Genomic DNA, 60948 nt, shown 5'->3' with positions numbered 1-60948 from the left:
GTGTTGAATGTCATGGACGATTACTCCACACACTTTCATTTCTAAGCGCTGCTAGAACATCCATACTGTAACTGGTAAAGGAACATTTTTTAAAAGGTAGAAACCCCATACACCTGTCCGCACCTTATCTTCCAAGACCTGGGATGTGTCACACCCTGATCTGTTTCACCTGTCTTTGTGATTGTCTTCACCCCCCTCCAGGTGTCGCCCATCTTCCCCATTATCCCAAGTGTATTTATACCTGTGTTCTCTGTTTGTCTGTTGCCAGTTCATTTTGTTTCGTCAAGCCTACCAGCGGTTTTCCCCTTGCTCCTGGCGTTCTCAAGTTCCTGTTTTCTAGTTCTCGGTTTTGACCATTCTGCCTGCCCTGACCCTGAGACTGCATGCCGTTTTGTACCTTTTGGACTCTGATCTGGATTACTGAGCTCTGCATGCGCTTGACCTGTCGTTTGCCTGCCCCCTGTTTTTGTAATAAACTTTTGTTACTTCGACACTGTCTGCATCTGGGTCTTCTCCTGAAACGTGATAGTGATGCATGATCTTACGATGGGCGAAAATATTTCACATATGTTAGAAATAACTTAAAGAAATCAAAATGTGATTATTTTATCAGAAGGTCGTGAAGGACTTCATTTGATTATATCTGATGCCAAAGCCGTGTTTGTTTGAGCAAACTTTCCCCACTATTTAATTTGAAGATATTGTTTGAAGGTTAGTTATTAGAGTTGGAGTTATTCTTTTGGAGAAACAATTAGCTGTTCAATTATTTGGAGTTTTATTTTATTTTGGAAGGGTTGAAGATGTTTTATTTTCCATAAATATGTTTTTGCATGATTCTACATAAGTTATTACTAGGTACTGAAAATGATTTCCTCTTAAGTTATATTATTTATAAGTGGAGGAATCGTTCAGGAGGCACAACACACAGGTCTCCATCTGTGGCAGCAAAGTCTTACTGTCAGAGACTAGTCAATGGGAAGGTTGAATGCTGCCAAATCACTTTTGTTTTGTGCATTCTCATAACCAACAACCTTGTGCAATAAAGCAACCAATGTTTGTATGAAGGCATCATTTTGTTCTTGTTTTTGTTAGTGTAGTTAGGATTTTGTACAAAACCTTTCACTTGACCGGTAGCTTAGCGGGTAGAGTAGGGAAATATGGAACATTCAGGTATGTCAGGGTGCAGTTGAATCCCATTGAAGGCACACTATTTTGCTAATTTGCTTTATTTAGTATAGTATAAGCTTCTGTCTAAAGCATCCTAAATAATGCTATAAATTCTGTTTTTGAAAAATAGTCAACTTGAAGGCAAAAAAGGGAAGCATGATGTAAAATGCGAACCTGGTATTCGAACAGATTTTAGGCTATTAAAGCCAGCGACTTACCGCTGCGCCACAGAGTTTCGATAAAAACTGTTAATAACAAAAACATCTCTGATAATCACACGCTGCAATTTATTGTTGACCAACAGATGTCACTAATGTGCATTGTGAACATATAATGAAGTTCTGAGTAATGAACTGTTTTTCGGTCACCAGAGAAAACACAGCGAAGGTTGGTCACCAGCCTAAGCTGGTCTATGCTGGGGGTTTTTCAGCAGGGCTTCCTATCCTGTTTCCCTTCCTCTGTGCACTCATCCACCCTGATTTGACTTGTGTGAGTCCCAAACCTCCTATGTTGTTTAAATTCCTATGTCCACTCTCCAATCAACCACTGATCTGTATGGGTTGCACAGAGGAACAGCAAAAAGGGTAGGTTTACGACGTTCCACTCTCACCCAACTCTTTGACGTCAGAGATAATAACTGAGAAAGGAGAAAGAGTTATGTAACAAGTTGTAAGATCCATCCTTTAAATATTTGTTTTCTTTGAAAGCTGAGTGTTATAATACATATGTCTAGGACCAGTGTGCAATGGCCCAGGTTTCCCTCGACCCAGCTCGAATTTGGTCCTAATTTGGACCTAATTCAAAGTGCCAATGGAAATGGGGCTTTAGTCACTAGGTAGGAGAAACCACAACATAATATGTGTAATGTGTGACAGGGCAAAACCCCTGAATGTCCTGTATAGGAACATACTATAAGAAGGATTGGTTGGGCATCAATAGACACAAACACAACCTTCTTGTCTGATTTGGACAAATTTGTTTGTCTCTCTGATGTGGTTTCACCTGCCAATCTAGTCTTATTTACCGCTTTTTAGGCCATTTCGTTGCCACTAGTTTGAGGGGATATATAATTACAGCTTGTATATAAGGAGCAATCTTGAGCTCCTTGAACAAGAAGAAAAAACAAATTTGTCTGAGGCATTATCGGACTGGATAAGATGGTGTGTGTGTGTGTGTGCTTGTAAACTAGGGTATCAGTCAATGATTATGTAACAAAGATGTTGATGTTATTGTATATCTACACTTCTGATTGTTTCAAAGCATTCATGTTGCAAAAGATACACCCTGGGCAGTGGGCACTTGTGGATATAAAAGGCTATCGCTTTGGAGGTGTACCATGAACAGAGTGCTGCACCAATGTATAGCGATACACAGAAATGACTCTGTAAAAATGAAAAATATGTGGCCTAGGGTGGTCTAGCGGTCTAGGCCAGAGTTTCCCAAACTTGGTCCTGGGGCCCACCATGGGTGCACGTTTTGGTTTTTGCCCCAGCACTGCACAGCTGATTCAACCCTGGTCTAGGCTGCTGCCGCCAGTGCAGGTTTACATCTGAAGCATGGGTTTGAATCTGGTCCACTGCTATTTCAGCACGCTCTCTTCTATTTTTTATCAGCTCTCTATTCAATAAACATACAGACTTTTTCTTTATTTTAATGGAACAGGTTAAGGGTTTGTGGATGCTGAAGTTAACAAAAAAGATGTTATGTTTGAACGTTTCTTTACTTATAACAGTATGTGAGTTATATTCTATTATGTTCTAATCTAATGATGAACTGGAATGAAATTAATGACCTGCTTCTCCAGTTATCAGACAATACCATGAAATACACATTTTTGATTAATGGCTCTATTCAACCTGCATCGCGGAAGTTCTGTTTTACAGCGTGATTGAAATTTAAAGGCAATTTTCTCGCCTTAGTGGAGACTGCATTCACAGTAAACGCTGCATATGTCAGCTCAATCGGAAATTACCTTTACATTCCTATCACGAATCTGTAGCGCTTCAGCTTTACAGATTGAATAGAACCTTTAGACTAGACCGAGACTGTATGCATCATTGTAGCTTTTCCATTTAGAGAACGTGCCACACATGTCCACTAGATGGGGATCCTTAGCCTTTAACTCCAGTTCATACTACTGTATGGCTCGTTTTCAAACTTGGTCACTGAGTGTCACTTATCACTGAAAGGAAAGGGAAGACCAGGCTAGATGATGTACGCTATTATTGTGCCACACTTCTTCCTCCCATTCTCCCACAACAACAAGCTAGAAGTCATATGAAGTGTATCATAAAGATGGTATTTTAATTCATTTCCAATGCAAATAAATTGAAATCAAGCTAACATTTGAAATAGATTGGCTCAACCGTTATTATGAGTATGTTTGACCATCATTTTCTTCCATAAACAGTATTAAAAAAGTTGCATGAGTCTACCCTCCCATTTCCTGACTAAACCACTTGTGAACACAATAAAGACAGAGCCGGGAAGTGAACAACGCGCACACTGACTGGAAAGCCTGGTGAGAGCTTTTAGTCTTTATATAGTGGCAATCTTCAATGGATTACCCATTCTTTTATTTATTCTTTGTGTATCTATTAGTTTTTTTCCTATAAAATTTTAATATTTTATTTACAATACGTACATAGGTTTACAGCAGGCTTGAGTTCAAATACTGTTCGAAATATTTCGAATGCTTTGAGCGCTTGCTTTAGCTTGTTCGGAGTACCAAATGGATGGGGTTTGCAATTTTGGGACTGTTCTATTGGTCCATTAAGCCAGACAAGCTCAATCAAGCACAGATAAAGTATTTGAAATTATTTCAAATAATATTTGAACCCAGGTCTGGTATACAGTAAAGTAAACAGAATTGTCATGTGTCATTCCAACATACAACACCTGAACGTTAAGAGATGTGCTTAGTGGAGATGCTTAGTCGATGTTGGCATGGGTTATGCAATATGAAGACACTAGGTCGAGGACGATGCATTGTTTATGCATAGTGAATCATAGCTTGCTCGGAGTACTTGGTGCCAGTTTGATCCTGGTCACAGACTATTGTAGAGCTCCTCTCCACCAACCATTTGGGCTAGATTGATGCCAGGAAAGTGCTTCTTGGGAGTTGGTGGACATTGATCTTGTCATATACAGTAGGAGGGACACAAGAAAAACATGCAGATTAATGAAATAACAATCATAAAGCATTCTCATATAGATGAGAACCAGTAAGCAGTGGGATTTATGCTATCTACTGCTACTGCCTGTGGCTTACCACTGACCTAAATGCTAATGAAGGACGCTGTGCATTCATGTTGTAGCCCATTTCACTAAAATAAAGTAACCCTATATGATTTAGCTGGCCGACAGATAACTTCCCATAAAGTAGAGTGCCATGTGTCAAATGGTGTGTCAGAAATGATTCGGTTAGAGAAAGGGATAATAACATGTTTCAGAAGTATTACTTTATTGTTGATGATAACCTGTGTTTGAAGGGAGGACACACGAAAGTGGTGAAATTGGGCGATTGGCCATACATCATACACACCTGTCCGTTGCAGATTCATGTTTAGTTTATTAGTATAGTAATTTATGACTCATTATATTGAAAGAGGAAATTCCCCTGGGCCTGGGTTAAAGGGTAAAGTCAGCTTCTGCTCACCGAGGTGTGCACAGTACACACTTTAACATGCATACGTCCTCATAAGGTCAAATGCACCAGCAGCCTTCTTGGAGTAAGAACGAAAGACTTGGCAGTGAAAGAGAAATAAATAAAATTAAGAGTAAAGAGGTAATGAAGGACAGCATTGGAGAGAGAGAGGTATGGGGGCTTCAACTTGACAGAATGGTTCAAGCGGTACAACTAAGCCACCATTCTCTCTAACAGTGGTATTTGCCTGGGTAGAGGTGAACTGCGTAGTTGACCTACAGATCGAACCAACCATCCAAAAAATATTGAGGACAAGGTCAGAGTGGATATACCTACAGATTGATTCTGATTGGGCAAGAGATTGTACCTCGGAGAGTATGTATGTCGGCCTGACCCATTTCAATTGTGTTCTACGTGTTTTGAGTTCAAGGTTGCACTACGCAGCATTACCTGTGGGATTTAATTTAGGCCTATGTTTGGAGACATCTTTAACAGACATTTTTATTCACTATGCAAAGCACAGAAAAATAGATATTGGTAAATACACTTTAAATGTAAGGTATATACCGGATAGGTGTAAAAATGAGAACAGAGAAAGAGAACAAAAAACTGACAAACGTGTATTGCACAGTCCGTGAGGGTTAGAGCGAGTCAATTGTGTATTCAGTTCTTTTTTTGCGACCCTTGGATAATTTTTGTCAAAGCAGATTTCTTCAGCATCATCTCAATTGTTGTGTAAGAGGCACATTTCAAATACTTTTGCATCTCACAATTTCCTGTCAATAAACATCATATGACAGGAAGAGAGGAGAAGTGTTTGATCTACTTGACAGGGTGCAGGTGCTATCAAACTAACACAATTTCACTTTTACTTCCTGTGGCTAGTGCTAACAGCACAACCACTGCGTTTGGAGACTTCCTCTTATTATGAAGATATGAAGACATCCAACTTACTCATCTTATTTGAGTAGAATAATGGCTGTAATTAACTATTAATACACAGAGAATATAAAAATAAATCATATTAAATAATACAGATAGATCAAATTAAGAAATACATGACATAACAACCTGGTGTTAAATGTGAGTTATTCTGGTGTTTCTTCTTTCTTAGTGTTTGTGTCGTAAAATTAAACAACCATGAGCTGCAGCATATGGAAAGCCCAAAATGTGTAAGGTTTATTTAGATAAACTTTCAAACCTAATCGACAGTTAGATTACCAGTAACTTCCATTACTCAGGAGATGAGATAAAGAGAGAGAGAAGATTATCCGTACTGGATGGCCGCCATTTTGCATGCTCCGACCCAACTTTGCTATTTTGTGATTCTTTTGTTGTTTATTTTCTCTAAATGTATCCACTGTCATTTCTTACAACCGACAACAACTTTTGAACATTAGATTCGGCCGTTACGTACCTCAATTCCAGCTCATCTGCTCTGGGCTCTTTCTGTAATTCCGACAACATTTTCGGGTTACCCAAGAGGAAACGCCGACGTTACAGAGGCAAGAGAGGGGGATCCTGGCTAAATTTAGGTTAAGGGAGAACCGGCCACCTCTTCCCTCCATTCTACTGGTCACTTGATAATAAGATACATGACCTCCGATCACGGATTTACCACCAACGGGACTCTCGAAACTGCAATATTCTCTGCTTTTCTGAAACATGGCTCTGGGACAAGATATTCAACTCTATGGATTCTCCATTCACAGTGCTGACAGGACAGTGGAGTCGGGGAAATAGAGGGGGGAAGGGGTTTGCCTTTTCATCAACAACAACTGGTGTGCTGACTTGAGCGCGGTGGAAGTGTCGACCCATTGTTCACCCGTCTTGGAATACCTGATGGCCAAATGCCAACCCTTCTACCCCCCGAGGGAGTATTCAGCTGTTATTGTGACTGTTGTATACATTATCGTGATATTGTATACATTCCACCTCAGGACAAGAAAAATAACAAGCTGGCACTTAACGAACTGTATGAGGCTATAACCAAGCAGGAAAACTTACATCCAGAGGCTGCTTTTCTGGTTGCCGGCGATTTTAATTCCACGAGTGTGTATGAGAATAGGACTTAGAATCTGACCAAGAACATGTTTTCACAAATGATCTATTTTAAGTTAATTTCAAACAATGTAGGCTACATGCATCAATTCAGATGCTACACAACAAAATCGGAAGTGTTAAACTAACTCGCTGTAGTGTTCATTTTAACACTTTTGCGGTGGGGGAAAAAAGTATTTAGTCAGCCACCAATTGTGCAAGTTCTCCAACTTAAAAAGATGAGAGAGGCCTGTAATTTTCATCATAGGTACACGTCAACTATGACAGACAAATTGAGAAAAATAAATCCAGAAAATCACATTGTAGGATTTTTAATGAATTTATTTGCAAATTATGGTGGAAAATAAGTATTTGGTCACCTACAAACAAGCAAGATTTCTGGCTCTCACAGACCTGTAACTTCTTCTTTAAGAGGCTCCTCTGTCCTCCACTCGTTACCTGTATTAATGGCACCTGTTTGAACTTGTTATCAGTATAAAAGACACCTGTCCACAACCTCAAACAGTCACACTCCAAACTCCACTATGGCCAAGACCAAAGAGCTGTCAAAGGACACCAGAAACAAAATTGTAGACCTGCACCAGGCTGGGAAGACTGAATCTGCAATAGGTAAGCAGCTTGGTTTGAAGAAATCAACTGTGTGTCATATGGTCAGATGAAACCAAAATATAACTTTTTGGTAAAAACTCAACTCGTCGTGTTTGGAGGACAAAGAATGCTGAGTTGCATCCAAAGAACACTGTCAAGCATGGGGGTGGAAACATCATGCTTTGGGGCTGTTTTTCTGCAAAGGGACCAGGACGACTGATCCGTGTAAAGGAAAGAATGAATGGGGCCATGTATCGTGAGATTTTGAGTGAAAACCTCCTTCCATCAGCAAGGGCATTGAAGATGAAACGTGGCTGGGTCTTTCAGCATGACAATGATCCCAAACACACCGCCCGGGCAATGAAGGAGTGGCTTCGTAAGAAGCATTTCAAGGTCCTGGAGTGGCCTAGCCAGTCTCCAGATCTCAACCCCATAGAAAATCTTTGGAGGGAGTTGAAAGTCCGTGTTGCCCAGCGACAGCCCCAAAATATCACTGTTCTAGAGGAGATCTGAATGGAGGAATGGGCCAAAATACCAGCAACAGTGTGTGAAAACCTTGTGAAGACTTACAGAAAACATTTGACCTGTGTCATTGCCAACAAAGGGTATATAACAAAGTATTGAGAAACTTTTGTTATTGACCAAATACTTATTTTCCACCATAATTTGCAAATAAATTCATAAAAAATCCTACAATGTGATTTTCTGGATATTTTTTTCTCATTTTGTCTGTCATAGTTGACGTGTACCTATGATGAAAATTACAGGCCTCTCTCATCTTTTTAAGTGGGAGAACTTGCACAATTGGTGGCTGACTAAATACTTTTTTTCCCCACTGTATATGCATCCACTCTGAGTGAATTTCACACTTTCAAAAGTGTTAACATGTAGACAGTGTTTCTTTAACACTGGCTGTGTGAAATTCACAATACACTGGAGTGAAATATTAAGGATTTCACTATACACTGGAGTTAATTAATTTAGCCATTTCACTCTACACTGGAGTGAACTAATTAGTATTTCACTCTACTGCAATATAAAATGCACAAAAAAAATATGTGTATCTATTAGTAATATAATGTATATATGGTGTAAAGCCTACTTTGCATATTTCCCAGAGTGTCTTTAGAGATATCACCCATGACTGTATTTGTTATTGACACAGACATTGTTGTTGAATTCTTTCCTTTAAAAGGCCTGTGGCTTTCACCAAGTGAGTTCATAGGCGAATGTTATCATTAAAATGACAATATACATTACCTATATTGTAACGCCTTACTTAGGAAACTCCTGGTTTACAGGCCACATCAGGCCTGCAAGTCACATTATGCTGGCTTGCAAAGTGATATGTAATTCCTATTGGAATCCCAACAGATATCATTTTTTATGCACACGCAACCCACATTCAGAATGACTGTCAGGATAATGGAAATTGATAAAGGAGACTACCTAAACCATTTAAACTGGAACAGCCATTTCAGTAACGATTGCAATAAATCTAACTAACTGATTGGAATAGTTTAGAAAAATGTATGTTATTTATCTTTGTGTAGTATAGATTAATCAATGTACATGCAAAAACACAGATACTAAAAACAACCCTAAGAAAATCAACCTGCAGTAGAGCATGGTGGGAAATATGATGATGATGGCCGTGGTTCTGATAGGACTGTTTTACTCTCCACAGTGTAAAACAATAACTCTGGTTTTAAACACCAACATTGGGGGTTATTTTACACCACTGAGTGTTCATTTCACTCTTACAGAGTGAATTTAACTCCTGAATCAACATTGGCCAATTTGCTGTGTACAAGCTTCATGTTGATTGGTTCGACTGGGGTAAACTCCTTTGAATTGTTGAGTACAAAATGCTATCACAACTGGAAAAACCCTCATTAACTTAATATGCATTAATTCAATTTGAATACTCAAGTCCATTCCAAAAATGTAAATTATTGCATTGGAATTTACCTAATCTCTCGTGGACAGATTCTCATGGACAGATGAAACGAGAATCTGTCAAGGCTCACGTAGAATTGTGATTACGAGCAGCAGTAGGTCCTGGTTTGGGGTTTTCGTCGTAGATTATTTGGACTAATCAGGATTAGGAGAAGGCGGTGCTTAAACTGGTGAGGTGATTTTCAAGCCCGTGTGAGGATGATAAATGGTTTCCACAGCCACAAAGTCAAATTGATACTGGGTAGTAGTGACACAGGGAGGGCCTTCACAAGACCGTGAATTCGGTACTTGAGGTCCAGAAGTGATGCTGCTAGGACATTTAGGGCCGATTTCCGGGACTAAGCTTAGTCCTGGCACTTTCAAGTTAATTTTAAAACTCTGCTTGGTATCATATCCTGTAAATTACACACAGATGTCTGCTTGGACTTCTGTTTCTTATGACGCATGACTCCAAGCATATTGTTAGACGAACCAAGAAGGTGTGCCACAGTTTAAATAAAGAGTTTCAAAGTCTACATTAGAGCAAACAATAACTGATAGCATCAAGGAGAAACAATACGTTGTGAGGGAGTCTGAAATAGGAGCCTCACCACTGGGTTATGAGATTCAAACCACACTACTGAACAAGCTGGGACACTGCTCTCATAGGTGATGAAAATATCTTAAAAGAAGTGATCACTGTAAATAATCGTCAAAAGCCATTGAAGGTCAGATGTTGACATGTCATTGCTTCCAGTTAATTTTAAAAGAATCTCAAAACGATTTATCCACCTCTCTTCTAGACAAAGAGAGCTAGGATGGAGGGAGAGAAGCATCAGAGAAGAAGCTGGAGCTTTTCCTCTTTACGTTCCAAGCGTGAGCATCCCTGTCATCCCTCTTGCCTTGACAAAGGCTATTGAGGGGTTATTATTTGAGATTAACAAATGAATGAGGTCATTTTATTTGGAGTTGACACAGAAGAAATACATCTGTCTTGACCTAGTGCCATAGACAACACTGTAAACGTGTTATTCCCCTAGCCAAATTGATACATATGAACAGTCATCATTGCTGTCCATTTTTCTAAACTTTGATTAAACATTCCTTCAGTTCACATACAGTACATTACAGAAGTATGGTGTAATCTTGAAACTTCATCTCAATCCAAGGTAAACAGTCAACAGATGGCGAGGAGACTGGATTTAGGCGGAGGGGCGTGCATTCCTACTCTTCGGTGCGCGAGGCCTCAAGAAAGGGTGAGTGGTTCTCATCTAAACATCTACGATCTCTCTCTCTCCTTCTCTGTCTGAACCCGAATAGTGTTATACCGACCATGCAAGTAAAGGATGAATTGACAAATAGTCCTAATTTATTCTTCTTCTTCTAGAGAGCATTCCAGAGAAGAGGGAGGAGGTTGATGCTCTTGTGATAGCCGCCTCAGGAGGACCCACCCGTCTGGTCCAGCTGAGGCCGGTGGCAGACCGGTTAAAGGGTAAACAAACCAAACTATTAATCTCTCAACCTCATGGATGCTGCGATGTATCACTTCACAGTGCATTCGGAAAGTATTTAGACCCCTTGACTTTCCACATTATGTTACGTTACAGCCTTATTCTAAAATGGATTACATATTTTTTTGTTATGAGACTCGAAATTGAGCTCAGGTGCATCCTGTTTCCATTGATCATCCTTGAGATGTTTCTGCAACTTGATTGGAGTCCACCTGTGGTAAATTAAATTATTGGACATGATTTGGAAAGGCACACACCTGTCTATATAAGGTCCCACAGTTGACAGTGCATGTCAGAGCAAAAATCAAGCCATAAGGTCGAAGGAATTGTCCGTAGTGCTCCGAGACAGGATTGTGTCGAGGCACAGCTCTGGGGAAGGGTACCAAAAACGTTCTGCAGCATTGAAGGTCCCCGAGAACACAGTGGCCTCCATCATTCTTAAATGGAAGAAGTTTGGAACCACCAAGACTCTTCCTAGAGCTGGCCGCCCAGCCAAACTAAGCAATCGGGGGAGAAGGGCCTTAGTCAGGAAGGTGACCAAGAACCCAATGGTTACTCTGACAGAGCTCCAGAGTTCCTCTGTGGAGATGGGAGAACCTTCCAGAAGGACAACCATCTCAGCAGCACTCCACCAATCAGGCCTTTATGGTAGAGTGGTCAGACGAAAGCCACTCCTCAGTAAAAGGCACATGACAGCCCGCTTGGAGTTTGCCAAAAGGCACCTAAAGGACTCAGACCATGAGAAACAAGATCCTCTGGTCTGATGAAACCAAGATTGAACTCTTTGGCCTGAATGCCAAGCGTCACATCTGGAGGAAACCTGGCACCATCCCTACAGTGAAGCATGGTGGTGACAGCATCATGCTGTGGGGATGTTTTTAAGTGGCAGGGACTGGGAGACTAGTCAGGATCGAGGAAAAGATGAACGGAGCAAAGTACAGAGAGATCCTTGATGAAAACCTGCTCCAGAGCGCTCAAGACCTCAGACTGGGGCGAAGGTTCACCTTCCAACAGGACATTGACCCTAAGCACACAGCCAAGACAATGCAGGAGTGGCTTCGGGACAAGTCTCTGAATGTCCTTGAGTGGCCCAGCCAGAGCTTGGACTTGAACACAATCTCTGGAGAGACCTGAAAAATGCTCCCCATCCAACCTGACAGAGCTTGACAGGATCTGCAGAGAAGAATGGGAGAAACTACCCAAATACAGGTGTGCCAAGCTTACAGTGTCATACCCAAGAAGACTCGAGGCTATAATCACTGCCAAAGGTACTTCAAAAAGGACTGAGTAAAGGGTCTGAATACTTAAGTAAATGTGATATTTCAGTGTAATTTTTTAAAAATAAATGTGCAAATATTTCTACAAACCTGTTGTTGTTGTCATTATGGGGTATTGTGTGTAGATTGATTAGATTTTTATCCATCTTAGAATAAGGCTGTAACATAACAACATTTGGAAAAGTCAAGGGGTCTGAATACTTTCTGAATGTACTGTATATGTTGAATAATGTCACATCACTGATCTGTGCCAAATGTGTGTATAGAATAAGTCTATAGGACATAAGAGTATAGGATAGCTTGAACATGTAGGATCTTGCATACAAAATAGGAGATGGAGAGAGGGCATTTTATGGTGAAAACCATCATTATGGAACCATTAGTGGCAACTGATAATGTAGGCTACTCTATTCAAAATGCTAGTTGGTAACATGTACGAATGAGCTTGGTGAACTCATGTACATATACTGAACAAAAATATAAATGCAACATGCAACAATTTCAAAGATTTTACAGTTACGGTTCATATAAGGAAATCAGTCAATTGAAATGAATTCATTAGGCCCTAATCTATGGATTTCACATGACTGGGAATACATATATGCATCTGTTGGTCACAGATACCTTTAAAAAAAGGTAGGGGCGTGGATTAGAAAACCAGTCAGTATTTGGTGTGACCACCATTTGCCTCATGCAGCGCGACATCTCCTTCGCATAGAGTTGATCAGGCTGTTGATTGTGGCCTGTGGCATGGTGGCCCACTCCTCTCCAATGGCTGTGCAAAGTTGCTGGATATTGGCGGGAACTGGAACACGCTGTCGTACCCGTTGATCCAGAGCATCCCAAACATGCTCAATGCGTGACATGTCTGAGTATGCAGGCCATGGAAGAACTGAGATATTTTCAGCTTCCAGGAATTGTGTACAGGTCCTTGCAACATGGGGCCATGCATTATCTTGCTGAAACATGAGGTGATGGCAGCGGATGAATGGCATGACAATGGGCCTCAGGATTTCGTCACAATCTCTGTGAATTCAAATTGCCATCAATAAAATGCAATTGTGTTTGTTGTCCGTAGTTTATGCCTGCCCATACTATAACCCCACCGTCACCATGGGACACTCTGTTCACAACGTTGACATCAGCAAACCGCTTTCCCATACGACGCCATACACGTGGTCTGCGGTTGTGAGGCTGGTTGGACGTACTGCCAAATTCTCTAAAACGATGTTGGGGACGGCTTATGGTAGAGAAAGGAACATTCAATTCTCTGCCAACAGCTCTGGTGGACATTCCTGCAGTCAGCAAGCCAATTGCACGCTCCCTCAAAACTGGAGACATCTGTGGCATTGTGTTGCGACAAAACTGCACATTTTAGTGTCCTTTTATTGTCCCCAGCACAAGGTGCACCTGTGTAATGATAATGCTGTTTAATCAGCTTCTTGACATGCCACAACTGTCAGGTGGATCGATTATCTTGGCAAAGGAGAAATGCTCACTAACAGGGATGTAAACAAATTTGTGCACAAAATTTGAAAAAATAAGCTTTTTGTGCATATGGATTCCAGCTCATGAAACATGAGACCAACACTTTACATGTTGCTTTTATATTTTGTTCAGTGTTGTAAATGATAATTCATAGTTTTCATGTGCTGTCCTACATAACTGCACTGAAAACAAAAAAGGCTATCCTTTTTAAAGGATTGTCTGCTTACAATTATCCTTTAAAAACCTTCAGCGTAATTACTTGAATAATTTGCATCTCAGGTCATGTGCTTGATGATTAGTAGTTGTTTACCTCATTGGGAGGAGCTTTAGTTTCACAGAAATCACCTGTAAAAGCTTAAAAAAGCACTTGCAAGACAAACAGCTAACATAATGAAATCTTGGAGAACATCACAATCTCAGGCTCGCCTATTCTATTGCCATTTTATTTGATTATTGTCATCTTGACTCACCAGATGCAATTAGCTGTACTGCTAGTTATTATCAAAGGAATCGTTATCACATTGGTAGCGTAATTGTATCCGATGAAGCACATACACGTGAGGGAAACTGACAATTGATCGAACCATAGGCGCGCACCTCTCCAACTTCCAGAGAAACCAACCCGTGAACAATGAGCAACAGCATGCGTTACTTGTGCGACAAGGGTGAATGGGGTCGATAAAACAAATAATATTTTGAGAAACGACAAACAGTGCAGGGAAATAAGATAACGTTGAGTGTTTGTGAAGCCTGTAAGAACTATGAGTGGAGAGGTGACGAGAAGGATTCGAAAAAAACATGGATTAAAAAACTTCAAGCCGAGATGGAGTGAGTAGAATACATTAATTTATAGCCTAAGAAGTTTGAAACATGTCCGCATTGAGAACGACGGATTATTTGATTGTATGACATGGTTTGTAAAAATTTAAGTATACCTTTACTGAAAAAGCTGCTTTAATCAAGTCACAACTCGCGGTCCGACGGTGCCAACAGTAGGCACGTTTCCATTGACTGGTTTATTCGACAAAAGCAATGTCTCAAATCGTTGCGTCATTTGAAATTGAAACCGCAGATAGGAGACATTTTCTTAATGTCGACAATTTTATATCGTTAGACGGGTGGATTTTTTTATTTTCTCGAACTTTCTTTATTGCCACATAATTATGTTAACGGTGTTTTTCGAATAAATGATTGCCGAATAATTTTGATGTAAACGCGTAACTATGAAGCGCCATTTCATAAGTAGACCTAATTCGAAAGCCTACTGCCTGCTAAATCTATTTTTCAACTATAAAAATGTTTATTTGCAGGATCCTTGTTCTGACATTCAAGAATGGCTGAATTACATTGCCTTGTTTTTCTGGTTGGTTGGATGCAAGTTTCACCATCCAATTATTTCAGGTCTACAGGAGTGTAAATTTCAAAATGGCACAGACCGTTGCGATACGTTGGCACATGAGAATTATTAGAATATGCCAAATATTTGTCAATTCTTGCATTCTATCCATGAAGGCTTTTGAGGGCTACCTGAGACATATAGGTGGGAGGGCATGCAGGCTGTCGCCAATGTATTAATGCGCAATTTGCCTAAATGGGCAATGGAAACACTTCAACCACTCCAGTTTTATTTGACACTGTAGGTTTTCCGAAAGTTTGTATTTATTTGTGTAGGTTTTTGTGTGAAGTCATTACGTCCAGCAGTTTTTAATCGACACAATTGTTAAATGGAAACGCACCGTAGCAGGCAATTGTCTAATCTATTTTCTATGTGAACATTTTTAAATCATTTACATTTTAGTCATTTAGCAGACGCTCTTATCCAGAGCGACTTACAGTTAGCACATACATTATTTTATCGAACCCACAACCCTGGCGTTGCAAACGCCATGCTCTACCAACTGAGCTACATCCCCTGCCGGCCATTCCCTCCCCTAACCTGGACGACGCTGGGCCAATTGTGCGCCGCCCCATGGGTCTCCCGGTCGCGGCCGGCTACGACAGAGCCTGGATTCGAACCAGGATCTCTAGTGGCACAGCTAGCACTGCGATGCAGTGCCTTAGACCACTGCGCCACTCGGGAGACTTAAATGTAGACAACAACAAACAATCACTGGAAAAGTTAATGGAAACAAGTGATAACCCAACATTAGCGGTTTCATTTACAGCCTATAAAAGTTGTACAAAAAAGTTAATTTGCCTTGGAAATTATTTTCTACAACCACGTTTCCATACACCGTTTTTATACGAATAAAGTCATACCGTAAAAAAAGAAAAGACAGCTGTGATTGAAACGGGACGTTTCGGTACAATTTTATAAATGCAAACAGATAACTTGATTGTTTGACATGGTGGGATCTTTGTCGGTAAAATTAATTATGCGAGAAATGGCAGTGAAAACGCCTTTATATGCAGATATTGATATAATAAATATCATATCGAAGTAAACTTGGAGTCATGCTGTTGGTCCTTTTGATGGTAGGCAGTGGAGATAAAATACACTACATGACCAAAAGTATGTGGACACCTGCTCGTCGAACAACTCATTCAAAAATCATGGGCATTAATATGGAGTTGGTCCCCCCTTTGCTGCTTCAACAGCATCTACTCTTCTGGGAAGGCTTGCCACTAGATGTTGGAACATTGCTGCAGAGACTTGCTTCCATTCAGCCACGAGCATTAGTGAGGTCGGATACTGATGTTGGGCAATTAGGCCTGGCTCGCAGTCGGCGTTCCAGTTCATCCCAAAGTTGTTCGATGGGGTTGAGGTCAGGGCTCTATGCAGGCCAGTCAAGTTCTTCCACACCAGTCTCGACAAACCATTTCTGTATGGACCTCGCTTTGTGCACGGGGGCATTGTCATGCTGAAATAGGAAAGGGCCTTCCCCAAACTGTAGCCACAAAGTTGGAAGCACAGAATTGTCTCAAATGTCATTGTATGCTGTAGCGTTAAGATTTCCCTTCACTGGAACTAAGGGGCCTAGCCCGAACCATGAAAAACAACCCCAGATTCATCACTCCAGCGAACGCGTTTCCACTGCTCCATAGTCCAATGGCGGCAAGCTTTACACCACTCCAGCCGATGCTTGGCATTGCACATGGTGATCTTAGGCTTGTGTGCAGCTGCTCGGCCATGGAAACCCATTTCATGAAGCTCCCGACGAACAGTTCTTGTGCAGTTCTTTTTTCTTAAATGTTACTAATTAATTATAAATGAAAAGCTGAAATGTCTTTAGTCAATAAGTATTCAACCCCTTTGTTATGGCAAGCCTAAATAATTCAGGAGTCAAAATTTGCTTAACAAGTCACATAAGTTGCATGGCCTCACTCTGTGCAAAAGTGTTTAATAGGATTTTTTTATGACTGCCTCATCTCTTTACCCCACATATACAATTATCTGTAAGGTCCCTGAGTCAACCAGTGAATTTCCAACACAGATTCAACCACAAAGACCAGGGAGGTTTTCCAATGTCTCGCAAAGAAGGGCACGTATTGGTAGATGGGTAAAAAACAACAACATTGAATATCCCTTATTAATTACACTTTGGATGGTGTATCACTACAAAGAAACAGGCATCCTTCCTAACTTGCCGGAGAGGAAGGAAACCGCTCAGGGATTTCACCATGAGGCCAATGGTGACTTTAAAACAGTTACATCGTTTTAATGGCTGGGATAGGAGAATACAATGTTGATCCATCCTCAGTTGTTACTCCACAATACTAACCTAATTGACAGTGAAATGAAGGAAGCCTGTACAGAATAAAAATATTCCAAAACATGCATCCTGTTTGCAACAAGGCACTAAAGTAATACTGCAGAAAATGTGGCAAAGCAATTCACTTTTTGTCCTGAATAAAAAGTGTTACGTTTGGGGCAAATACAACACATTACAGAGTACCACGCTCCATATTTTCAAAGGTAGTGGTGGCTGCATCATGTTATTGGTATGCTTGTAATCGTTAAGGGCTGGGGAGTTTTTCAGGATAAAAAAAAGAAACACATTGGAGCTAAGCACAGGCAAAATCTTAGAGGTAAACCTGGTTGTCTACTTTCCACCAGACACTGGGAGATGAATTCACCTTTCAGCAGAACAATAACCTAAAACACGAGGCCAAATCTACACTGGAGTTGCTTACCAAGAAGACTGTGAATGTTCCTGCGTGGCCGAGTTAGTTTTATTACTTAAATCAATGGCAAGACCTGAAAATGGTTGTCTAGTAATGATCAACAACCAATTTGGCTGAGCTTGAAGAATTTTGAAAAGAATAATGGTCAAATGTTGGTGTGGAAAGCTCTTAGAGACTTAAGGCGTCAGCATGCTTCAGTTCAGCTGGCGGCTAGCCGAACCGAACGAGTGTGCTTGCATACTCCCTTTAAAAGACCTTGGGTTGAAAAACGAGACAAAAGCGGCAATAGTACTATTTGGCCATTTTGAGACTCCATAGCCAGTATACACTTCCTCAAAATAGCCTGAATTAATCGAAGATTACTCAAATATGTGGTTCATATTTCGCAATGAAAGAAATGTGCATTTAAAAACGAGTAATCTCTCGTGGAATGACAAGACTTTTATTGAAGAATCCCTACAGTTGACCAATCATGGACAAAGGGGCATAGACTTCGGCTCCCGAACTTCGGCTGGCCTCAAGAAAAATGTGTGCCCGAACAGCCGAAAAAACCCTTACCGAAGTCTAAAACAAACAGAAACGTCACAAAATGTCGTCATAATATACAGTGGCTTGCAAAAGTATTCACCACCCTTGGCATTTTTCCTATTTTATTGTCTTACAACCTGGAATTTAAAATTGATTTTTAGGGGGTTTGTATAATTTGATTTACACAACATGCCTACCACTTTGAAGATGCAAAATATTTTTTCTTTTGAAACAAACAAGAAATAAGACAAAAAAACAGAAACCTTGAGCCTAACTATTCACCCCCTCAAAGTCAATACTTTGTAGAGCCACCTTGCAGCAATTACAGCTGCAAGTCTCTTGTGGTATGTCTCTATAAGCTTGGCACATCTAGCCACTGGGATTTTTCCCCATTCTTCAAGGCAAAACTGCTCCAGCTCCTTCAAGTTGGATGGGTACCGCTGGTGTACAGCAATCTTTAAGTCATACCACAGATTCTCAATTGAATTGAGGTCTGGGCTTTAACTAGGCCATTCCAAGACATTTAAATGTTTCCCCTTAAACCACTCAAGTGTTGCTTTAGCAGTATGATTAGGGTCATTATCCTGCTGGAAGGTGACCCTCCGTCCCAGTCTCAAATCTCTGGAAGACTAAAACAGGTTTCCCTCAAGAATTTCCCTGGATTTAGCGGCATCCATCATTCCTTCAATTCTGACCAGTTTCTCAGTCCCTGCCGACGAAAAACATCCCCACAGCATGATGCTGCCACCACCATGCTTCACTGTGGGGATGGTGTTCTCGGGGTGATGAGAGGTGTTGGGTTTGCGCCAGACATAGCGTTTTCCTTGATGGCCAAAAAGCTCAATTTTAGTCTCATCTGACCAGAGTACCTTCTTCCATATGTTTGGGGAGTCTCCCACGGGCCTTTTGGTGAACACCAAACATGTTTGCTTATTTTTTTCTTTAAGCAAATAGCTTTTTTCTGGCCACTCTTCCGTAAAGCCCAGCTCTGTGGAGTGTACAGCTTAATGTGGTCCTATGGACAGATACTGCAATCTCCACTGTGGAGCTTTGCTGCTCCTTCAGGGTTATCTTTGGTCTCTTTGTTGCCTCTCTGATTAATGCCCTCCTTGCCTGGTCCGTGAGTTTTGGTTGGCGGCCCTCTCTTGGCAGGTTTGTTGTGGTGCCATATTCTTTCAATTTTTTTAAATAATGGATTTAATGGTGCTCGGTGGGATGTTCAAAGTTTCTGATTTTTTTATAACCCAACCCTGATCTGTATTTCTCCACAACAAAGTTATTTTTTTCATTTCACTTCACCAGTTTGGACTATTTTGTGTATGTCCATTACATGAAATCCAAATAAAATCAATTTAAATTACAAGATGTAATGCAACAAAATAGGACAAAAAAAATTGTCCTCTCTGCTACCGCACGGCAAGCGGTACCAAAGCGCCAAGTCTAGGACCAAAAGGCTCCTTAACAGCTTCTACCCCCAAGCCATAAGACTGCTGAACAATTAATAAAATGGCCATCCGGACTATTTACATTGACCCCCCTTTGTTTTTACACTGCTGCTACTCGCTGTTTATTATCTATGCATAGTACTTTACCCCTACCTACATGTACAAATTACCTCCAATAACCAATAATCTAACTTGGTACCGGTACCCCCTGTATATAGCCTCGTTATTGCTATTTTATTGTTACTTTTGTTAATTGTATTTTTTTTAAACTTTAGTTTATTTAGTAAATATTTTCTTAACTCTGTTTCTTGAACTGCATTGTTGGTTAAGGCCTTGTAAGTAAGCATTTCACGGTAAGGGTTACACCTGTTCTATTCGGTGCATGTGACAAATTCGATTTGACTTGTTTGGTGTACATTTCTGAAGCCTCAGGACCTAAACCATGAAGCACTGACTTTAGCGTGCTGTCATGGTCATATTTCAAGTGCAATAATACTTTAGTACATTACATACAGGTAAATGTTTAGGGAGGCAGAGAGTGAGTTTGAGAGAGCCTTGCCAGAATAGGAGAAGCTACCAATCCCTCATTGGATGGAGTTGAAGCTTGCTGGCTGTCAGATGATGTTGTAACATGTTATATAGCCTGAGGGGCAGGCAGCACACCCTGTGATGGGGAATGGCTGTTATTTACACCTACGCATTATGTATGCCTTGCTGTTCTCATGTTCTTCTAACGGCCCTGCTACAGTACGGCCATCCGCTGTCAGCCATTGAAGGAATGTTTCCTTTGAAATTAAAGCTGCGGTCAGTGTTCTTGTGAGAATAAGTTGAGTAGGTATAATAATAATAATAATAATAATAATAATAATAATAATATGCCATTTAGCAGACGCTTTTATCCAAAGCGACTTACAGTCATGCGTGCATACATTTTTTTTTTGTGTATGGGTGGTCCCGGGGATTGAACCCACTACCTTGGCGTTACAAGCGCCGTGCTCTACCAGCTGAGCTACAGAGGACCACCTATACAGGTATGTGGTAATGATTTAGGTGACATTTAATCTCTTTACCTGTGTTCAAACATTTAGTTTTTGTGTGAACTCTTTCACACACAATTAGACAGCACAATATTAACCAGGGATGGGCAACTATGATGGGGATGGGGGCCACAAAAAATCGGAAATCATCATGAGAGTCCGCAGTGGCTCGCGGGTTTGCATACCCATATCCATACCCCCCATTTTAGCGGCCCCCCTCTTGACGTTAGAGAGAAAAAAACATGTTTTAGAGTTAATTTCCTGCAGTTCTATTTTGCATAGGGCATAGAGAAAATGTTGCAGTTTTACAGCTCATTTCCTGCAATTCTACACATTTTCCATAGGGTGGAGATAATTGTTTGCAGTTTGATACCTGAGTGCAAGTGACTAACAAAGTCAATGGGGGGCCCCTGGTCGGTAATTCAACCATGATTACTACATGTTTAGATAGTCTAGCGGCCAGCTAACTTACAATCACATTTTTTTTGCTGACATGGGCTAATTGAATGACTGTCACTGACTGACATAACAAGAGGAAAAACTGCTGATGCACAACCAAATTTCGAAATTGCACCTTGTGTATTCTACTATTTTAATTCTCAACAGTAAATTGAGACCCTGGCTGAGTTCCTTTAAAAGGGGGGAGGAAATTGATGTTGCCAGTTGCCCATCCCTGATATAAATCAACCAAAAAGTAAAGGGCGAGAAAAAATACAAAACTATAAAGTAGTACTTTACACAAGTTAAGTACTTACTGGGAGAAGGGTACAAAGGTTAAAGGAGCAATCTGCAAAGCAGTCATCCGCTAATGTTTCTGTAAACCGCTGAGGGGTGGGGGTGTAGAAATGCAACCACTCTCACAATCAGGCCAAGCTATGGATGTCAAGACTGACCACGCACTAGCCCAAACTATAGTTTTAACCATGTTTTAAGGCCATACAGCAGGGGTCTCCAACCTTTTCTAGCATGAGAGCTATTTATAAAAAATGAAATGTCGCGAGCTACTCTTTATTTTTTTCTAGCTTTCAAATAGGCACATTCTTTCTTCTCCTCTCCCCTGCAACTCTTCCCGAGCTCCTTAGTGTACAAGATAAAGTATTGCACTGAGCCTCCTGAGTGGCGCAATGGTCTAAGACACTGCATCGCATGCAGTGCTAGAGACGTTACTACAGACCCGGGTTCATTTCCCGGGCTGTGCCACAACCGGCCATGGCCCGGAGGTCCCATAGGACGGCGCACAATTGGCCCAGCGTCGTCCAGATTAGGGGAGGGTTTGGCCAGTGGGGCTTTACTTGGGTCATCGCGCTCTAGCGACTCCTTGGGTGGGGCTGACCAGTTGAACTGTTTCATCCGACACATTGGTGCGGCTGGCTTCCGGGTTAAAGCTGGCGGGTGTTAAGGAGCGCGGTTAGGCGGGTCATGTTTTGGAGGATGACTCCACCTTCACCTCTCCCGAGCCTTTTGGGGAGTTGCAGCGATGAGACAAGATCGAAAAAAAATTGGGGAGAAAAGGGGGTAAAATAAAAAATATATACAAAAAGTGGCAGAAAACAGTGCACTGATCTACCTGGTTAATGAACAACTAATAACGGGACCCCTATAAAATCTGTGATTCTTTATTTAAAAAAAAATATATATTCTGTTTTTATATTTTCCCAAATTCTGTTTTCTCAGGTTTATTTTTCCTGGTTTTAGATTTATTTATTTTACTCTCAAAGTTACAATTGTTCACAAAGAAATTACAAAATTGGATGTTCTGAGTCCATGTCAATGCTTAAATCACATCAGAAGACAAGTTTTTTTGGGGGGGTCTGCAAGAAAACAAATGTTTTTTGTTGTTGTTGTGTATTTCCCCTTTAATTGTGCATCTAGCGAGTGATTTAATGTGCCGGTCTAGCGGCTAGTTCTGTACTGCTGCTGCTTGTTTCATGGCAAAGTTGGCAAATAATATATACAAATGATAGACTTACTTATGATATACTTCTGCCAGGTAAACCTACTTTGCAGTTAACATTTAATTGAGAACGTTTTGTGGAAAGAATTTCTGTCAACCCACGACTTATCACATCAAGTAGCCACACACTGAGTGATAGACAAATGCGCGCACCACACAGACAGACGGGCAATATTACTGGAAATTACTTGGCAGATATTGTGTTAGGTTTGGCTTTTTAAGGCAATAGTGGCTAACCAGTTGTGGGATAATGTCAGTGTTGCGTTGATTAGAAAGTAGCTGGGAGCTTGCAGTGTTTAAGATTTCATAATGACAGTTTGTGGTGGAAGGTGTGAAAATTGCATGTACTTTCAGAATTGTTTGGTTAGCTACTCATAGGTGGGCTGCGAGCTACTGGTAGCTGGCGACCGACCTGTTAGACCCCTGCCATACAGTGTTTGATTACAATTACATTGTATGTATTACAAACAATGGAGCAAAACAAGCTTACAATTTGGGTTCAGATGGGGCAAGACAATTGACTCAAGCCCATGAGGCAACGACAAGTTATCAATAGGCGCATTCTTCAAGAATCAATGGGCACACATCACCAATCTCAAAGTCCAAAGAACGCCCCTCCAATCAATAAGTTACAGGGGTGTCAAATACAGAGTTTATTCTCAAGGATGCCATCAGAGGGTGGACTGTTCCTGTTCAAACCTTTCTGATCATACTGAGACAGTTGAAACGATGGATCGATATGGATAAATGTAGGAGCCATTGGTGGTTTAGGAATGAGAGGATGTGTCTCGGAAGGCCACGGTTCTTTATCTGGAAGAAGGACATAGCGTTTGTCTACATCTTTTTGGGGGGCAGCTCGGGAACTAGGAAAAAGAGTTGAGGTATTAATTTGGTTATTGTCTGTTGGAAACGTAGCCTAAGTCGATGACTAGAGCAAATGCATAACTGGAGCTCTTTAGCTAGTTATATCGCCCAGCTTTATGTTCAGCTATATGGCCTAAAACTCATATCTTGATTTTTATCAAAGTTATGGTCGATTCAAAAGTGTATGGACACCCCTTCAAATTAGTGTATTTGGTTATTTCAGCCACAGCTGTTGCTGACAGATGTATAAAATCGAACACACAGCCATGCAATCGCCATAGACAAACATTGGCAGTAGAATGGCCCGTACTGAAGAGCTCAGTGACTTTCAACATGGCACCGTCATAGGATGCCACCTTTCCAACAAGTCAGTTAATCAAATTTCTGCCCTGCTAGAGCTGCCCTGGTCAACTGTAAATGCTGTTATTTTGAAGTGGAAACATTTAGGAGCAACAACGGCTCAGCCGCGAAGTGGTAGGCCACACAAGCTCACAGAACGGGACCGCCGAGTGCTGAAGCGCATAGTGCGTAAAAATCGTTTGTCCTCGGTTGCAACACCCACTACCGAGTTCCAAACTGCCTCTGGAAGCAACATCAGCACAAAAACTGTTTTGTCCGGAGCTTCATGAAATGGGTTTCCATGGCCGAGCAGCCGCACACAAGCCTAAGATCACCATGCGCAATGCCAAGCGTCGGCTGGAGTGGTGTAAAGCTCACCGCCATTGGACTCTGGAGCAGTGGAAACGCATTCTCTAGAGTGATGAATCACGCTTCACTACCTGGCAGTCCGATGGACGAAACTGGGTTTGGCGGATGCCAGGAGAATGCTACCTGCCCGAATGCATAGTGCCAACTGTAAAGTTTGGTGGAGGAGGAATAATGGTCTGGGTCTGATTTTCATGGTTCGGGCTAGGCCCCTTAGTTCCAGTGAAGGGAAATCTTAATGCTATAGCATACAATGACATTCTAGAAGATTCTGTGCTTTCAACTTTGTGGCAACAGTTTGACAAAAGCGAGGTCCATACAGAAATGGTTTGTCAAGATCAGTGTGGAAGAACTTGACTGGCCTGCACAGAGCCCTGACCTCAACCCCATCGAACACCTTTGGGATGAATTGGAAAGCCGACTGCGGGCCAGGCCCGATCTCACTAATGCGCTTGTGGCTGAATGGAAGCAATTCCCCGCAGCCATGTTCCAACATCTAGTGGAAAACCTTCCCAGAAGAGTGGAGGCTGTTATAGCAACAAAGGGGGGACCAACTCCATATTAATGCCCATGATTTTGGAATGAGATGTTCGACGAGCAGGTGTACACATACCTTTGGCCATGTAGTGTATCTACATTTTTTAAAGTTTTCTCTAAATAAGCTTTGTTGTACTATTTAAAGGTCAAATACACTACATTTAAAACAGTCAGCAATAATCTAATTAATTCAGGGCTTTTGAAATTATACCTAGGCAGAATATATGCCTTCCACAACCATAAGACATTTTACATTTTAGTAATTTAGTAGACACTCTTATCCAGAGCGACTTATAGGAGTAATTAGGGTTAAGTGTCTTGCTCAAGGGCACATCAGCATTTTTTTTTTTTTTTTTACCTAGTCGGCTCGGGGATTCGAACCAGTGTCCTTTCGGTTACTGGCCCAACGCTCTTAACCGGTAGGTCAAATAGTTGTACCTGCTTTAATTTTTTTTGCAATAATCACTGATCTGGCTTTCAGGTCTGTCTATTAAAAATGCCCTTTTTGTTACAAATTTAACCATAACCATGCATAATGCACATTCACTAATAATGTAGCAGGGATTATAGAAAATGAACACAGGTCTCATAAAAAATCTCTCAAGCACAAGCCCACGTGCTAGTGAGTAGCCAGCTAATATTTATATTTAAAGTTTAGCCAACTAGGATCTTATTTGCTAGCTAACAGAGCAAAACAGTTGAATTGTTATGAACACACCCTTCTGTCTGTCTCCAACTGTTTGAACAGTATGCTAGCCTATCCACTTTGTTCAGATGTTGAAATCAAGTGCCCTACCTTATTTCTCAGATTGAGAACGAGTTGGCAATTCCTTATATATTTGTTTTTGCTTATTGCACATTTATAAAACAGACTAAACAGCTAGTATAACAATCTTTATTTGACTAAAATGCTGCTAGCAATACGTGGTACAGTAATGCGCGCGCGACAAACTGGGCATTACTTTTCCAGAATGAACGTTCATTGATACATCCGTTTTTGTAGTGTCTGCTCTGCTCGAAATTTGAGCAGTTCAAACATAACCTTTCAAACCATACCCTGGTTAACTTCTCCTCTATTACAGTAAAATAATGTCTCAATGGGTTTCAGTGTCCATATGACCGATTCTGTTGGACCAAACCTCAAATGCAAATAGCGAGTTGAAGACTAAGTGATCTCTCATCTTTGTTGTTGTGAGTGGTAGGGGGAGGGGCTTGGGGTGTGTATGAAAACCATAGAGAAAGAGGTTTCAATCTCGCCAAATTCGGTCTAAAAATAAGCCCAATACGTTTCTAAACGCTTATTTTGAACCTTGCAGCCTGCTTTCCCGTCTTTGGGACAACGACTCCTATTGTTATGGCGGAGACATGAGCATCTTGTCATTATATACAAATCTTTGGTGTAAATGGGAAGGTGCACAGGCTAGCACAGAAAGAGCGAACGAGACCAAAAAGACAACATGAGAACAAGCGGAGACATAAACGCTCATAAAAACGAAAAATACAAAAAACTGTTGAATTGGAATATCGGGCAAAAACATACATTCAAATTAATCTAATTAGTTTGATTTATCACCCAACCCTAGCTGAACTTTGGATGTTTTTGTCCTTGTGCTTCCACAGTGCTGGTCTGTGAACCATAATGGTGAGCAAGCATGGAAATTAAATTGGACACGTTCAGTCAGTTTGGTTGACTGCAGCACTGTAGTGTCCATTTAATGGTTTAACTTTTACACACACACACTAGGTAATGTAGTGGTGGACAATTTATCAACTGGCAAACCATGTGGTAATTTGGCCATAAGCCAACCTATTTATTGCTCTGGACAGTTGCAGTGTTGGTTCAGTATGTTTCAAAAGGTTGAACCTCTTACGTTGTGGGAACGTTATGACAACCCAGCTTCACAGTATTCACAGAACTACTTTCTCCTGCACAGGTGGGCAACCTCAAGGCGCTGCCAATGGGAAAGAGGAAGACGCCCTGTCATGTGACCTCAGTGAGTAGTTACAGTAGGCCTTATTGAGCACAGTACACTTTTTTCACTGTGACTTTCACTCTACCTATAGCTCTAGCAGTGTGTTCCATGGCTTTGTTTGGTCCAGGAGGCTTGTATCAATTTAAAGCATACTGTTAACCAAATAAAGGTATCAAATGTGTGAAGGGAAAATACACACATTAAAGATAATGTAATGATAACACTGGAGGCACCTGTGGTGAGTTTTCTTGTTTGAGCGTAGATAAGTTAGCTGATGACTAACCTATGAGCAAGGTCAGAGCACAGAATTGCAATATTCTACTTAGGTTGTTTCCATTGTTGTACATTTTATGATTTCCCATTGTTTGAAGTGGTCCATATCTCGCTAATGTGTTATAAGCACATCACAGTCACGGGGTCCTTGTTTTACTCTGCTCAGTCTCAAGGCAGATGAATATCAGGTTTAGGTGCAAAAGCTCCTGTAACAGGGTAACACTTTGGTCATGTTCAATAGGGCACTCAAAATATATATACAGTGGGGAGAACAAGTATTTGATACACTGCCGATTTTGCAGGTTTTCCTACTTACAAAGCATGTAGAGGTCTGTAATTTTTATCCAGAAAATCACATCGTATGATTTTTAAGTAATTAATTTGCATTTTATTGCATGACATAAGTATTTGATACATCAGAAAAGAAGAACTTAATATTTGGTACAGAAACCTTTCTTTGAAATTACAGAGATCATACGTTTCCTGTAGGTCTTGACCAGGTTTGCACACACGGCAGCAGGGATTTTGGCCCACTCCTCCATACAGACCTCCAGATCCTTCAGGTTTCGGGGCTGTCGCTGGGCAATACGGACTTTCAGCTCCCTCCAAAGATTTTCTATTGGGTTCAGGTCTGGAGACTGGCTAGGCCACTCCAGGACCTTGAGATGCTTCTTACGGAGCCACTCCTTAGTTGCCCTGGCTGTGTGTTTTGGGTCGTTGTCATGCTGGAAGACCCAGCCACGACCCATCTTCAATGCTCTTACTGAGGGAAGGAGGTTGTTGGCCAAGATCTCGCGATACATGGCCCCATCCATCCTCCCCTCAATACAGTGCAGTCGTCCTGTCCCCTTTGCAGAAAAGCATCCCCAAAGAATGATGTTTCCACCTCCATGCTTCACGGTTGGGATGGTGTTCTTGGGGTTGTACTCATCCTTCTTCTTCCTCCAAACACGGTGAGTGGAGTTTAGACCAAAAAGCTCTATTTTTGTCTCATCAGACCACATGACCTTCTCCCATTCCTCCTCTGGATGATCCAGATGGTCATTGGCAAACTTTAGACGGGCCTGGACATGCGCTGGTTTGAGCAGGGGGATCTTGCGTGCGCTGCAGGATTTTAATCCATGACGGCGTAGTGTGTTACTAATGGTTTTCTTTGAGACTGTGGTCCCAGCTCTCTTCAGGTCATTGACCAGGTCCTGCCGTGTAGTTCTGGGCTGATCCCTCACCTTCCTCATGATCATTGATGCTCCACGAGGTGAGATCTTGCATGGAGCCCCAGACCGAGGGTGATTGACCGTCATCTTGAACTTCTTCCATTTTCTAATAATTGCGCCAACAGTTGTTGCCTTCTCACCAAGCTGCTTGCCTATTGTCCTGTAGCCCATCCCAGTTTTGTGCAGGTCTACAATTTTATCCCTGATGTCCTTACACAGCTCTTTGGTCTTGGCCATTGTGGAGAGGTTGGAGTCTGTTTGATTGAGTGTGTGGACAGGTGTCTTTTATACAGGTAACGAGTTCAAACAGGTGCAGTTAATACAGGTAATGAGTGGAGAACAGGAGGGCTTCTTAAAGAAAAACGAACAGGTCTGTGAGAGCCGGAATTCTTACTGGTTGGTAGGTGATCAAATACTTATGCCATGCAATAAAATGCAAATTAATTGCTTAAAAATCATACAATGTGATTTTCTGGATTTTAGTTTTACATTCCGTCTCTCACAGTTGAAGTGTACCTATGATAAAAATTGCAGACCTCTACATGCTTTGTAAGTAGGAAAACCTGCAAAATCGGCAGTGTATCAAATACTTGTTTTCCCCACTGTATATATATTTGTACACGTTTCGCAACAGAAAACTAAGTGTTTCTTATTAGACAAGTCCAGCTAGTCCCTCCCGGTTTCAGTTCATTTTGTTCCATTTGGTAACTTATGAACACGACCCTTGTGTAGGAGTTACTAATCATATGTTGGTCCTGTGGTCCCTTCTAGGCACTGTCCAGCCCAGCGAGGATGAGGAGGTTGAGAGAGGTGCCCTGAAGAGGCTCAGCACCATGTGGTCTTCATTCCGGGGCAAATTCAACCGAGATCGTGAGTATAAGGCCTTAAAACGCTCCATGGAAACGCCTTGTAACATAAAAAAAACATTGTTTTCTATGAAGTACTTCCTATTTCACACTACTTTTTTGGGGCGGCTAAAACCATGATTTGGTCAAACAGTGCATTATCCTAATGATTCCTGTAATGCAAGTGTCTGCACAGGCCCTAAGCATATTGCGCTGGGGCCTACTGCTGTGATGAGTGAGCCACTCTCTCTCCCTCTCCCCTGAGGTGCGCAAAAAATATTTAAGAAAATACATTGTATAACATTTAAAAATGCAATCGTGGGAAAAACACAGCTTTGGAAGCAACTGCTGTTGAAACTGCTTTCTGTGGATATCATTTTTATTTCTCAACTCTTAATATTAAGCTCAATAGCAACTATTTTACAACATAAATATTTGATATGGCTTTGAGATACGGAGCGCGCGAAATGGGCATCGGCCATTGAGTGCATAGGGTAGTAGGCTACAACTGCAACGTTTTTTTCAGGACATTCAATTTACTGTTAGATTAATACATTACTTTTTCAGTTGATGGAACCAGCACATGATTTGGTTACACCAATTTTTCGGTACTGCATAGCGATAATGACCTGACATGTGTCCCATAACGTACCTGTATTCCAAACAGAACCAGGTAAATAATGACTAGCGATCTTTTAAATGTTCATGCCCTTGCAGGGCTTGACATTCAGATACATTTGGCAGTGGCACACCGGGCCAGTGCCAACGGAAAGCTACTGGCCCGAATGAAAAGAATACTGACCCGGTAAAGCGGGTAAATGTTGTCTTTAATTTGTGGGCTGAGCAAGTAGCCTATGATTTAACCTAGAATATAATATAATATATATAATTTAACCTAGAATATAATATAATATATAGCTTATAGGTAGCCTATAGCCTACCATAGACAAGTAATTACATTTTAATTTGACAATATCATATTTACAGTTGAAGTCGGAAGTTTACATACACTTGGAGTCATTAATACTCGTTTTTCAACCACTCCACAAATTTCTTGTTAACAAACTATAGTTTTGGCAAGTCGGTTAGGACATCTACTTTGCATGACACAAGTAATTTTTTCAACAATTGTTTACAGACAGATTTATTTCACTTATAATTAACTGTATCACAATTCCAGTGGGTCAGAAGTTTACATACACTAAGTTGACTGTGCCTTTTAAACAGCTTTGAAAATTCCAGAAAATGATGTCATGGCTTTAGAAGCTTCTGATCATTTGAGTCAATTGGAGGTGAAACTCCCGAGTGGCGCAGTGGTCTAAGGTGCTGCATTGCAGTGCTAGCTGTGCCACTAGAGATCCTGGTTCGAATCCAGGCTCTGTCGTAGCCGGCCGTGACCGGGAGTCCCATGGGGCGGCACACAATTGGCCCGGCGTCGTCCAGGGTAGGGGAGGGAATGGCCGGCAGGGATGTAGCTCAGTTGGTAGAGCATGGCGTTTGCAACACCAGGGTTGTGGGTTCGATTCCCAGTATGAAAAATTTAAAAATAATGTATGCACTCACTAACTGTAAGTCGCTCTGGATAAGAGCGTCTGCTAAATGACTAAAATGTAAATGTAGCTGTGGATGTATTTCAAGGCCTACCTTCAAACTCAGTGCCTCTTTGCTTGACATCATGGGAAAATCAATAGAAATCAGCCAAGACCTCAGAAAAAAAATTGTAGACCTCCACAAGTCTAGTTCATCCTTGGGGGCAATTTCCAAATGCCTGAAGGTACCACGTTCATCTGTACAAACAATAGTACGCAAGTATAAACACCATGGGACCACGCAGCCGTCATACCGCTCAGGAAGGAGACGCGTTCTGTCTCCTAGATATGAACGTACTTTGGTGCGAAAAGTGCAAATAAATCCCAGAACAACAGCAAAGGACCTTGTGAAGATGCTGGAGGAAACAGTTACAAAAGTATCTATATCCACAGTAAAACAAGTCCTATATCGACATAACCTGAAAGGCCGCTCAGCAAGGAAGAAGCCAATGCTCCAAAACCGCCATTAAAAAAGCCAGACTACGGTTTGCAACTGCACATGGGGACAAAGATTGTACTTTTTGGAGAAATGTCCTCTGGTCTGATGAAACAACAAAATAACTGTTTGGCCATAATGACCATCGTTATGTTTGGAGGAAGAAAGGGGTGCCTTGCAAGCGGAAGAACACCATCCCAACCGTGAAGCATGGGGGTGGCAGCATCATGCTGTAGGGGTGCTTTGCGGCAGGAGGGACTGGTGCACTTCACAAAATAGATGGCATCATGAGGAAGGAAAATTATGTGGATGTATTGAAGCAACATCTCAAGACATCAGTCAGGAATTTAAAGCTTGGTCGCAAATGGGTCTTCCAAATGGACAATGACCCCAAGCATACTTCCAAAGTTGTGGCAAAATGGCTTAAGGACAACAAAGTCAAGGTATTGGAGTGGCCATCACAAAGCCCTGACCTCAATCTTATAGAAAATGTGTGGGCAGAACTGAAAAAGCGTGTGTGAGCAAGGAGGCCTACAAACCTGACTCAGTTACACCAGCTCTGTCAGGAGGAATGGGCCAAAATTCCCCCAACTTATTGTGGGACGCTTGTGGAAGGCTACCCGACGTTTGACCCAAGTTAAACAATTTAAAGGCAATGCTACCAAATACTAATTGAGTGTATGTAAACTTCTGACCCACTGGGAATGTGATGTAAGAAATAAAAGCTGAAATAAATATTTCTCTCTACTATTATTCTGACATTTCACATTCTTAAAAAAAAGTGGTGATCCTAACTGACCTAAAACAGGGAATTTTTACTAGGATTAAATGTCAGGAATTGTGAAAAACTGAGTTTAAATGTATTTGGCTAAGGTGTATGTAAACTTCCGACTTCAACTGTACATTGTGCAAAGGCTCTTTTTGTTCAATCAATCTCCGAAAGGGTGTTATTGTTAGCGATTGTAAACATAGTTTTTTCAGGTTTTCACTCTCAAAAGAACACTTATTCTTTAATAGAAAGACTACAAAAATGCTTAAACCACATCAAAGGAGATCAGTTTGGAGGGTGTAGTTTCATTCAATTGCACGCTTAGCAAGAAATCGTTGTTTGGCTAGCAGTGTTTTTGTGCTGTGCAATGTACATGTGATGGCAGAGTTTGCTAAATAAATGCCCCGCGATTTGACCAAGAAGGAGAGTGATGGAGTGCTGCATCAGATGACCTGGCCTCCACAATCACCTGACCTCGACCCAATTGAGATGAGTTGGACCGCAGAGTGAAGGAAAAGCAGCCAACAAGTACTCAGCATATATGGGAACTCCTTCAAGACTGTTGGAAAAGCATTCCAGGTGAAGTACCAGTCAAAAGTTTGGACACACCTACTCATTCAAGGGTTTTTCTTTATTTTTACCATTTTTTACATTGTAGAATAATAGTGAAGACATAAACGATCAAATAACACATATCGAATCATGTAGTAACCAAATAGCCACCCTTTGCCTTGATGACCGCTTTGCACACTCTTAGCATTCTCTCAACCAGCTTCACCCGGAATGCTTTTCCAACAGTCTTGAAGGAGTTCCCACATATGCTGAGCACTTGTTGGCTGCTTTTTCTTGACTCTGCTGTCCGACTCATCCCAAACCATCTCAATTGGGTTGAGGTCGGGGGATTGTGGAGACCAGGTCATCTGATGCAGCACTCCATCACTCTCCTTCTTGGTAAAATAGCCCTTACACAGCCTGGAGGTGTGTTGGGTTATTGTCCTTTTGAAAAACAAATGATAGTCCCACTAAACCCAAACCAGATGGGATGGCGTATCGCTGCAGAATTCTAAATAAATCAGTGTCACCAGCATAACACCACCTCCTCCATGCTTTACGGTGGGAACTACACATTTACATGACATTTACATTTTAGTCATTTAGTAGACGCTCTTATCCAGAGCGACTTACAAATTGGTGAATTGAACTTATGATAGCCAGTGGGACAACCCCCCCCCCTTTTTTTTCATGCGGAGTTCACCCACAAAGACACGGCGGTTGGAACCAAAAATCTCAAATTTGGACTCCAGACCAAAGGACACATTTCCACCTGTCTAATATCCATTGCTCGTGTTTCTAGGCCCAAGCAGGCCTCTATATCTCTCTACCTACAGTGCATGCATACATACATACCTACATACAGTGCATTCGGAAAGTATTCAGACCTTGACTTTTTCCATATTTTGTTATGTTACAGCCTTATTCTAAAATTGATTTAATAAATAAAAATGATCATCTACACACAATACCCCATAATGACAAAGCAAAAACAGGTTGTTAGACATTTTTGCTATGAGACTCGAAATTGAGCTCAGGTGCATCCTGTTTCCATTGATCATCCTTGAGACGTTTCTACAACTTGATTGTAGTCCACCTGTGGTAAGTTCAATTGATTGTACATGATTTGGAAAGGCACACACCTGTCTATATAAGGTCCCACAGTTGACAGTGCATGTCAGAGCAAAAACCAAGCCATGAGGTGGAAGGAATTGTCCGTAGACCTCCGAGACAGGATTGTGTCGAGGCACAGATCTGGGGAAGGGTACCAAAACATTTCTGCAGCATTGAAGGTCCCCAAGAATACAGTGGCCTCCATCATTCTTAAATGGAAGAAGTTTGGAACCACCAAGATTCTTCTTAGAACTGGCCGCCCGGCCAAACTGCGCAATCGGGGGAGAAGGGCCTTGGTCAGGGAGGTGACCGAGAACCTGATGTTAACTCAGACAGAGCTCCAGAGTTCCTCTGTGGAGATGGGAGAACCTTCCAGAAGGACAACCATCTCTGCAGCACTCCACCAATGAGGCCTTTATGGTAGAGTGGCCAGATGGAAGCCACTCCTCAGTAAAAGGCACATGACAGCCCACTTGGAGTTAGCCAAAAGACACCTAAAGACTCTCAGACCATGAGAAACAAGATTCTCTGGTCTGATGAAACCAAGATTAAACTCTTTGTCCTGAATGCTAAGCGTTACGTCTGGAGGAAACCAGGCACAATCCCTACGGTGAAGCATGGCGGTGGCAGCATCATGCTGTGTTGATGTTTTTCAGCGGCAGGGACTGGGAGACTAGTCAGGATCGAGGGAAAGATGAACAGAGCAAAGTAGAGAGATCCTTGATTAAAAACCTGCTCCAGAGCGCTCAGGACCTCAGACTGGAGCGAAGATTCACCTTCCAACAGGACAATGACTCATAGCACACAGCCAAGACAATGCAAGAGTGGCTTCGGGACAAGTCTCTGAATGTCCTTGAGTGGTCCAGCCAGAGACTGGACTTGAACCTGATCGAAAATCTCTGTAGAGACCTGAAAATAGCTGTTTAGCGACACTCCCATCCAACTTGGCAGAGCTTGAGAGGATCTGCAGAGAAGAATGGGAGAAACTCCCCAAATAAAGGTGTGCCAAGCCTCTAGCGTCATACCCAAGAAGGCTCAAGGCTGTAATGGTCCTCCAACAAAGTACTAAGTAAAGGGTCTGAATACTTATGTAAATGTTATTTCAGTTTTCTACACATTTCTTTGTCATTATGGGGTATTGTGTATAGATTGAGGAATAAGGCTGTATGTAACGTAACAAAATGTGGAAAAAATCAAGGGGCGTGAATACTTTCTGAATGCACTGCATATGCACTATATAGCCAAAAGTATGTGGACACCCCTTCAAATTAGTGAATTAGTGGATTCGGCTATTTCAGCCACACCTGTTGCTGATAGGTGGTATAAAATCGAGCGCACAGACATGCAATCTCCAAAGACAAACATTGGCAGTAGAATGGCCTGAAGAGCTCATTGACTTTCAATGTGGCACCGTCATATAATGCCACCTTTCCAACAAGTCAGTTTGTCAAATATCTGCCCTGCTGGAGCTGCCCCGGTGAACTGTAAGTGCTGTTGTTGTGAAGTGGAAACGTCTAGGAGCAATAACGGCTCAGCCACGAAGTGGTAGGCCACACAAGCTCACAGAACTGGACCGCCGTCGTTGGTTGAAAAACTCACTACTGAATTCCAAACTGCCTCTGGAAGCAATGTCAGCACAAGAACTGATCTTAGGGAGCTTAATTAAATGGGTTTCTATGGCCGAGCAGCTGCTCACAAGCCAAAGATCACCATGCTTCACCATCTGGCAGTCTGACAGATTAATCTGGGTTTTGCAGATGCCAGGAGAATGCTACCTGCCCAAATGCATAGTGCCAACTGTAAAGTTTGGTGGAGGAGGACTAATGGTATGGGGCTGTTTTTCATGGTTCGAGGCTCCTTAGTTCCAGTGAAGTTAAATCTTAAAGCTATAGCATACAATGACATTCTAGATTCTGTGCTTCCAACTTTGTGGCAACAGTTTGGAGAATGCCCTTTCTTGTTTGGAGAATGCCCTTTTTCATAGGTCCTCAACTGGCAGCTTCATTAAATAGTACTCGCAAATCACCAATCTCAACGTCAACAGTGAAGAGGCGACTCCGGGATGCTGACCTAGGCAGAGTTACTATTTAATGAAGCTGCCAGTTGAGGACCTGTGAGGCATCTGTTTCTCAAACTAGACACTAATTTATTTGTCCTCCTGCTCAGTTGTGCACCGGGGCCTCCCACAATTTCTCACATGGAATAGCCTTTATTTCTCAGAACAAGAATAGACTGACGAGTTTCAGAAGAAAGTTCTTTGTTTCTGGCCATTTTGAGCCTGTAATCGAACCCACAATTGCTGAAGCTCCAGATACTCAACTAGTCTCAAGAAGGCCAGTTTTATTGCTTCTTTAATCAGCACAACAGTTTTCATCTGTGCTAACATAATTGCAAAAGGGTTTTCTAATGATCAATTAGCCTTTTAAAATGATAAACTTGGATTAGCAAACACAACGTGCCATTGGAACACAGGACTGATTGGTTGCTGATTATGGGCCTTTGTACGCCTATGTAGATATTCCATAAAAAATCAGCAGTTTCCAGCTACAATAGCCATTTACAACATTAACAATGTCTACATTGTATTTCTGATCAATTTGATGTGATTTTAATGGACAAAATAATTGCTCGCCTTTCGAAAACAAGGACATTTCTAAGTGACTTTTGAACTTGTGTGTATATATACAGTGAGGGGAAAAAAGTATTTGATCCCCTGCTGATTTTGTACGTTTGCCCACTGACAAAGACATGATCAGTCTATAATTTTAATGGTAGGTTTATTTGAACAGTGAGAGACAGAATAACAACAACAAAAAATCCAGAAAAACGCATGTCAAAAATGTTATAAATTGATTTGCATTTTAATGAGGGAAATAAGTATTTGACCCCTCTGCAAAACATGACTTAGCACTTGGTGGCAAAACCCTTGTTGGCAATCACAGAGGTCAGACGTTTCTTGTAGTTGGCCACCAGGTTTGCACACATCTCAGGAGGGATTTTGTCCCACTCCTCTTTGCAGATCTTCTCCAAGTCATTAAGGTTTCGAGGCTGACGTTTGGCAACTCAAACCTTCAGCTCCCTCCACGGATTTTCTATGGGATTAAGGTCTGGAGACTGGCTAGGCCACTCCAGGACCTTAATTATCCTTTGTTGCCTTGACTGTGTGTTTTGGGTCATTGTCATGCTGGAATACCCATCCACGACCCATTTTCAATGCACTGGCTGAGGGAAGGAGGTTCTCACCCAAGATTTGACGGTACATGGCCCCGTCCATCGTCCCTTTGATGCGGTGAAGTTGTCCTGTCCCCTTAGCAAAAAAACACCCCCAAAGCATAATGTTTCCACCTGCATGTTTGACGGTGGGGATGGTGTTCTTGGGGTCATAGGCAGCATTCCTCCTCCTCCTCCAAACACGCCGAGTTGAGTTGATGCCAAAGAGCTCGATTTTGGTCTCATCTGAAAACAACACTTTCACCCAGTTCTCCTCTGAATCATTCAGATGTTCATTGGCAAACTTCAGACGGGCCTGTATATGTGCTTTCTTGAGCAGGGGGACCTTGCGGGCGCTGCAGGATTTCAGTCCTTCACGGCGTTGTGTTACTAATTGTTTTCTTGGTGACTATGGTCCCAGCTGCCTTGAGATCATTAACAAGATCCTCCCGTGTAGTTCTGGGCTGATTCCTCACCGTTCTCATGATCGTTGCAACTCCACGAGGTGAGATTGACAGTTCTTTTGTGTTTCTTCCATTTGCGAATAATCGCACCAACTGTTGTCACCTTCTCACCAAGCTGCTTGGCGATGGTCTTGTAGCCCATTCCAGCCTTGTGTAGGTCTACAATCTTGTCCCTGACATCCTTGGAGAGCTCTTTGGTCTTGGCCATGGTGGAGAGTTTGGAATCTGATTGATTGCTTCTGTGGACAGGTGTCTTTTATACAGGTAACAAGCTGAGATTAGGAGCACTCCCTTTAAGAGTGTGCTCCTAATCACATCTCGTTACCTGTATAAAAGACACCTGGGAGCCAGAAATCTTTCTGACTGAGAGGGGGTCATACTTATTTCCCTCATTAAAATGCAAATCAATTTATAACATTTATGCTCAAACATGCTCAATGGGTGACATGTCTGGTGAGTTTGCAGACCATGGAAGAACTGAGACATTTTCAGCTTCTGGGAATTGTGCACAGTCACAGCCTGGGAGGTCAGTGGTCATATATCAGAGATAGATCCATAACCATCAGCACACCTCGCTGTCCCTGACGTCCTCAGCCTCTCCAAAGATTTTTAAAAATCTGTGGCCTCTCCTTATGGACGCCGTAGGTACTGTAGCTACTCCTTTACACTACCAATGTGTAGCACCCACTTGGGTGATGCCCCAGCAGCCGCTGGCGCCAGAAAGCCTACCACACATCGGTAATCGTCAAAGTAGTTGTCCTGATCTCTACGGGCCTCTACTATCTTCGCAATTCTCTCACTGCACTTCTCCACTGCCTTTCAAGCCGTTGAAGCAGCTAGCTAATTAGCGTGCTAGCCAAGCATACATTTTTCAGCATCGCAGTGTTACAAAACCAGGACAAAATCATCAGATTATTTCTCGATTCTTATTTAACTATCAAAAACTAAAAGTGGATAAAAAAAAAATAAGACACAAAAATACAATATTAATCATGTATACAACATGTACAGGAGCCGTTTAAGTTAAGCTGCCGTTACAGCGCCAGGGTACCATTTTACGATATGTTACTGTATAGTAAGCCTCTGCTTACACATGACAATGTTGTCCCTGCAGGGGTGATGAAGGAGCCATGCTTTCAGGAGTCTATGGAGCCAACTCCTGTGGACACCACAGCCAGGGAGCAGCGCTACATGAGCGGGCAGTACTTCTTTGAGTACCTGGTGGTGGTCAGCCTCAAGAAGTCTAAAGAGGGTGCCTACGAGCCGCAGATCACCTACCAGTTCCCCAAGGTGAGTCCGCTAGTTAGTAGACACACTGCATGTCTCCCAAAAGGGATATGAAGGGAAAATGTGAAGAAGAAATGAAAAGCACAATGGAAGTCCTTGAAGAGTAAAAGGGAGGTAGGAGAGAATAGTTCAGGTAGACCTTCAGCAAGAAAAGTAGGAGGGTTGCTCAACAAAGACAGGCATCCAAAAAATGTAAGCATCCAGTAGTGGACTAAGTTGTGGTAAAATGGCAGAGCACTCACAATAACACAGGCAGAGATGTAGTTGATCTTAGAACGCTCATTAGAGTGTATTCGGAAAGTATTCAGACCCCTTGACTTTTTCCACATTTTTGTTACTTTATAGCCTTATTCTAAAATTGATTAAATCGTTTTTTCCCCTCATCAATCTACACACAATACCCCATAATGACAAAGCAAAAACAGGTTTGTAGATTATTTTGCAAATTTACATAAGTATTCAGACCCTTTACTCAGTACTTTGTTGAAGCACCTTTGGCAGAGATTACAGCAAGTCTTCTTGGGTGTGACGCTACAAGCTTGGCACACCTGTATTTGGGGAGTTTCTCCCATTTTTCTCTGCAGATCCTCTCAAGCGTTGTCAGGTTGGATGGGGAGCATCCAATTTTCAGGTCTATCCAGAGATGTTTAAGTCTGGGCTCTGGCTGGGCCACTCAAGGACATTCAGAGACTTGTCCTGAAGCCACTCCTGCGTTGTCTTGGCAGTGTGCTAAGGGTCGTTGTCCTGTTGGAAGGTGAACCTTCGCCCCAGTCTGAGGTCCTGAGCAGGTTTTCATCAAGGGTCTCTCTGTACTTTGCTCTGTTCATCTTTCCCTCGCCCCTGCCACTGAAAACCATCCACACAGCATGATGCTGCTGCCACCACCATGCCACCACCGTGTAGCTCAGTTGGTAGAGCATGGCGCTTGCAACGCCAGGGTTGTGGGTTCGATTCCCACGGGGGGCCAGTATGAAAATTTATGCACTCACTAACTGTAAGTCGCTCTGGATAAGAGCGTCTGCTAAATGACTAAAATGTAAGGATGGTGCCAGGTTTCCTCCAGACGTGACGATTGGCATTCAGGCCAAAGAGTTCAATCTTGGTTTCATCAGACCAGAGAATCTTGTTTCTCATGGTCTAAGAGTCCTTTAGGTGCCTTTTGGCAAACTCCAAGCGGGCTGTCATGTGCCTTTTACTGGGGAGTGGCTTCTGTCTGGCCACTCTACCATAAAGGCCTGATTTGGTGGAGTGCTGCAGAGATGGTTGTCCTTCTGGAAGGTTCTCCCATCTCCACAGAGGAACTCTGGAGCTCTGTCAGAGTGACCATCAGGTTCTTGGTCATCTCCCTGACCAAGTCCCTTGTCCTCCGGTTGCTCAGTTTGGCCGGGCGGCCAGCTCTAGGGAAGAGTCTTGGTGGTTCCAAACTTCTTCAATTTTTAAGAATGATAGAGGCCACTGTGTTCTCGGGGACCTTCAATGTTGTAGACATTTTTTTGGTACCCTTCCCCAGATCTGTGCCTCGACACAATCCTGTCTCGGAGCTCTAGGGACAATTCCTTCGACCTCATGGCTTGGTTTTTGCTCTGACATGCACAATCAACTATGGGACCTTTTATATAGACGTGTGTGTGTGTGTGTGTGCCTTTCCAAATAATGTCCAATTAATTGAATTTACCACAGTTGGACTCCAAGTTGTAGAAACATCTCAAGGATTATCAATGGAAACAGGATGCACCTGAGTTCAATTTCGAGTCTCATAGCAAAGGGTCTGAGTACATATGTAAATAAGGTATTTCTGTTTTTTATTTTTAATAAATTTGCTGACATTTCTAAACTGTTTTTGATTGTTGTGTGTAGATTGATGAGGAAAAGGCTGTAACATAACAAAATGTGGAAAAAGGGAAGGGTTCTGAATACTTTCCAACTCTGTTACTCTCGCTCTCTCGCGCTTCCTCTGTTACTCGATCTCCCTCTGTTGCTCCCTTTCTCGCTCGCTCTCTCTCAGAGGGATGGGATGGTGAGATTCCAAAGAGAGGAGGAGGAAAAGACCCTGAAGGCCATCACACTCTTCTGTTTCCCTGAGGGGATCAACTGGGCCCCCCTAACAGAGTACCACAGGTAACACTGCACCTGATATGAATGTATGTCATTTTTGCTGGCGGGAAAGATGGGTGTGTTGTTGATAATCAAATATAAATACTCTCTCTTTTTCTCTTTCACACATTTCTCTAGTGAGACATTCTCCTTTGTCTTGACTGAGATCGATGGCAGCAGAAGGAACGGATACTGCAGAAGGCTACTAGTAAGTTTCACTTTGGTTTTTCACCTCAGATGCTGTACTTTAAGAAGTATTGTAGTGTGACGTGTCCTCCTTCGTCTCTCTGTCTGTTTCTCCATTGTTCTCGACTAGCCCCACGGCAATGGAGCGCGCCCACCCGAGGCCTTCTGCATCATTAGCAGGCTGGCTTGTTTCGGACTCTTCTCCAAGGTAACCCGCCTCAAAGGTCATTGGCTTTCGGCTGTCAGCAATGAGTGTTTTGCACAGAGACTGCAGCATGGATGAGTTGAACTGGGCAGATCCCTAGCTGTAACGATGCTTCATACTTCTGAGTAATTCTGTCCCTGTTACTTCAGTTAGGAATCATGCTGACATCTGTGCACGTTGTAAAAAAGGGATTAAGTTAACATTGGATAACACTATACATACTCAGATTTCACCATAGGCCACTTTATTAATGTTTTTTGGACTGATACAATCCGTTTCCAGTACCACTGCTACATGCTCCAAAAATGCTAGCCAGGAGATTCTGGCCATTGCTAAATAACCAGCTAACAAACTTAAAAGTAATTTGGACGAGACGACAACACTGTAGGTAAGTCGCTAAATAAGCTAACACTGTAAAAGAAAAGTTAACAATCCCTTTAAAGCTTCTAGGACCAAGGTAGTTCTCACTTATCACCGTTTTGTGGAAATCCCTTGGAAATGTCAACAGCACATAACCTTCTACTTATGTAGAACTGAATGCGATGGGCACCTCTCGCAATTCTGACAACTGTTCATACCTTTATTCAGTCGTGTGTGAAATTGGACTGAGTTTCTCATAACTACTGTGTTTATGTAATGATGTGTTTTGGTACGAGAAAATGACTGAGGTATGAGCCTCTTAGACTGGTCTGGGGTTTTTGAAATGTTTGCATGGTTCATATGTTCTCCCTCTTAGTGGCAATTTATCATTAGCCCCCGTCTGTGGTTGAAGTAGCTGATAAAGCCCCCCCCAAAAAAACATATTTCACTGTCTTTCAGTTGTGCCCCCCAAGTCTTGTGACGTGAATATTGACACACACCACTATCACTTAGGCTAGTGGGAATAGTAAGCCCCATAGTTTACTTCCTCATATACTTATTACTGGTGCACTATTCATTGTGGTTTCTGTTGGTTTCGTGAATGTCTTGAAAAAGCTCACCCACTGAAATGTGCACTGAGGAAATGTTGTGTGTGTGATGGGTAATTATTTTTATTATTCCAGTGGTGCACAATCCAATGACGACGATATCTGAGTTGGATTATTCCTTTCTGTCTTCTGGTGCAGATCTTTGACGAGGTGGAGAAGCGACACCAGATCTCAATGGCAATGATTTACCCATTCATGCAGAGCCTGAGGGAGGCCGCGTTCCCTGCCCCAGGCAACACTGTCAAGATCAAGAGCTTCATCCCCGACAAGGGCACCGAGGTTAGCATCCTGACTTAGCCACATTACTAAGTTAGCATAGTACAATGACATGGGGTCGTTCCACCTCAAAAAGCACAAGAAGGCTTCAACACCCAGCATCTCAGATTGTGCTGAAATCATTTCTGTAGTTAGAAACGGATGATTAGCATTCCTGAAACAAATATAATTTGATCTCTAACATCCAATTTGGACCATCATTCTTTCTAACAATGAGTAAGACATGAGGAATCCAATGAAATGATCAAAAGCCACCGACGGATCACCTACACCCCATGCCAATCCCACCCCAACAACCAGTATGCCGTATCCGTTCTCTGTCTGAACATTAGTATGGAGCTGCGGCTTGAAGTATTGCTTCTTCTACGACAGAGCCTGGATTCGAACCAGGATCTCTAGTGGCACAGCTAGCACTGCGATGCAGTGCCTTAGACCACTGCGCCACTATGGTGGAAACCTACGCGGGCCGGTCACCAATGTGATCATCCAGGTCAATGGGGTACTCCTCTTCCAAGCTACTGGACGTAACAATAAAGCACACAGCTAGAGATCTAAGAGACCGTCAAGGAATGAGACACAAAGCCAGTTGGACACACACACACACACACACACATACACACACAGCTAGTGAGAAAGGAGACCATGCCAGCAGGTGGATATGCATTGAGTAAAAAGAAAAGGAAATCCATTTAGCCTGGAATAATGCTAGTAAGAAAAGAGATGCACTAGGGCAGAGGTGGTACACATTCCACAGTGTGTAGGTTTAGTCATTTGCCCTCATTTCGGATAACCCCAAGGATACTGCTCTGGCACCATTGCGAAAAGTGTGGTATATGACTGGTTAAACAAAACATCGGAGTGTCTACACACACACAGCACTGAAATAGTATAAGTATTACCATGAGGTGCGATGTTCCATGCAGGGGTGTGTAGTGCTGTGTCTGAACCTGCCCCCTCTTACTCAATGTTCCCCCAGGGCTAAAATCCCACCAACACCAATCGCATCCTGCAACATTCCATCTTTTCAGGTCCTTTTTTCACAATTAACCCCCACTCACACTCTAGTTGTTGCTGTATTGTATCTGTAAGTTTAGGTGTGATTACTTTAGTAAACTGCTATATATTTCAGCAAGTACACTCGTTATGAAAAATGTACGCTGAACTATGCCTCTGAAAAATCAACTGTGCCGCAGATGTGGCTGGGACATGCTTCCAATTGTGCTATCCCACTTCTGACACCATTATAGTTCATTAGGGGTTACCCCGACTAGGACTCAAACCCTGTTCCCTGTGACTGCCATTCCAAAACCTTAGCCATTATACCAATAATTAAGCCATGCTTATCAGGAGGCTAAACTATATTGTGGTAAATGTGTTCCCTGCTTACTCGCATTACAAAAAAATAAAGAAAGCCGTTAAACAGTAAATCACCTTTGTATTACCTTACTGTATGTAACATGTTGGTGACGGTGGGGATATTTACTGTGTATATAACATGTTGGTCAAAGTATTGACGTGTAGAGTTGACTGTCTCCCCTCCAGATCATCAGTCTGACGCGGCCGTTGGACTCGTGGCTGGAGCACGTGGACTTCCGCACGCTCTTCCGTTGCTTGACCGACGAGGAGGTGGTGCTGGTGTTCGCTGCCGCCGTTATGGAGCGACGCATCGTCTTCATAGCCGTGGAGCTCAGGTACTGGGCACACACACACACACACACACGCGCACTCTTATTTTAGTCGTCTCGCATGCGTCAACTTCGTCAATGGAGCACTTAACTACTTCACACAGTGACACACACACTGAATAAGTCTGACCCCTCCCCAGCACCCTGTCCCAGGTGATCCACGCTGTGGCCGCCCTCCTCTATCCATTCACCTGGCAACACACCTTCATCTCCATAGTTCCTGAGATCCTCATCGACGTCGTCATGGCGCCCACCCCCTACCTGCTGGGAGTGCAGAAGCGGCTAATGGAACAGGTCACGGACCAGACCGACGTGAGTCACCCCCTCCTCCAATGCATTTTGATGTGGATGGAAAGTTTGGGAGTCTGGTAGTAATAGTGATGGATTGGTGTTGAAAAACTCATTCTAGGCTCTGTTTTCCCTAACACAGCTGCTTGTGGTGGACTTGTCAGAGGATAAGAAGGACACTTTCCTAGTTCAAGTAAGTGACTGAAACATCTGTCCTGTGTTGCCTAAAGAGTGGAACGAACAATGGCCTACGTTTACAGACATAATTAAGTAGCACATTTACTTGAACGTATGCTCTTTTGAATTGAAAATCCTTTTCTTTTTTTTCTTTTTTTCTTCACTGTTGTTCTTAAAGATGCGCTATGCAGAAATCGCTCCACCATTTCTTGGTTGCAAAAATTGTAATAGTTGGCCTAATTTCAGTTTGTGACAAGACAAGCAAGTATACTGTAGAGCAGGATTGGGCAACTGCCCCCCCCTTGAAGGCCCTCGGATGTATGTACAGTTGAAGTCGGAAGTTTACATACACTTAGGTTTGAGTCATTAAAACTCGTTTTTTTCAACCACTCCACAGATTTCTTCTTAACAAACTATAGTTTGGGCAAGTCGGTTAGGACATCTACTTTGTGCATGACACAAGTAATTTTTCCAACAATTGTTTACAGACAGATTATTCCACTTATAATTCACTGTATCACAATTCCAGTGGGTCAGAAGTTTGCATACAAGTTGACTGTGCCTTTAAACAGCTTGGAAAATTCCATAAAATGATGTCATGGCTTTAGAAGCTTCTGATAGACTAATTTACATCATTTGAGTCAATTGGAGGTGTACCTGTGGATGTATTTCAAGGCCTACCTTCAAACACAGTGCCTCTTTGCTTGACGTCATGGGAAAATAAAATGAAATCAGCCAAGACCTCAGAAAAAAAATTGTAGACCTCTACAAGTCTGGTTCATCCTTGGGAGCAATTTCCAAATGCCTGAAGGTACCACGTTCATCTGTACAAACAATAGTACGCAAGTATAAACACCATGGGACCACGCAGCCGTCATACCGCTCAGGAAGGAGATGCGTTCTGTCTCCTAGAGATGAACGTACTTTGGTGCGAAAAGTGCAAATCAATCCCAGAACAACAGCAAAGGACCTTGTGAAGATGCTGGAGGAAACTGTTACAAAAGTATCTATATTCACAGTAAAAAGAGTCCTATATCGACACAACCTGAAAGGCCGCTCAGCAAGGAAGAAGCCACTGCTTCCTGACATCAGTCAGGAAGTTAAAGCTTGGTCACAAATGGGTCTTCAAAATGGACAATGACCCCAAGCATACTTCCAAAGTTGTGGCAAAATGGCTTAAGGACAACAAAGTCAAGGTATTGGAGTGGCCATCACAAAGCCCTGACCTCAATCTAATAGAAGATTTGTGGGCAGAACTGAAAAAGCGTGTGCGAGCAAGGTGGCCTACAAACCTGACTCAGTTACACCATCTCTGTCAGGAGGAATGGGCCAAAATTCACCCAACTCATTGTGGGAAGCTTGTGGAAGGCTACTCGAAACGTTTGACCCAAGTTAAACAATTTAAAGGCAATGCTACCAAATACTAATTGAGTGCATGTAAACTTCTGACCCACTGGGAATGTGATGAAAGAAATAAAAGCTGAAATAAATCATTCTCTCTACTATTATTCTGACATTTCTAATTCTTAAAATAAAATGGTGATCCTAACTGACCTAAGACAGGGAATTTTTACTAGGATTAAATGTCAGGAATTGTGAAAAACTGAGTTTAAATGTATTTGGCTAAGGTGTATGTAAACTTCCGACTTCAACTGTATGTGTGTATACATACATACATACATACATACATACATACATACATACATACATACATACATACATACATACATACATACATACATACAGTGTGGGAAAAAAGTATTTGATCCCCTGCTGATTTTGTACGTTTGCCCACTGACAAAGAAATGATCAGTCTATCATTTTAATGGTAGGTTTATTTGAACAGTGAGAGACAGAATAAATTTAAAAAATCCAGAAAAACGCATGTCAAAAATGTTATCAAGTGATTTGCATTTTAATGAGGGAAATAAGTATTTGACCCCTCTGCAAAACATGACTTAGTACTTGGTGGCAAAACCCTTGTTGGCAATCACAGAGGTCAGACATTTCTTGTAGTTGCCAACCAGGTTTGCACACATCTCAGGAGGGATTTTGTCCCACTCCTCTTTGCAGATCTTCTCCAAGTCATTAAGGTTTCAAGGCTGACATTTGGCAACTCGAACCTTCAGCTCCATCCACAGATTTTCTATGGGATTAAGGTCTGGAGACTGGCTAGGCCACTCCAGGACCTTAATGTGCTTCTTCTTGAGCCACACCTTTGTTGACTTGGCCGTGTGTTTTGGGTCATTGTCATGCTGGAATACCCATCCACGACCCATTTTCAATACCCTGGCTGAGGGAAGGAGGTTCTCACCCAAGATTTGATGGTACATGGCCCCGTCCATCGTCCCTTTGATGCAGTGAAGTTGTCCTGTCCCCTTAGCAGAAAAACACCCCCAAAGCATAATGTTTCCACCTCCATGTTTGACGGTGGGGATGGTGTTCTTGGGGTCATAGGCAGCATTTCTCCTCCTCCAAACACGGCGAGTTGAGTTGATGCCAAAGTGCTCCATTTTGGTCTCATCTGACCACAACACTTTCACCCAGTTCTCCTCTGAATCCTTCAGATGTTCATTGGAAAACTTCAGACAGGCATGTATATGTGCTTTCTTGAGCAGGGGGACCTTGCGGGCGTTGCAGGATTTCAGTCCTTCACGGCGTAGTGTGTTACCAATTGTTTTCTTGGTGACTATGGTCCCAGCTGCCTTGAGATCATTGACAAGATCCTCCCGTGTAGTTCTGGGCTGATTCCTCACCGTTCTCATGATCATTGCAACTCCACGAGGTGAGATCTTGCATGGAGCCCCAGGCCGAGGGAGATTGACAGTTGTTTTGTGTTTCTTCCATTTGCGAATAATCGCAACAACTGTTGTCACCTTCTCACCAAGCTGCTTGGCGATGGTCTTGTAGCCCATTCCAGCCTTGTGTAGGTCTACAATCTTGTCCCTGATATCCTTGGAGAGCTCTTTGGTCTTGGCCATGGTGGAGAGTTTGGAATCTGATTGATTGAATGCTTCTGTGGACAGGTGTCTTTTATACATGTAACAAGCTGAGATTAGGAGCACTCCCTTTAAGAGTGTGCTCCTAATCTCAGCTCGTTACCTGTATAAAAGACACCTGGGAGCCAGAAATCTTTCTGATTGAGAGGGGTCAAATACTTATTTCCCTCATTAAAATGCAAATCAATTTATAACATTTTTGACATGCGTTTTTCTGGATTTTGTTGTTGTTATTCTGTCTCTCACTGTTCAAATAAACCTACCATTAAAATTATAGACTGATAATTTCTTTGTCAGTGGGCAAATGTACAAAATCAGCAGGGGATCAAATACTTTTTTCCCTCACTGTACATACATACATACATACATACATACATACATACATACATACATACATACATACATACATACATACATACATACATACATACATACATACATACATACATACATACATACATACAGTGGGGAGAACAAGTATTTGATACACTGCCGATTTTGCAGGTTTTCCTACTTACAAAGCATGTAGAGGTCTGTCATTTTTATCATAGGTACACTTCAACTGTGAGAGACGGAATCTAAAACAAAAATCCAGAAAATCACATTGTATGATTTTAAAGTAATTAATTTGCATTTTATTGCATGACATAAGTATTTGAAGAATTCCGGCTCTCACAGACCTGTTAGTTTTTCTTTAAGAAGCCCTCCTGTTCTCCACTCATTACCTGTATTAACTGCACCTGTTTGAACTCGTTACCTGTATAAAAGACACCTGTCCACACACTCAATCAAACAGACTCCAACCTCTCCACAATGGTCAAGACCAGAGAGCTGTGTAAGGACATCAGGGATAAAATTGTAGACCTGCACAAGGCTGGGATGGGCTACAGGACAATAGGCAAGCAGCTTGGTAAGAAGGCAACAACTGTTGGCGCAATTATTAGAAAATGGAAGAAGTTCAAGATGACGGTCAATCATCCTCGGTATGGGGCTCCATGCAAGATCTCACCTCATGGGGCATCAATGATCATGAGGAAGGTGAGGGATCAGCCCAGAACTACACGGCAGGACCTGGTCAATGACCTGAAGAGAGCTGGGACCACAGTCTCAAAGAAAACCATTAGTAACACACTACGCCGTCATGGATTAAAATCCTGCAGCGCACGCAAGGTCCCCCCTGCTCAAGCCAGCGCATGTCCAGGCCCGTCTGAAGTTTGCCAATGACCATCTGGATGATCCAGAGGAGGAATGGGAGAAGGTCATGTGGTCTGATGAGACAAAAATAGAGCTTTTTGGTCTAAACTCCACTCGCCGTGTTTGGAGGAAGAAGAAGGATGAGTACAACCCCAAGAACACCATCCCAACCGTGAAGCATGGAGGTGGAAACATCATTCTTTGGGGATGCTTTTCTGCAAAGGGGACAGGACGACTGCACCGTATTGAGGGGAGGATGGATTGGGGCCATGTATCGCGAGATCTTGGCCAACAACCTCCTTCCCTCAATAAGAGCATTGAAGATGGGTCGTGGCTGGGTCTTCCAGCATGACAACGACCCGAAACACACAGCCAGGGCAACTAAGGAGTGGCTCCGTAAGAAGCATCTCAAGGTTCTGGAGTGGCCTAGCCAGTCTCCAGACCTGAACCCAATAGAAAATCTTTGGAGGGAGCTGAAAGTCCGTGTGCCCAGCGACAGCCCCCGAAACCTGAAGGATCTGGAGAAGGTCTGTATGGAGGAGTGGGCCAAAATCCCTGCCGCAGTGTGTGCAAACCTGGTCAAGACCTACAGGAAACGTATGATCTCTGTAATTGCAAACAAAGGTTTCTGTACCAAATATTAAGTTCTGCTTTTCTGATGTATCAAATACTTATGTCATGCAATAAAATGCAAATGATTTACTTAAAAATCATACAATGTGATTTTCTGGATTTTTTAATTTTAGATTCTGTCTCTCACAGTTGAAGTGTACCTATGATAAAAATTACAGACCTCTACATGCTTTGTAAGTAGGAAAACCTGCGAAATCGGCAGCGTATCAAATACTTGTTCTCTCCACTGTACATACAGCTGTGGAAAAAATTAAGGGACCACTGCAAAATTATCAGTTTCTCTGATTTTACTATTTATAGGTATGTGTTTGGGTAAAAATAACTTTTTTGTTTTATTCTATAAACTACTATTTTCATTTAGAGCATTTATTTGCAGAAAATGACAACTGGTCAAAATATCAAAAAAGATGCAGTGTTGTCAGACCTCGAATAATGCAAAGAAAATAAGTTCATGTTCATTTTTAAACAACACGATAGTAATATTTTAACTTAGGAAGAGTTCAGAAATCAATATTTGGTGGAATAACCCTGATTTTCAATCACAGCTTTCATGCGTCTTGGCATGCTCTCCACCAGTCTTTCACATTGATGTTGGGTGAATTTATGCCACTCCTGGCACAGAAATTCAAGCAGCTCGGCTTTGTTTGATGGCTTGTGACCATCCAACTTCCTCTTGATCACATTCCAGAAGTTTTCAATGGGGTTCAGGTCTGGAGATTGGGCTGGCCATGACTGGGTCTTGATCTGGTGGTCCTCCATCCACACCTTGATTGACCTGGCTGTGTTTTCTTCCAGGACAACCTTGTACGTGGCTTGATTCATGCGTCGTTCACAAAGACAAATCTGCCCGATTCCAGCCTTGCTGAAGCACCCCCAGATCATCACCGATCCTCCACCAAATTTCACAGTGGGTGCGAGACACTGTGGCTTGTAGGCCTCTCCAGGTCTCCGTCTAACCATTAGACGACCAGGTGTTGGGCAAAGCTGAAAATTGGACTCATCAGAGAAGATGACCTTACTCCAGTCCTCTACGGTCTAATCCTTATGATCTTTTGCAAACCTCAGCCTGACTCTTCTTTGCTTCTCATTGCTGAAGGGCTTTTTTCTAGCTTTGCACGACTTCAGCCCTGCCCCTAGGAGCCTGTTTCAAACCGTCCTCGCCGTGCACTTCACCCCAGCTGCCGTTTGCCATTCTTTTTGTAGGTCACTTGATATCCATCCTATGGTGGTTGAGTGACATTCGAATGAGTTGGCGGTCATCCCGATCAGTAGAGTCGTTTGCGCCCTCTGCCGGTCTGTGGCTTTGTCCCCAATGTCTGCTGCTTGACCTTGTTCTTATGAACCGCTGTCTTTGACATTTTAAGGATGGAAGCAACCTGACGCTCACTGTATCCCTCTGCCAGTAAAGCCAGAATTGAACCCTTCTTTTCCTCACTCAAAACGTTCCTTTTCAACTCTTTTGGCATGGTCAATAGTTATTTTTTGATTAATATTACTTTTGAGGTACTATTAGCGCTGTTTTTGCCATCCAGCTGGTCCTATTGCAAGAGGATAGTGATGACCACAGCAGTGGTTTTTATACTTTTCCTCGTTAAATAAGATTTGGTTCATGTGATCACCTAATCAGTACCTAATTCAGTAGAATGAGATATGCCTGTGTTGGAATTCAACAGACACTGGAATGGAATGGCTGTCATACATTTAGAGATGCTGATTTAAGAAAAATTTGCAGTGGTCTCTTAATTTTTTCCACAGCTGTACATACATACATACGAGAAACTATTATATTCTAACTTGCAACAGTAAGTTGAGACCCCACTGAGTGAGTGAGTGAGTGAGTGAGTGAGTGAGTGAGTGAGTGAGTGAGTGAGTGAGTGAGTGAGTGAGTGAGTGAGTGAGTGAGTGAGTGAGTGAGTGAGTGAGTGAGTGAGTGAGTGAGTGAGTATGTATACATACTGCTCCAAAAAAATAAAGGGAACACTTAAACAACACAATGTAACTCCAAGTCAATCACACTTCTGTGAAATCAAACTGTCCACTTAGGAAGCAACACTGATTGACAATCAATTGCACATGCTGTTGTGCAAATGGAATAGACAACAGGTGGAAATTATAGGCAATTAGCAAGACACCCCCAATAAAGAAGTGGTTCTGCAGGTGGTGACCACAGACCACTTCTCAGTTCCTATGCTTCCTGGCTGATGTTTTGGTCACTTTTGAATGCTGGCGGTGCTTTCACTCTAGTGGTAGCATGGGACGGAGTCTACAACCCACACAAGTGGCTCAGGTAGTGCAGCTCATCCAGGATGGCACATCAATGCGAGCTGTGGCAAGAAGGTTTGCTGTGTCTGTCAGCGTAGTGTCCAGAGCATGGAGGCGCTACCAGGAGACAGGCCAGTACATCAGGAGACGTGGAGGAGGCCGTAGGAGGGCAACAACCCAGCAGCAGTACCGCTACCTCCGCCTTTGTGCAAGGAGGAGCAGGAGGAGCACTGCCAGAGCCCTGCAAAATGACCTCCAGCAGGCCACAAATGTGCATGTGTCTGCTCAAACGGTCAGAAACAGACTCCATGAGGGTGGTATGAGGGCCCGACGTCCACAGGTGGGGGTTGTGTTTACAGCCCCGTGCAGGACGTTTGGCATTTGCCAGAGAACACCAAGATTGGCAAATTCGCCACTGGCGCCCTGTGCTCTTCACAGATGAAAGCAGGTTCACACTGAGCACATGTGACAGACGTGACAGAGTCTGGAGACGCCGTGGAGAACGTTCTGCTGCCTGCAACATCCTCCAGCATGACCGGTTTGGCGGTGGGTCAGTCATGGTGTGGGGTGGCATTTCTTTGGGGGGCCGCACAGCCCTCCATGTGCTCGCCAGAGGTAGCCTGACTGCCATTAGGTACTGAGATGAGATCCTCAGACCCCTTGTGAGACCATATGCTGGTGCGGTTGGCCCTGGGTTCCTCCTAATGCAAGACAATGCTAGACCTCATGTGGCTGGAGTGTGTCAGCAGTTCCTGCAAGAGGAAGGCATTGATGCTAAGGACTGGCCCGCCCGTTCCCCAGACCTGAATCCAATTGAGCACATCTGGGACATCATGTCTCGCTCCATCCACCAACGCCACGTTGCACCACAGACTGTCCAGGAGTTGGCGGATGCTTTAGTCCAGGTCTGGGAGGAGATTCCTCAGGAGACCATCCGCCACCTCATCAGGAGCATGCCCAGGCATTGTAGGGAGGTCATACAGGCACGTGGAGGCCACACACACTACTGAGCCTCATTTAGACTTGTTTTAAGGACTTTACATCAAAGTTGGATCAGCCTGTAGTGTGGTTTTCCACTTTAATTTTGAGGGTGACTCCAAATCCAGACCTCCATGGGTTGATACATTTGATTTCCATTGATAATTTTTGTGTGATTTTGTTGTCAGCACATTCAACTATGTAAAGAAAAAAGTATTTAATAAGATTATTTCATTCATTCAGATCTAGGATGTGTTGTTTAAGTGTTCCCTTAATTTTTTTGAGCAGTATATATATATATATATATATTTATTACTTTTTTTACTCAGTGGGGTCTCAATAGGTGCAATTTCGAAACTTGGTTGTGCAGCAGCAGTTTTTCTTATGTCAGTCACTGATAGTCACTCAATTAGCCCATGTCAGCTATTTTCTTTAAAATTGTTAAGTTAGTCTAGCGGCCAATTTATCTAAACTTAGTAATTGTGGTTGAATTACCAGCCGGGAGGCCCCCATTGATTTTGTTAGTCAGTCTCACTCAGATATCATATCACAAAACTGCAAACATTTCTCTCCACCCTATGGCAAAATGTATTGAATTGTAGGAAATTGGCTGTAAAACAGCAAATGTTCCTCTCCGCCCCATGGCAAAATGTGTAGAATTGCTGCAAACTTGCTTTAAAACTGCATTGACATTTAATTCTAAAACAATCCCAAAAAACTCAGCTTTCAAGAGCGGACCTGCTAAAATATATTTTCCATAACCAAAAATATTTTATTTTCAGCTGTTTGAAGCTGGTGTACAAAAACGAAAAGTAAAAAACACAAAATCTAAACTTAAGAACGGGAAGCATAGAAATAACACACATAGAACAGATCTACGGCTTCTTAGACTTGCTTTCAATGAGAGTGACAGATCTATAACTCACATTTCTATGTGAATTTGGTCAGGTCACCCAAAAAGTTACATATTGCTGCTTTAAAACTATGGGGGAAATTGATATTTTGCATTGTCATACCATTGAAAATGGCTCCTCTGTTTCATAGAGTGGGGATGAGAAGTCTATTCTGCCCCCTAAGCTTCAAGATGAAATACTGCAGGCACTAAGAAACAGGAAAGAAAAAGCCAGTGAGTATATTTTCATATATAAAAAAAGCTGTTTTTCCAAAATGCAAATGAGGTGTTGCATGGGGTATTCTTTCCTGACGAGTCCAGAGATTGTATCGCTCTTTTGCACCTGCAGTACCACATCAGGTGTTCAGATAGCCATACTTAGTGATATGAATACATGTTTTGTATTAACTGTAAACTTTGAATACACAGGTAACTGCCAAAATAAATGGAACACTTGAGTAAATGAGGGACACAAAGTATATTGAAAGCAGGTGCTTCCACACAGGTGTGGTTCCTGAGTTATTTAAGCAATTAAAACATTCCATCATGCTTAGGGTCATATATAAACATTTGCAGTTGCCCATTATTTTGGCTACCAAGGCTAGAAGAAGAGATCTCAGTGACTTTGAAAGAGGTCTCAAAGGAGCATAGGGGGGTTTAAAGTGTGTTTATGTGTCTCAGTCACTAGATCTCAACCCAATTGAACACTTATGGGAGATTCTGGAGTGGTGCCTGAGACTGGGTTTTCCATCAACAAAACACCAAATGAAGGAATTTCTCATGGACGAATGGAGATCCAGACACATGTAGAATCTATGCTAAGGTGCATTGAAGCTGTTCTGGCGGCTCATGGTGGCCCAACGCCCTACTAAAACACAGTCCTTATGTTGGTATATCCTTTATTTTGGCAGTTGCCTGTAGATTGCTTTATGCTTTCTTTGATCTTTTCGAAGTAATGAGAGGTTAAGGAAAATTAGCATGTGTCATCATAGTAGCACAGACTGGTGGAAGGTCAACGTGATGCCTTATTGTGGTACTAGAGATCCAGAGTGTTATGGCTCATAAGCACGCCCAAATTACACACCTCTGAGGAGCCACCTGGACCGTCGCTAAAAGGTGTGTGTGTGTGTGTGTGTGTGTGTGTGTGTGTGTGTGTGTGTGTGTGTACCATTTTTCTCAGCCGTGGAAGAGCTGAACAGGGTGGTCTCGGAAGCCTTCCTGCCCTTCTTCGTGAAGACTGTTGGCCATTTTGCTTCGTACGTGACGCGAAACAGCAGTGGCCAGCCGGGGGAGTTTCAGAGCAGAGCCTTCTACAAGGCCATCGAGTCCAAGACCACACGGCACTTTGTCAAGAAGTTCCTCCAGACCCAGATGTTTGACCTGTTTATCCAGGAGGTGGAGCAGCAGCAGCCAGCAAGCACCCAGCAAGGTGCTTTTTTTTACATACTTAACAGTATTTGAAAGGTACTACTTACGTGTTAGAAAACATACCTGAAGTCGTTTACCATGGTAATGATGCCGGCTTGTTCTTGGGGTATATGTTTGCTTATCATTCATTTACTCCTTTATCATCTACCCCTCTGTTTTCAGGAATTTTCCACAAAAAGATTCTTGAATACCAGGAAAAGACGAAAAAAGAGAAGGCAAAGAAGAGACACTAAGTATCTTGTGAATACACTGTAAACGAGGCCATGATATTACGTTTACATTCTAGTCATTTAGCAGACGCTCTTATCCAGAGCGACTTAGTTAGTGCATTCATCTTAAGATAGCTAGGTGGGATAACCACGTATCTCAATCATAGTAGCCACCAGCAAAGTCAATGGTAGTATGGGGGGAGCTTTGACTGGGCTAAGCGGGAGCTGCCCTCCTGTACAGATGGGAGGGCCAAGAGACCAGAGGTAGTAGAACGGAGTACTCGGGTTGGGGTGTAGTGGATGCAAGCTTCAAGTGGAAGCCAGTGGAGTGTGCAGGGTGACATGGGAGAACTTGGGAAGGTTGTACACCAAGCGGGCTGCGGCGTTCTGAATAGGTTGCAGGCGTTTGATGGCACAAGCGGGGAGCCCAGCCAACAGTGAGTTGCAGTAGTCCAGGCGGGGGTTGACAAGTGCCTGGATTAGCACCTGCACCGCTTCCTGTGTGAGGTAGGGTTGTACTCTACGGATGTTGTAGAGCATGAACCTACAAGAGCGAGACACTGCTTGGATGTTTGCAGAGAACGACAGGGTGTTGTCCAGGGTCACACCAATGTTCTTTGCACTCCGGGAGGGGGACACCGTGGAGTTGTCAACTGTGAATGAAGAGGTCTTGGTAGGAAGAGCAGCTCCGTCTTGTCGAGGTTGAGCTTGAGGTGGTGGTGTGTATAGGTAATGTATATAAGGGATTTACTGTAGCTGTGTGATTAATAAGATGTCGATTTTTACAGACGTAGATGTACAGTACCAGTCAAAGGTTTGGACACACCTACTCATTCAAGGGTTTTTCTTTGTAGAATAATAGTGAAGACATCAAAACTATGAAATAACACATGGAATCATGTAGTAACCAAAAAAGTGTTAAACAAATCAAAATATATTTTAGATTTTAGATTCTTCAAAGTAGCTACCCTTTGCCTTGATGACAGCTTTGCACACTCTTGGCATTCTCTCAACCAGGTTCACCTGGAATGCTTTTCCAACAGTCTTGAAGGAGTACCCACATATGCTGAGCGCTTGTTGGCTGCTTTTCCTTCACTCTGCGGTCCAACTCATCCCAAACCATCTCAATTAGATTGAGGCCGGGTGATTTATGGAGGCCAGTTCATCTGCTGCAGCACTCCATCACTCTCCTCCTTGGTCAAATAACCCATACACAGCCTGGAGATGTGTTGAGTCATTGTCCTGTTGAAAAACAAATTATAGTCCCACTAAGCGCAAACCAGATGGGATGGCGTATCGCTGCAGAATGCTGTGGTAGCCATGCTGGTTAAGTGTGCCTTGAATTCTAAATAAATCACTGACAGTGTCACCAGCAAAGCACCCCCACACCATCACGCCGCCTCCTCCATGCTTCACGGTGGGAATCACACATGCGGAGATCATCCGTTCACCTACTCTGCGTCTCACAAAGACACAGTGGTTGGAACCAAAAATCTCAAATTTGGACTCATCAGACCAAAGGACAGATTTCCACCGGTCTAATGTCCATTGCTCGTGTTTCTTGGCCCAAGCAAGTCTCTGACTTATTGGTGTCCTTTAGTAGTGGTTTCTTTGCAGCAATTCGACTATGAAGGCCTGATTCACACAGTCTCCTCTGAACAGTTGATGTTGAGATGTGTTCGTTACTTGAACTCTGTGAATCATTTATTTGGGCTGCAATTTCTGAGGCTGGTAACTCTAATGAACTTATCCTCTGCAGCAGAGGTAACTCTGGGTCTTCCTTTCCTGTGGCGGTCCTCATGAGAGCCAGTTTCATCATAGCGCTTAAAGGTTTTTGAAACTGCACTTCTTGCAGTTCTTGACATTTTCCAGTTTGACTGACCTTCATGTCTTTAAAGTAATGATTGACTGTTGTTTATTTGAGCTGTTCTTGCCATAATATGGACTTGGTCTTTTACCAAGTAGGGCAATCTTCTGTATACCACCACTACCTTGTCACAACACAACTGATTGGCTCATTTAAGAAGGAAAGAAATTCCACAAATTAACTTTTAACAAGGCACACCTGTTAATTGAAATGTATTCCAGGTGACTACCTCATGAAGCTGGTTGAGAGAATGCCAAGAGTGTGCAAAGCTGTCATCAAGGCAAAGGGTGGCTACTTTGAAGGATCTCGCATATAAGATATATTTTGATTTGTTTAACACTTTTTTTTGGCTACATGATTCCATATGTGTTATTTCATAGTTTTGATGTCTTCACTATTATTCTACAATGTAGGAAATAGTAAAAATAAAGAAAAACCCTGGAATGAGTAGGTGTCCTAACTTTTGACTGGTACTGTAAATATTGGAAGTGAATAATTTGTATGTGTAGTTATTTATTTTTTTACATCTGTGTGAGCAAGAGTATGTGTGAGAGGGGTTGGGGTAACTGGGTATGTTATGTGCTGCTACTGTATAAAGTGATACACTGAACAAAAATATAAATGCCACATGTAAAGTGTTCGTTTCATGAGCTGAAATAAAAGATCCCAGAAATGTTCCATACACACACAAAGCGTATTTCTCTGAAATGTTGTGCACAAATATGTTTACATCCCTGTTAGTGAGCATTTCTCCTTTGCAAAGATAATCCATCCACCTGACAGGTATGGCATTTCAAGAAGCTGATTAAACAGCATGAACATTACACAGGTGCACCTTGTGCTGGGGACAATACAAGGCCACTAAGAAAAACACAATGCCACAGATGTCTCAAGTTTTGAGGGAATGTGCAATTGGCATTCTGACTGTAGGAATGTCCACCCAAGCTGTTGCCAGAGAATTTAATGTTCATTTCTCTACCATAAGCCACCTCAAACGTCCTTTTAGAGAATTTGGCAGTACGTCCAACCGGCCTCGCATCCGCAGACCACATGTATGGTGTCCTGTGGGTGAGTGGTTTGCTGATGTCAACGTTGTGAACGGAGTTACCCATGGTGATGGTGGGGTTATGGTATGGGCAGGCAGGCATAAGCTACGGATAACGAACACGATTGCATTTTGTCTATGGCAATTTGAATGCATAGAAATACCGTGACGAGATCCTGAGGCCCATTGTGATGCCCATTTATTTTAAAGTATCTGTGTCCAACAGATGCATCTCTATTCCAAGTCATGTGAAATCCATACATTATGGCCTAATGAATTTATTTCAATTGACTGATTTCCTTATATGAACTATAACTCCGTAAAATCTTTGAAATTGTTGCATGTTGCGTTTTTTATATTTTTGTTCAGTATAGATGGTTGACAAGTCTAGTTGTTTTGTCAGAATGAGTGTTGGGGTCAAAGTCTTACCATCTGAACCTGCAATGATCAATAAGATGAAGCAGAAAATATTCAAATAAATAATTGTTTATTTTTGTGAACCTTTACTACTGCTTTCCAGTTTTTCAGTCCGGTTCAAGAAATATTTTGCCAAGTAAAATATCAACACCATGTGCGTGTGTATGTGCACAAACGATTTCCCTGTCAGATTTATTTGTAAAAAAGTACAATACCAGACATTTGGTAGCATCAAAACTGTACAGTACAGATATAGAAAAGGCAAACAGTCATGGACCGTAAGTCATATCAGACCTGGGTCTTGTTCATTTACCACCAAATGGAAGAATACTGACTGAAGCAGGGACGGACTACCTGGACTGGTCCAATAAGGAAAAACAGATTTTCCATCGCTAAGGGACATCTGGGAATGCTGTGTTTTTATTTTTACAGGAACACTCGACTCTGCTATTCAACCAGACAGCTTTTCCATTTTCCGTATGGGATCGAACGGTTGCTTATGTCTAAGGGTTGGGGTGAGGTGTGACCCAGGAGCTGTGCAGGATATACAGTAGGCAGAGATGGTGAAACAAGGATCTTTACTGGTGGTCCCGAAGCTAAAATACAAAATAGCGGACTTATCACGATAAAAGAAAGGCGGAGCAAATAAGTATCCAAAAACCGTCTGACAGACAAAATACGAAATACTACCTTAGACTGAAACAAATAACGAAACAGGGAGAACACTTCTCAAGTACCTGGACATAGGTCTCCGATCAGACACTGAGTAGTACTGCTGGACATAGAGAAACTAGCAAAGAAAACTGAGCAAGGGAACACAGAGAAGTGAGGGCATGAATACACAGGTGAACAGATAGACACAGGTGACACAAGCAGCAACTCAAGAGCACCAATAAAGAGAATAGTGAGGCACTGGACAGAGGAGGCAGACTTAATGCTGTAGGACTGTTTTGAGAATACTGATTGGAATATGTTCAAAGATTAATCCACCCAGGACTCATCCATCAATATTGAGGAATATACACTGCTCAAAAAAATAAAGGGAACACTTAAACAACACAATGTAACTCCAAGTCATTCACACTTCTGTGAAATCAAACTGTAAACTTAGGAAGCAACACTGATTGACAATAAATTTCACATGCTGTTGTGCAAATGGAATAGACAACAGGTGGAAATTATAGGCAATTAGCAAGACACCCCCAATAAAGAAGTGGTTCTGCAGGTGGTGCGCCACAGACCACTTCTCAGTTCCTATGCTTCCTGGCTGATGTTTTGGTCACTTTTGAATGCTGGCGGTGCTTTCACTCTAGTGGTAGCATGAGACGGAGTCTACAACCCACACAAGTGGCTCAGGTAGTGCAGCTCATCCAGGATGGCACATCAATGCGAGCTGTGGAAAGAAGGTTTGCTGTGTCTGTCAGCGTAGTGTCCAGAGCATGGAGGCGCTACCAGGAGACAGGCCAGTACATCAGGAGACATGGAGGAGGCCGTAGGAGGGCAACAACCCAGCAGCAGGACCGCTACCTCCGCCTTTGTGCAAGGAGGAGCAGGAGGAGCACTGCCAGAGCCCTGCAAAATGACCTCCAGCAGGCCACAAATGTGCATGTGTCTGCTCAAACGGTCAGAAACAGACTCCATGAGGGTGGTATGAGGGCCCGACGTCCACAGGTGGGGGCTGTGCTTACAGCCCAACACCGTGCAGGACGTTTGGCATTTGCCAGAGAACACCAAGATTGGCAAATTCGCCACTGGCGCCCTGTGCTCTTCACAGATGAAAGCAGGTTCACACTGAGCACATGTGACAGACGTGACAGAGTCTGGAGACGCTGTGGAGAACGTTCTGCTGCCTGCAACATCCTCCAGCATGACCGGTTTGGCGGTGGGTCAGTCATGGTGTGGGGTGGCATTTCTTTGGGGGCCGCACAGCCCTCCATGTGCTCGCCAGAGGTAGCCTGACTGCCATTAGGTACCGAGATGAGATCCTCAGACCCCTTGTGAGACCATATGCTGGTGCGGTTGGCCCTGGGCTCCTCCTAATGCAAGACAATGCTAGACCTCATGTGGCTGGAGTGTGTCAGCAGTTCCTGCAAGAGGAAGGCATTGATGCTATGGACTGGCCCGCCCATTCCCCAGACCTGAATCCAATTGAGCACATCTGGGACATCATGTCTCGCTCCATCCACCAACGCCACGTTGCACCACAGACTGTCCAGGAGTTGGCGGATGCTTTAGTCCAGGTCTGGGAGGAGATCTCTCAGGAGACCATCCGCCACCTCATCAGGAGCATGCCCAGGCGTTGTAGGGAGGTCATACAGGCACGTGGAGGCCACACACACTACTGAGCCTAATTTTGACTTGTTTTAAGGACATTACATCAAAGTTGGATCAGCCTGTAGTGTGGTTTTCCACTTTAATTTTGAGGGTGACTCCAAATCCAGACCTCCATGGGTTGATACATTTGATTTCCATTGATAATTTTTGTGTGATTTTGTTGTCAGCACATTCAAGTATGTAAAGAAAAAAGTGTTTAATAAGATTATTTAATT

The 60948-nt window shown here is 42.6% G+C and overlaps 1 protein-coding gene across 2 annotated transcripts; it reads left to right on the top strand.

Moving 5' to 3' along the window:
* Positions 1-3625: 3625 nt before the first annotated feature.
* Positions 3626-55347, top strand: LOC121545964 (DENN domain-containing protein 2D-like). Of its 2 annotated transcripts, XM_041856917.2 has the most exons (17): positions 3626-3688; positions 10204-10276; positions 10570-10656; positions 10788-10892; positions 26806-26865; positions 29103-29201; positions 38424-38599; positions 40602-40714; positions 40829-40898; positions 41007-41084; positions 42188-42328; positions 43868-44016; positions 44151-44322; positions 44441-44491; positions 53586-53667; positions 54614-54862; positions 55024-55347. In XM_041856917.2, the coding sequence occupies exons 2-17, from the start codon at positions 10219-10221 to the stop codon at positions 55092-55094; spliced, it is 1761 nt and encodes a 586-aa protein (XP_041712851.1). In that variant the 5' UTR covers positions 3626-3688; positions 10204-10218; the 3' UTR covers positions 55095-55347. The 2 variants fall into 2 exon arrangements, with proteins under 2 accessions (XP_041712851.1, XP_041712852.1); XM_041856918.2 differs by lacking the exons at positions 3626-3688; positions 10204-10276; positions 10570-10656; positions 10788-10892 and adding an exon at positions 14073-14504.
* Positions 55348-60948: the final 5601 nt, after the last annotated feature.

Source organism: Coregonus clupeaformis, chromosome 30 (assembly GCF_020615455.1).
Source record: "Coregonus clupeaformis isolate EN_2021a chromosome 30, ASM2061545v1, whole genome shotgun sequence".
Lineage (NCBI taxonomy): Eukaryota > Metazoa > Chordata > Actinopteri > Salmoniformes > Salmonidae > Coregonus > Coregonus clupeaformis.
This window is presented reverse-complemented; position numbering and strand designations above follow the sequence as displayed.

Bases quoted from the DNA above. Each gene is read 5' to 3' on its own strand.
- LOC121545964 (XM_041856917.2), top strand. From the start codon at position 10,219: ATGGAGGGAGAGAAGCATCAGAGAAGAAGCTGGAGCTTTTCCTCTTTA. The intron at 41,085-42,187 runs GTAACCCGCCTC...CTTCTGGTGCAG, and splicing joins GTTTCGGACTCTTCTCCAAG to ATCTTTGACGAGGTGGAGAA. The intron at 44,017-44,150 runs GTACTGGGCACA...ACCCCTCCCCAG, and splicing joins TTCATAGCCGTGGAGCTCAG to CACCCTGTCCCAGGTGATCC.